Source organism: Rhinichthys klamathensis, unplaced genomic scaffold, assembly GCF_029890125.1.
Source record: "Rhinichthys klamathensis goyatoka isolate OS25496 unplaced genomic scaffold, OSU_Roscu_1.1 h1tg000011l_1, whole genome shotgun sequence".
In the NCBI taxonomy this organism is placed as follows: Eukaryota; Metazoa; Chordata; class Actinopteri; order Cypriniformes; family Leuciscidae; genus Rhinichthys; species Rhinichthys klamathensis.
The window spans coordinates 15318517-15384637 of NW_026606564.1; the positions used below are offsets into that span (position 1 = coordinate 15318517).

The 66121-nt window shown below is 40.4% G+C and overlaps 2 protein-coding genes across 2 annotated transcripts; one reads left to right on the top strand and one right to left on the bottom strand.

Moving 5' to 3' along the window:
• The first annotated feature begins 11901 nt into the window (after positions 1 to 11901).
• Positions 11902 to 33785, top strand: si:ch73-140j24.4 (uncharacterized). The gene is made up of 9 exons (XM_056265625.1): positions 11902 to 12243; positions 12565 to 12619; positions 14012 to 14173; positions 18735 to 18920; positions 19333 to 19587; positions 19660 to 19746; positions 29359 to 29461; positions 29548 to 29592; positions 31050 to 33785. The coding sequence occupies exons 1-9, from the start codon at positions 12176 to 12178 to the stop codon at positions 33455 to 33457; spliced, it is 3369 nt and encodes a 1122-aa protein (XP_056121600.1). The 5' UTR covers positions 11902 to 12175; the 3' UTR covers positions 33458 to 33785.
• Positions 33786 to 41726: 7941 nt separating this feature from the next.
• rpe65a (retinoid isomerohydrolase RPE65 a) lies at positions 41727 to 51284 on the bottom strand. The gene is made up of 14 exons (XM_056265627.1): positions 51186 to 51284; positions 50889 to 50971; positions 49005 to 49155; positions 48815 to 48922; positions 48243 to 48384; positions 48000 to 48147; positions 47816 to 47897; positions 46311 to 46443; positions 46060 to 46199; positions 45734 to 45863; positions 42668 to 42782; positions 42397 to 42491; positions 42198 to 42309; positions 41727 to 42122 (listed from the first exon to the last, which is right to left on the bottom strand). Exons 1-14 carry the CDS (start codon positions 51194 to 51196, stop codon positions 41977 to 41979), a joined length of 1596 nt encoding a protein of 531 aa, XP_056121602.1. The 5' UTR covers positions 51197 to 51284; the 3' UTR covers positions 41727 to 41976.
• Positions 51285 to 66121: the final 14837 nt, after the last annotated feature.

A 66121-nucleotide genomic window follows, 5' to 3' on the forward strand; every position in this document is an offset into this window, starting at 1 on the left:
TTCTGTGTGTGTTTCTTGCTTCGGTCTTGTGAGACGGATTTTTATGGTTAATTTTATATATATATATATGTTTATCTAAAATGAATTTACAATTTTATTAATACGTTCATATGTTTAAAAAGAAGAAGAATGTATTTATGTAAATTCAAATATATATATATATTTTTAGCCTACGTAATTTTTTGGCGGCACCCCTGACAAAGTCAGGGGGCACCCCAGTGTGCCGCGGCACCCACTTTGAGAAAGGCTGGTCTAGTCGAATGGCGAGCTCCATGATTTGATTGAGACTTTTTCCATCATCACGGCATGCCAATTCTCCCTGGAGATCCGAATTGAGTCCTCGACGGTATAGGAGTTTCAGCGGTTTCTCATCCCAACCCGTCTGTGCAGCGAGTGTTCTGAAAGTGAGTGTGTAATCCGCCGCAGATGAGTGAGCCTGGCGTAATGACAGGAGCAGTTCCCCAGGATCCTCTCCTCCCGCGGGATGTTCAAACACCTCCCTGAAGTGAGTTTTAAAAACTTCATAGGTGAAAGAGGAAATCTGACCTCCAGTCCACATCGCCGTTGCCCATTCCAGCGCCTTTCCAGTCAAAAGTGAGCATACGAAATAGATACGACTCTGGTCGGTATGGTGCTCTCGGGACTGATTGAAATAGATTTCACATTGTAATAAAAATCCTTTACAGGTGGCTGGTGATCCGTCAAACTTCTCAGGTAGAGACATTCTGGGATGACCGGAAGAGGTGCTCACGGCCAGCAGAGGAGGATCGGGTGCTGCGGCGGCTGGCGCCGGATTAGCGGGTGCAAGCTGTGGGGTTAATGCGTGCACAGACCTCACGAGCTCTTCGGTGAGTGAAGTCAGTTTAACCAGTTGTTGACGATGAGTGACCAGCTCAGAAGCTTGCGCTGAAACTTCATTGGCCAAGTGCATAAAGTCTGCTGGATCTGGTTGCGGCGAAGTCTTCTGTGATGCAGAGGCTGAGGCAGAGTGATCCATATGCAAGACTTTTATTGAACACAAGTAAGTAACGAGGTAAGGCAGAAGTCCAAAGGGTAATCCAAAACACAAGGTCTAACACAGGCAGAGGTCAGGGCAGGCAGCAAAGGTTCACCGAGTCCGAGGTTCAGGCAGAGGTCGAGATAACAGGATAACACCGACAGACAAAGAGAATGCTTGGTAATGTTCATGGGTGAAAACAAGACTTCGCACTGAGCAATGGAAGAACCAGTTCATATAAAGGGGATAATGATGATCCACAGGTGACGGTGATAAGGGTGATAATGACGGAGGGGATGCTGGGAAGTGTAGTGCTAGTATTCAGGGGAGAGAGATCTAATGAAACCAGAGGGTGGCGTGAGTGGGCGTTCCGTGACAATAGCAATGAAAAGGACCTATTAATTGCCATTAAAGTGAAATTACAGAACATAAATATACAAGCTTGATAAAAATGCTAATTTTAGAAGAAAATGTCAGACAGCAAATGCTATAAATGCTATATACACTCACCTAAAGGATTATTAGGAACACCACACTAATACTGTGTTTGACCCCCTTTCGCCTTCAGAACTGCCTTAATTCTACGTGGCATTGATTCAACAAGGTGCTGAAAGCATTCTTTAGAAATGTTGGCCCATATTGATAGGATAGCATCTTGCAGTTGATGGAGATTTGTGGGATGCACATCCAGGGCACGAAGCTCCCGTTCCACCACATTCCAAAGATGCTCTATTGGGTTGAGATCTGGTGACTGTGGGGGCCATTTTAGTACAGTGAACTCATTGTCATGTTCAAGAAACCAATTTGAAATGATTCAAGCTTTGTGACATGGTGCATTATCCTGCTGGAAGTAGCCATCAGAGGATGGGTACATGATGGCCATAAAGGGATGGACATGGTCAGAAACAATGCTCAGGTAGGCCGTGGCATTTAAACGTGCCCAATTGGCACTAAGGGGCCTAAAGTGTGCCAAGAAAACATCCCCCACACCATTACACCACCACCACCAGCCTGCACAGTGGTAACAAGGCATGATGGATCCATGTTCTCAGTCTGTTAACGCCAAATTCTGACTCTACCATCTGAATGTCTCAACAGAAATCGAGACTCATCAGACCAGGCAACATTTTTCCAGTCTTCAACTGTCCAATTTTGGTGAGCTCTTGCAAATTGTAGCCTCTTTTTCCTATTTGTAGTGGAGATGAGTGGTACCCGGTGGGGTCTTCTGCTGTTGTAGCCCATCCGCCATAAGGTTGTGCGTGTTGTGGCTTCACAAATGCTTTGCTGTATAACTCGGTTGTAACAAGTCAAATTATTGATTATTATTTCAGTCAAAGTTGCTCTTCTATCAGCTTGAATCAGTCGGCCCATTCTCCTCTGACCTCTAGCATCAACAAGGCATTTTCGCCCACAGGACTGCCGCATACTGGATGTTTTTCCCTTTTCACACCATTCTTTGTAAACCCTAGAAATGGTTGTGCGTGAAAATCCCAGTAACTGAGCAGATTGTGAAATACTCAGACCGGCCCGTCTGGCACCAACAACCATGCCACGCTCAAAATTGCTTAAATCACCTTTCTTTCCCATTCTGACATTCAGTTTGGAGTTCAGGAGATTGTCTTGACCAGGACCACACCCCTAAATGCATTGAAGCAACTGCCATGTGATTGGTTGATTAGATACTTGCATTAATGAGAAATTGAACAGGTGTTCCTAATAATCCTTTAGGTGAGTGTATGCTGTAGCATATTACATTGCATATTATAGCAGACTTTTATAGCATATTACCATCATAATTATTAGTGTGTAACTAATGTCTTATTAAACACACTTGCTGCACTCACACACACTTACTTTAACTATATACATTAATATATATATATATATATATATATATTATAGTTATTAAACACACATTTACTGCAATTACTCACACTTACTTCCACTAAATATATACTTATTAAACACAGACTAACTGCCACTACCAAAATCAATGGAATATAATTTATATAGCATTAATGCTTATTTTGGTAGTGGCAGTAAGTGTTTGTGTAATAAGACATAAGCTAATAACTATGATGGTAATATGCTATTAACGTATAAAACTGTTTTAATACATTTGAACATTTAAGGTCATATAATCGGATTACTTTTTAATTACTTTTAGATTACTTTTGAACTAACGCATTTATCACTTTTATTTGAATAGGACAATCTTGTGCTTTGGCCAAGCTGTTTATTTACTTATGGCACATGGCTCAGCTACTGTCATGCTACTTGAAAAAAAAGTTAAGCTAGCAAGTTATTTATATTTAGCGACCCCCTAAAACTGAGAAACACTACATACTCAAATAAATATGATATTTACCAGAACTGCCTGTTTGAAGCACGTGTTCTCGAACTCCTTTCCTGTCCTCGGTTTTCCAGCCATTTAGACAGTTTGTTGTCCGTGAGTGGGAGTTGAAAACAGATAGAGCAAGGGTGGACCACTTTACCTGTCCTTTTCCCAGCCCATATCTGAAAAATATCAGAATATATTTTTTTTCTGCCACCAGCCTTTGCCCAAAGATCATTTTCTTTTTTGTGTTTCCCTTTTGTGTTTCTGGCTGTAACTTCAGTCTGGCGTGATTATTGATGATCGACACCTGCGCGACACACCTCGTATCTCTCATGGAGGAGCGGAAGCATAAAAGGAGGAGCGACGACTGTGAAGATCGAGAGAGGAACAGGCCTGAGTTTTATTTGATGTCGTTTCTGTTTTGTGTGGCCAGCAGTCGTCCGCGAGAGGCTGCTGGCTTATACTTTCATTTTTTATTTGTTTATTTTATTATTAAAGTCTTTTGAATGTTCGGCGGTTCCCACCTCCTTCCTCCTATAACAACGAACTTTGCTAGACTAGTTATGAAATATATTATAACAAATTACATCCTATACAGTACTGAAATACATAGCAATATTTCGTATGATTTTACCTTTTATTTTAATGCATATCCAAAATCTAAAAGGTGTAAAGGTACCTGAGACCTGGATGAACACTTTACAGTTGGTTTAATGACTGTAAATCATTGTCTTCAAATGCTATGGAGCTTTGCCATATTATGTGTATGACCCCATACAGTCGTGAAAAAAATAGTAATATTTAGATATGATTTAACAGTTTTTTTGTCATACATATCAAAAATCTAAAAGGTTTGCATCTACCATGACACCTAGATGAACACTTTACAGTTGGTTTTATGGCTGTAAGTCATTGTCTTCAAATGCAATTGAAGTTAGAAAAGTTTATACAAATGACGCATGTAACTTTAGAGGCGGTCCATAAATACGCGAATATCGAACGTCCAACGTCAAACCAACTTCATGCCAGTACAAAAATGGTGAAGACTTTCAACTGCAAACTTTCCGGTCCCCGACACCAGCCTAGGAGATGCACTTCCTATGCAAAACAATGCACAAAATTCAGAAGTAAAAATCACTTTGCCAAACAGTTTCTCAAAAGAACTGATCTGTTTTAACGCATTATGAACAATTTGTAACTGAAGAGGGTATTGAGTGAGGATATTGAAGAAACAAATGCTCCACTTGTGAACACCACTAGCAAGAATGATACTTTAGATTGTAATACTTCAATATTTCAAAGTTGCAGCACTATTACTGTGTATGGAAAAAGTTCTTCATTTAAAGCTTCTCAAAGAACTGAATGATTTCCATCCTCTTACTGTAACGGGGTGCGGTTGAAGCAGAGATGAAGCAGGATCCAAATGCAACACACGCTTTATTTAACAGACTATAAACTAAACTTGGAAACAGGACTCTAGTGATGTTACATATGACACTGAAGCTTCGATGCGCGTATCGCGAAAGCGAAGCAATTTCTATTGAAGCCCCGTATCGGGGTGTGTATGGGTTTCCCAGAGGTCACGTGATCGATGACAAACGAAGCCTCACTTTCTGTCCAATCACGTGCGCGTCTCGCTTTGGGTGTCAGAAGGCTCGAAGGTCCTTGTTGGCTCAGTCTGTTTGATGGGTTTGTGAGGAGAGTGCTGTACTTTGAAAGTTAACCAAAACTACTTATTATTTTGTTGTTGTTGTTGTGTCTTTTTGTTTTTGTAAGATCGTTGCACTTTTGGTGTTTTTTTAGGTAATTTGGTGTTGGTATTTGGGTGTTTGGTGACGGGTTTGTATTTACAGCAATGGCAACAGCCAAAAAAAGGAAGACTTCCCCTAACTGGGAATATTTTGAGCTTATAGCTTCCAATGTATGAATGCATTTCTAAAAAATAAATAAATAAATAAATATTTATTTATTTAGTATTATTTTATTTTTTATCATTGTATTGTATAATTGTTGACCGTTGATGTGTCTTATATTCAGTCAATGCACATGTACAGTCACTCCCAACAAAAAAAATGTATCCTCACACTTCTGAGGTGGAAACCTTTGGCTTCTGTTGGAAAATGCTGTAGACCAGCGCAAACAAAGCTCAAATGCCACTTCTGATGCGATCGTAGAAGTGGATAAATACCTTACAGAGACAAACATACAAAGAGCTGAAGATCCACTTGAATACTGGAGAAAGCAGAAACATGTCTACCCCCATCTATATACATTGGCATTACAGAATAATTAAAATCTTTATCACCTTTCTGTCATTCCTACAGTTACATAAGCACTATCACTGCCAAGTGTCAGATGAACAGATAATCCGATCACACAATGTCCTTATTCACTATATGTGTATGTGTGTGTGAGTGTGAGTGTGTGTGTGGAGAGAGAGAGTAGGCCTACATTAGATCTTATTAAATCATATGCTCATTTTATATTTTATTGTCACACTTTAATGGGTAAAATAATTTATTTAATAATGGACAAATCAAACACAAACATGTAAGGCTTTTTATTTCTACACATAACATTGAAATTATGGAGTGTGTTGTGGTTGCTTCATCTGACAGCTTTTAACACAGGCTTCTGGCTGCTTTATTTTAAATAAACACCAGATGGCGCTGTTCTCGACACTCTCGAAGCTTTGAATCTTTTTCCGGAACAGTCAGGGGAAAGCCTCATTGATTCACGAGGCTTCATTTCCCCATCCCTACAGGATTCGGGACTCAGGATACGAGAACAAGAACAACCAACATCAACGTTAACAGTCAAACATTAAACACAAACTCACCAAGACAAGGCTGAAACACAGGGCTTAAATAATCAGGGACAAACGAGCTAGACAAGATAACAAGGGGGCATGAGAAATCAGAAACACCTCGGATAACTAATAGACAAGACAGGGAACCATAGAACATGACAGGACACAAACCCACATCGTGACACTTACAGTGTACAAAGTTGGAGGAAAGCATCTGGTGTGTCTCAAGAGGTATATATTCATTGTTAGTAAGTAATGTGCACCCCTACACACCCTAATATTTTATATAACTATATGATGATCTGATTGATTACATTTTTTCACTGTCTCTTACTGTATATTTTTTGTACAGGTATCCTTTAGAACCATGTTGCTCCGTGCTATACTGGGCCCAGACAACATTTAGAGGCTTGACCTTCCTGGAAAGCCATCCTCACTGGAAGAGTTGAAGGATATCATTAGTCACAAACTTGAAATTACACGTGGTATCACACTTCAATTTGAAGACCCTGCATTTGACATTCAACTCTGTAATCTGAATGACAATAGTTACCAGCCTGATGACAAAGCCACTCTTAAAGTGTTTTGGGAGATTGAGTTAACGTCACTTCAAGATGACACTATATAAGGCCCTGTCCACACGGACACAGGTATTTTTATAACCGTGACTTTTTTTACGCGGTTCGGCCGTTCGTCCACACGAAAACGCACTGAAACCGAACATTTTTGAAAACCCCTGCCAGGGTGAGGATTTTCAGAAACGCCGGTTACAGTGTTGTCGTGTAGACAGTGAAACCGGGGTTTTTGCCTTGCGACGTCAGAGTGTGCGCCGTTATCCGCTGTGTTTGACGTCAGATTTGCGCTTCTGATTGGCCAACGTAGCTTTAGGGTTAAGGGTTATATCGCCGCCTGCTGGCGTGGCATGCTCTTGACCGCGCTTGATAGCGTGTTTTTGCGTTTTCATGTAGACGGAGACCGAGCATGTGTGGACGGGATTCTTTTTTAAAACGCTGTAGGAAAAACTCCGGTTATAAAAATACCCGTGTCCGTGTGCACAAGGCCTTAGTAGTGAGGAAATTTCACGAATGGACTGTGATCTTTGATCTGATTGGTTGTCTGAGTCCTGATAAGATCACCTGTGGCCTCTTACTAATTATGCTTCAGTCTCAACTTGTTTGTATGTGAGAAGCTGTCTCTCCATTCAGACATGGTGCCCTATCTTGCACCCGGCGCAAATGACATTGTACACTGACGCATGTATCATTCCTATTTTGCACCCGCACAAAGCGGATTTTTCCTTCCACAGACGCATGTCGGTAAACTAAGAAATACACTTGCGCTCCCCGGGGCGGTTCAGCGCAAAGAGGAGGCGTGTTCCAGCGCAAACTTTCCCTCATGCTATTTTGCTGTTCTATAAAACAATTGCGCCACTGACCAGAAAAAAGCCTAGTCTAAAGTCAGTGGCGCGTTGCGCGTTGTTCATTATGCTATTTTAAGCGCGCATGCTTGACCATAATGTAGCGGGTGCACAACGCGTGAACGCGCATACACTTTGATTCTCTCATCAACACAGATGCAGCAGTTTTTATTTATGCAAATCATACATTATAACAAGGAAAAATATTAACACATGAGGGAAATCATTGTGGTGTCCATGAAGATGTAAAAAAATTAGTTTTTTTCCTCCCACGCCTGTTTAACCGACGCTGATTTGGGTGGGTTTCTCCCATCCCCATACAACGTCACTTCTCTGTCTTTCACGGCACTGACAAGAACGTCGGTCTCCTCGGCTGTGAACCGCTCCTGGCGCGCGCCTGGTAAATCCGCCGTTATAATAGGAATCCGCTTTAGAACAAGCGCGCCTGCTCTTAAAGGGAATGTGAGATGACGCTCTGATTGGTTTATTTCACGTTACGCCCAAACCACACCTATGAATAATGAAGCTACTTCAGACCAACCCCTTTTAGATTTGCGCCAGGCGCAAGAGGCATTTATCCCGCCGGGAAAATAGCAACAGCGCCCAAGACCCGCCCACAAAGTTACTTGCGCTTTGACACTTGCGTTTCAGATCGTTAAAATAGGGCCCATGGTGTGTAACTGTTGCGTTGTTGACCTTGTTAGTTCCTGTTTAGTTTAAAGGATAATGTGTTTGATATGAAATATTGAATTCTAGTTATATTTAGTTTCTCTTTGATGTAACATTCATTTGATTGTTAAAGCTGATTTCAGATGTATGATTTAAGATTGGCAAATGTGTTTCTATTCTATTAATTGTTTCTATTTTGTTTATGGGTTTTAGAAACCAACAATAGGCTATATGCACGCATAACTTCCGCGTTTGATGCAAGGATGCTCGTGCGTTTCCGGTTGGGGAGATTTAAAGCGGAGGAAAACCAAGGAAAACGGGATTATGGCAGAGTCTTCAAAATGTACTGTCTTCTCGTCTTTGAAACGAAACTTTAATACGTTTAGATGTAATTTTATATATAGTTATGTTTATTTAATATAATAAACACAGTAGCAGAAACAAAATGAGGAGTGTCTGTTTTGTCTGTTTTTGTGACTAACGTTTCTTTAGTATAGCAATAGAGTATAAAAACCAATATAAATTCTCGGTATAGCATTGGACTCTACGATCGGCGGAAGTAATCCAGCATCCTTAGACCTTCACCGGAAATACCGCCGTGTATAGAGCCCATTACCATCACTACCATCTGAGATATGTCTACTCCTATATGTCAAGTCAAATAAAATGGGAAAAGTAACTGATGACTGAATAAGTTTTAATGGACCCAACGTTCCAGTAGCAACAGCTAAATCAGCCTAAAATTCCTGCACATTTTTTACAGCCACAGTTGTATAAAATCAATCACCTAGGCATGCAGACACTTCTAGGTTGCCACCTACATATAAGTCCATTTGTGAATTTTCTCACTACTAAATATTCCACGGTCAACTGTTAGTGGTATTATAACAAAGTGGAAGCAATCTGGAACAACAGCAACTCAGCCACAAAGTGTTAGGCCACGTAAAATCACAGCGCGAGTCAGCGCATGCTGGAACTTGACTGGCCTGCACAGAGTCCTGACCTCAACTCAATAGAACACCAATATAAACAGTTTTTATAAAACTATAAAACTAGTTCAGCAAACATACTTTTTAAAGTTGGAGTCAAGTTTGGGCCAACTAAAAAATAACAATTGAATCACCACTTTGAAGAGAGAAATTGAGTGAACGTAAAAAATCTGTGGAACTAGTTACTAATTAGTTGATACAACTTACTTTTTTTACAGTGTAGTCATAATGATTTATAATCTGATACAAAATAAAACCACCTACCTGTGCATGTTTCAGATCCTGAAGTTTAGGGAAAATGTTGAATGACCAAAACCTTGTATTGAACAGACTATATTACTGATGCCTGAGGAGTCCATGTGATGAAATCAGCAAATGCCCGTTTTCTGGAAGAAAGACATAAATAATAGTTATGGAAATACAATGTATGAAACATATCAAGGTTAATATTCATATGCACTCCAGATAGACTACACAACTTACCCTGCCATGCAGTTGCAATGACCTGTCATAACAGTCCCGTCCCCCTGCACCGCAACCCAGGTCTGAAGAAATAAATGTCGCTCCCTGATATTTTGTGATGTTAAACCAGTCCAACAAAGCCACTGCTGAAAAACTGTGAGCCTCCAGGGACCTGTAATCCTTCATGTTGCTCTGCGAGTAGATTCCTGTGTGATATAGCACTTCACTAATATAGGCTAATAGTAACGTCGCTGCTAGTGGAAACTGTGCATGAAATGTATTCATTAAAGACATACTAGTCTTTTATATCATAGCTTTAAAGGCACACTATGTGATTTTTAGCCGCTAGAGGTCGCTTATTCAAAACAAAGGCGTATCTTGATGACGCTGTGATTTCGGCTCAAGAGCAGTGGAGCTTTTATTATGCCACAGACGACCTCTTTGGCTTCTTCCGGTCATGATAGAGGGGTAACAGTTTAGATACATTTGAGTGTGTTGAAAGTTGTTTTATTGCTACTCTGTGCGTTCGCTCGGCGGCTACTTGGTGAGACACAGTGTTTCACACTGCAGTGAGCTAGACCAATATTAGGCATATTAAAAGATGGTATTAGCGGTAAATCAAGAAAATGAGATTTAAACAAAAAGACTAATTGTGTTGAGCTGTATAACAATGATTAGTCTTCTGTCTAATGATTAGATTAATGTATCCAAACAGTTGCTCGCCTATCTAATAAAACACATCAAGGGTTACGCGGGTATGATGTCACTGATAGGCGTGTCCTGGTTAAAAATGCTTATTTTACTGGATTTAAAAGGTCTTAGAAAAATTTGGGATAATGTAACCAAACAAATCATCTAAATATATAAAAATTTTCTAGTGGTTTTTGTATATTTTGAAAAAAAATCGTACATATTGTGCCTTTAATGAACATGCCTTTAAGCCTACACAATATAGGCTGTGTTAGATGACCCTGTGATACTGATAATACAGTCAGATTGAATAATCTACGATTAGCTGTCTCTTCCCTGGAGACTCAATCAGGAAACAAAAAAGTGGGGAAACGAGACATCTGGCTTTTCCGTCGGGTCGTTTGTCCAGTTACAGATACTGTACGGACAATCCGACCCAATACGGATCAGTGTTTGTGTTTCTATGTATCTTGCTCTGTTGAGCGGCATAATTGATTCTACGTAGGCCATACTGGGTTAACACCATGCTTTTCCAATCAAGGATTGTTTTCCCCCAAGCTATGACTAGACACCGAACAAGTCAATTGCATTCGGACCGAATGCAATGATTGGACGAGCATTTTAAAGGTGTTTAACAAGTTATTTAAAGGTGCAGTGTGTAATATTTAGGAGGACCTGTTGACAGAAATGCAATATAGTATACATAATTTTTTTCAGTGGTGTATTAAGACCTTACGTAATGAACCGTTATGTTTTTATTAGCTTAGAATGAGCCATTTCTATCTACATACATCGTGGGTCTCCTTACATTGAAAAAGCCATTTTGCGCCGCCATGTTTCTACAGGAGCCCTAAACGAACAAACTGCTCTACAGAGCAAATTTCGTCACTGTGTTGTTCTTCATGCAAAGAAGCTAGCTAAAGTCAGCGAATAAAACACTGACACAATGATAACAAGTAACCATTATATTTGCAATAATATCGTTTTACTGAATTATTAAGTATATCATTTCTTACTTTTTCTTTGTAAAGAAACCTCATTGCTTAACTGGCTACTCTCTGCTCACTCAGACGACGACGATCTTTTCCTGTCGGACACCGTAACTTCTGTTGGTTGCAATTCGCAACCTCACCACTAGATGCCGCTAAGATTTACCTACTGCACCTTTAATATTTAGACCACTTCTATTGTTGATTGCCATCAGGATTGCCATCAGAGTTCCAACCTACCAAAAAGTGTTTATAAAACAATTGCCTACCCTACCTTTAAACTACAACCATAATTAAAAGCACTTTGCAAGATAAATTCTATTTTGGTGTCCAAGCACAGATTTGTACTTGTACATTTCATTTTCTGCCCATAAGTGTCTGAGACTGTAACTCTAGAGATCTCAGACTTTAATTTTAACTTTAAAGATTTTCTACAGGCTAACTACATCTTTTTGATGGTGTAGTGAACACTTGCTGTGTGTATTACAGACACGCCCCCACAGCGGCAGCACACTATAGTGGTGTGTGTGTGTGTGTGTGTGTGTGTGTGTGTGTTCAGTGGGGTTCTTCTACGCCAGTGGACACGTGCCATATGGGGCCGGTCGGTTCTGGCTCGGATCGTCGGTCTCGTGCAGAGCCCGCGGTCACGTGATCCCCACCGCAGCTGAAGGAGAGCGGACAGCGATTCAAGGAGAACGTCTCATTCACCCGTCTTTATTTGACAGCATGCACTTCATAGAGAGTCGAAACAATATTTCCAAAGCTATGCATTAACCCGCTCGTGTGACGTGTGTGCTGCAGATGATGTGTCGCGTATGAATATGATGCGCTTTATCCTAGACTGCCTGCGGCCGGCACGAGCGCGCGCTGCAGCCGCTGCCAGGTACGCGAGCGCATGATCCTTATCGTTATGCATGTAAGCAGCTGCACGCAGTCTTAGTCTTAAAATGCGATTTAACCGACATCCTTGAAAATACATCACCTTGCACGTCGAGGTTAATTACGTACTGAAATAATAATGCCATAATGTGTGCATGCACTGTGATTCATCACCCTGACATCATACGTATGGATTGCATAATCTTGAACGTATGTCTGCAGTGATCTTGTGTTTATATCTATGCGCTTAAATCGGAGCCGTGGAAATCATACTGCGGAAGTATTGGCTTTTCAGTTTGATTTATTACGTGATTTATTGTTTCAGGGACACGGAGCTTCAGGCTCAGGGTATAGACTCTCCAGACGATAACGAAATCAAGGTACTGTGTTATTTTCTGCTCTAGACAGACACTGTAGGTAGACTGCACTGATGAGCACTAGCTATAATTCACTGACACTTAGTGCTTCTCTGCGTCTGAAACGCGCATCTATCAGCGCATATTTAGGCTACTCTTGGTGGAGAGCCATTCGTTGCTATTTGTTTTGCATGGAAAAACAATGTGATGATGATTCTACATTTTTAACCGGGATATCCCAATATTCTCAAAATAAAAGTTCCATGCCATTCTTCTTCATTCGTGTGTTAGTGTTGGAGATCAGCAACATGTGTGATACCATGAGATCATAAATGAATGTTGTAACGGGCTAAAGACACCCCTTAAGAAAGATGAGCCATGTGATATGATATGGCACATTGATACCAGTTGAAGTAAAAAGCCACTGATAGTGATTTAAATACGTTACCTAAAATAATATATTTTGAGAAATTGGGTTTATGTTTGTTCAAAACATATCAGCAACAGTTGTTTTATTTTGATGAATAAAATAATAATTCATTCAAAACGTACACACGTAATAAAATAAGTGTTTTATTGCCACCACTGTCATTAAAATAGGTTATAAATACATTTTTAAAATACAGTAAAAAGTAATTAAACAAAATTAGGTTCTGGAAGCTTTTTATATATGCCGGACACCAATCCCATGATAATTTAATATGGAATTACTAACACTAAATTCAATATTTTAACAAAAACACACACACACACACACGCACATATATATGACTTCAAATCAATATATGACTTCAAACTCAAGGTATGTGCCGAACCAATATTTTTGTGTACTGTTACACTCCTAGTAACCTGAGAGCTACATTATGCATTAAAAAGTTTAAATCATGGACCTACATTTCTCTCTCAGAGAATGTGTGTTTGTCAGTTATTTGAGAATTGTTTAAAAACACTCTGTTTGTAATAGAATTCTGTGTCAAATTCAGACCGGTTTTCACAGCACTTTTGGGGAGAGAACATATCAACTTGTGGTAACACTTTTTTTTATAGTGTCCTTGTTACACATGTTATATGCACAGTAATAACTACAAATTATTCATAATTACATGCAATTTACCCTAAACCAAACCATAATCCTTAACCTAATCCTATAGGAACTACATGTTGTTAATTATTAATACGTCATAATTACACTGTAACACGGACACCTTAAAATAAAGAGTAACTTGTTTTGCGCTAGAGTAGACTTTGGGTACACCCAAGTTTTTTGACAAGTTGTAGGAAGTTGGAAAAACTTTCTCTCATAATCTGCACAAAAAGTCATAGGACTTATGTGATAGAAGATGGCATACAGTACGACTGTTATCAATGATATGAGTTTAGTGATTTAGATCAGGTTAACTCGTGATATATCCTCAGGGTCTGAAGGATGAGGTGCATATGGAAGAGGAGACTCTTCAGACGGTCAAGGCCTTGTGCCGTAACACACAGGAGAGCATGGAGAAGCTGGAAGAGAGGAAGACACAGCTGAAGGAAGAGCTGAAGGTGATCTATGACCTCCAGAAACAGGAGAGGGAAGTGGTAAGCAAATGTTTAAATGATTTCTGACCACAGAAAGTCATTCTACTCACCCCTCAAATCATTTTCATTGTCAGTCTACAGCACACGTGTCTAACTCCGCTCCTGGAAAGCCACTGTCCTGCAGAGTTTAGCTCCAGCCAACTCCAACAAGTTTGAACAACACCTAAAGACCTGGATTAGCTGTGTTTCATTAGGGTTGGAGCTGAACTCTGCAGAACAGACTGGTTGCCCACTGAAGCTAAGCAGGGCTGAGCCTGGTCAGTACCTCGATGGGAAACTCCTGGGAAAACCAGGTTGCTGCTGGAAGAGGTGTTAGTGAGGCCAGCAGGAGGCGCTCACCCTGTGGTCTGTGTGGGTCCTAACGCCCCAGTATAGTGACGGGGACACTATACTGTCAAAGAGCACTGTCCTTCGGATGAGACGTTAAACCGAGGTCCTGACTCTCTGTGGTCATAAAAAATCCAAGGATGTCCTTCCAAAGAGTAGGGGTGTAACCCCGGCATCCTGGCCAAATCTGCCCAGTGGCCTCTGTCCATCATGGCCTCCTAATCATCCCCATATACTGATTGGCTTCATCATTGTCTCCTCTCCACCAGTAAGCTGGTGTGTGGTGGGCGTTCTGGCGCACTATGGCTGCCGTCGCATCATCCAGGTGATGTTGCACATTGGTGGTGGTTGAGGAGATTCCCCCTTCTATGTTAAGCGCTGAGTGCCCAGAAAAGAGCTATACAAATGTAACAAATTATTATTATTATTATTAACAGTGTTAAACATCCCTGGATTACAGGCCAGTGCAGTGAAACCAAGGCTGCGTTTACACTGGTACAAAAAAAATAAAAAAAATTACACATTGAACCACTTCCAAATGTTGTTTTAAATCAGATACACATCCGATATCTGGACATCTGACCTGCGTCTAAACGTGTATATCCGATTCCCCTCGGATTCCAAGCCACCGCAAGTCGACAGCGACACGGTTCCCACAAAGATCGCTTTTTAATGTCATATCATGAAGCAGATGTGCCTGTATGTGCCCCCCCCCCCCCCCCTTTTTTCTGAAGTGAAAACTTTATAGTTAACTCTTTCCCCGCCAGCGTTTTTTTTTAAAGTTGCCAGCCACCGCCAGCAATTTTGATAATTTTCACCAAATTTCCAAGGCCCACCGAAATTATTATTATGTATGAATATCTGAACATGCAATATTGCATATATAAAAAGAAAAAACAGAGTCCCTGGTTTAAAAAAAAAAAGGTTCGCTACTGAAAGCTTCATTTTAGGCTATTTCTCAGCCATTTTTTTGTAAAAAAAAAAAAAAAATCAGCTGTTTTAGTGAACAGCTTCACTATTACATACTGACACACGCAGGTAATTCAAACTCGTTAATTCCTTCAAATTCATTCCAAAAAAATTACTGTGCTTCTAAACCAACAAATAAACATTACCACTATTTTCCGGTCTATATCTGTTCAGTAAGATTTTGCACTGCAAACATCCATGACAGATTTGAACAATCCACCCGATTGGCCATGATTGAATAATAAAATAATTTTAGTAAAGCCATTCAAAACTCGAGGGTCAACCATGTCGCATAATAAAGCGATCAACAACAGAATCATTTTGGGCGTGGATTAATGTAAACACAGATATCGGATAGCAGTCGTGTCTAACGTGAGTGTAAACTGGCAGGACAAAACCTTGGATATGATCCAATTATAAGATCAGATCTGTCCATTAAGACTTGCCGTGTAAACGCAGGCCAGGAGGGGTGTGATGTCAGCTCTTCTTGGTTGATTAAAGACAGAAACATTACTGCGTTCTGAACCATTGGCGGAGTCGTGCTGGCTGGAAGGCCGGCCAAGAGAGCACTGCAGTAGACCAATCTTGAAATTGTAAGAGCTTGGATGAATAAGATGGGAGTACTTAAAAAGAAAGGCCGACTTGGCGATGTTTTTGTTAATGTTTCGCTTAATGCAGATACTCCAGTTTTCTGAAGCTATATGATTAGAGATTGACCCATTACACAACTGATACACTTTTTTACTGGGGACATCTGGCGGGTCTCTAATGTCATTACAGCACAGTGTGCTCACAGGTAAAGTTAGTTATTTAATGCATATTTTAGTGCTTTTATCCAAAGCGACTTACAAAAGAGGGACAAAAGCAATTCATTAGAGAGCCAAAAATATTTGTAATATACAATGCAAGGTTTATTTGACAATTAGGAAGCAAGCTAGAGAAGAGGAGAAATGCTGTGTCTTCAGCTGCTTCTTGAAAACATCGTAACTAATTAAGTCCCTGTTTCGGAACAAAACAAACTATCTATGGGTGTGAAAACGTCCTAAAACGCACTTTTTTTCTTTCTTTGTTTTACTGTTTTACTATTCTGCTTATTGATTCCAATTCTCATTGATTCCCAGTTTCGAAATAAGCTAATTAGCAATAGCAAAAAAAAAAGTACATCTTAACAAAGTTCAAAAATTTTAATCAAATGTAAAATAACACTACATAGTTTTCTTTTTTATATAAAATATAAATGAATCCTTATTAAAGTTATGCAGTCAAGATCATTGAGAGATTTTCTTTTGTTCTTTGATTAACATTAATGACATAGACGGCAGCAGGTTTATTAGGCTGCTGTCACTTTAAGACCTAACGCACGGATCCAATATACTGTTACACATCCGTTTTCTTTCTCAACTGTTTACGTTCATTTAAGACAAAACCGACTGTGTAAATTTTGAGGATATTTTGACATAATTTGTGCGAATTGAGTTTTCTTTCATGTCTTATTGCTCTTGAATGGTTTAAAACCACATTAAAATGCACACACAGGAAATCGATAAGCGAAATCAAAATCAAGTATCCGATTCCTGAACTTAAGTATCCAATTCCAGAATTGGAATCAATTTTCGTTTCTCAACCCTAATTGTGAATGAACAACAAGGCGTTGCTCATTCACTGACCATAGCTGGTGGGAGGGAGCATATATTGGCGGAGTGAAGTGAGGTAAGGAGGTGTTGTTCCAGTGGTAGTTCTGAAAGCCTTAAATTTGATTCTGGCCACAACTGAGAGCCAGTGGGGTGAAGTCAGGATGGGTGTGACATGGGTTCTCTTCGGCTGATTGAAGACCAGACATACTGCCACGTTCTGGATCACCTGCAGAGGTGTAGTCGTGCTGACTGGAAGGCCTCCCAGCAGAACATCGCAGTTGTCCAGTCTTGAAATGACAAGAGCTTGGACGAGGAGCTTTACCCCATGTCCTGACAGCAAGGGTCTGATTTGTGGACCTGCATGTCCATTGCCGTTGTTATTGTTACAGTGTTGTTATTGACCATTGGGAGGCAATATAGGCATGGGGATAAGTAGCAAGTTGGTTCGGGTTAGTAACTGGGAAGATTTGAAAGGTAACAATTACCTTTGGGTGGCAGTACAGAGAAGGTGATTTTGAACACCGGGTTGTATTCATGTTTTGTGTGTACATGCTGGACCTTGTTTGAAGAAGTGATGACAATAGGACAGTGGTGGTGTGTCTTTGAATATTTTTGGAGAATAAAGGAAGGCACTGAGCAATATTAAGGAATTTGAATTTATTGAAGTTAATTCATATAGTCATACGCCCACTCCCAAGTCACCTCTGGCTTTACTGAAAAGGCATTACTCATGGTTTTAAAACAATGGTAACTTACTAGAAATACTGCAGTATCCATTTAGTAACCATAATTGTGATTGCTATGGTTTTACTACAAATACTATGTATTGTTCATTTTTGTAGGTTAGAGTAGGGGTTTGGTGTGGAGTTTCTTTTGTATGCGCAAATACAGTTTACACAGAAAAACACAATATACATATTGCAGTGACGGCCATATACTGTATGTTAGTATTAGAATTTGGGATACAAATACAGTTGACCACAATTTACACCAGGTTTGGGGTACAAATAATACGTCACTAAAATATAGTCTTAGGCCGTGTGTCCACCAAAGCGTTTTTCCACGCGCCTGGCGTATGTTTTCAATTGTTTTCAATGGGAGCGCCCCGTTTTTTAAACGCCATGAGCATAACGAGGCGCTGAGCGTTTTTTTTCACGCTGAAGCGCCGAGCGCCCGGCGTTTTTTACTGGTCGCCGAGAGTTGAAAAATGTTCAACTTTGGATAAAACGCAGCGCTCATCACTGTCAATTTTTACCCAGCCGTCCAATCACAGTGGAGGAGGGGCGGGACTAATACCACACCGACCAACTGTCACAACATTCTTTCTGTACAACAACGACATCAACCAGCAGAGCTAACCGAACAAAATGGATGAAAAATTAATTTTTAGTATGAAAAAAATTATCTGCGAAATCAGTTACAAGTAAACTGTGCTGCGGATATTCTGTATCATAGCAACGAAACGTCTCAACGGAAAAAACGCTGTGTTTCCAAAACGCTCTCAAGCGCCCACAGCTCGGCGTCTTCAGCAGAGCGTCTAGCGTTTTCAGCTGGCTAAAAACGCTTTGGTGGACACACGGCCTTAAGTCGCTGCCATCTGTTTGTGTGTTTCCCTGTGTGTGTGTGTGCAGTTGCAGTGCCTGCAGGAGGAGCAGCAGGACTTGGAGCAGACAGTACAGCAGTACGACACCGAGCTGTGTGCTGCGGCTGAAGACCTGCTCCAGATCCAGCGGGAAGTGGCGTATGCCAAAGCACACGCAGAAAGCCTGCATGAACAGATCTCTCCGCTGCAGGACGTGTTCGAGGAGATCGTAGAGGTCCTAGTTCAGTCACCATGGTCTTAGTCTTTTGCATAGTTTTGGTACCAGTTCAAATAGACACTTCACATAATTAATTAACTAAGTGAAATTATGCTTTGGTATACAGTTTTATAAATTTAGAGTCTAGCTTTGCTACATCTCTTTTCTACATCTAAGGACTCAAAATAAACAGGAACACAGCAAATATATGTACGGTATATAAAAATGTTGGTTTTGCTATACCAATATATAGAGGCAATCACTCAAACAAAAATTAGAACAATTTAAAATGGTCAAGCCACATTTATTGGACCATTTGAGATGGATTGACCCATCATTGATATTGCTCATGATTCTCAAAGTGCAATCTCTTAATTGTTTACAATGTGTACATTTAATGTGATTAAATTTTTATTTTTTTGTTGATTAGGTTAAAAAGAAGCTGGGTGAGCTGGTTGCTGGCCTCATAACAGGTGAAAGTGCAATGACTGAGATGACAGAAGATGCTGATTGTGTGGGTTTGGACCAGGAGTTGGTTGGAAAAGTGGATGTTGTAGAAAGCGAGTGTGATCATGTCTACTGTGAGAAGATCGTGTCCAAACAGGAGAGAGAGGAAGTAGATTATGTTGAGCAGGAGAGCACCCCAGAGGAGCTTGATAAAATGCAGTATTCAGCGGAGAACTTGGTATGTCCATTGGCATTCAATGTGGTCCTAGTTGTTTATAAGTTTGAACTCATGATCTGTTATCGATTACAGAAGAGCAGTGGCTCGTCGTCTTTTACTGAGATCACACTGACGGAGGTCAAAGAGGAGGATGTTATGTTCAGGTCAACCACTCCACAGGTAGGACACACATACACTGAGCTTGTACCTGCTGTTTTGCATTGTTGTGACATTTGTTCAGTCAGTTTTACTTTTGCCATTTAATTCATATTCAGATCTGTTGATTGCCTTAACCCTCTGGGGACCAGAGTGTTTTTGGGGCCCTTGGGATGTTTTGACATGCACTGACATTTGTGCTTTTTTCAGTTATTTATAAACATGTTAATGGCAAAGGTGTAAATTCACTCTATATAGCACAAACTTGGCTACCATGAGATCTGAGCAACATGTATGTACATGTTTGTATTTTTAATAGAATAATGTTTATGCGTGGTTATTGAAAAAAATAAAAATGAAAGTTGCTGAAATAAGACCACAAAACACATATTGATTATTTCTTCACAAGACTTTTGAAAATTGTATCACATAGCCTAGAATATTTGCTCCAAAACTATGTGAGAATCATCCTGACTACTCATTCAGATAAGTCAATAAAGTCTTTTACATTTTTAATGACGTGTTTTGTTTGAGAAAGCTTTATGCAGGAGGCTTGATCTCTCATTAATATGTATGGCATTCCACACCTGAGAAAGACAAAGACCCTCCCATAATGGCCCTATTAGGTGCTATCAGGCCATATCATTACAGGAGCCTTGCACAAAGAATGAGGAGATTTAAAAAAGAATGGCTTTTAGATTGTTTGGATATTATAAGGAAAATACAGGGTGCATACGTCTGGACACTTCTATCACACACCCTTCACCATATAGACATGGTTTTATTTCAGTTCAAAGTTAGAGTTGGAAACATCTTGAAAAGAAAATTGTCTTTCTCCATAAATGTCTTAGTTTGATCATACATATTTCAAAGTTGAGGATTCATTATTTTGATATAGCTTGAACAAACACTATAACATCTTAGTTGATTAGTTTATTGACAAAACATACTATATATTTAACATATGAGCAGAAACTCCTAAAAAAGCTTATTTGATGTCTATTTTAGAGTAAAAACTTTATCCAAAACGAGTCAACGAAATGTTGTCTGTTATTTAGTCTGTAACAGTGCGTATCTGTGCGTTCATTCATTCATTCACACACACACACACAAACTGTGTGACACAAACATGATTCACATTTAACAGTATGCTATTTTTCCGTTTACAGACACTACGTTATTCTATATCGCGATTAGAACAAAGCACTTGCAAAAAACACTTACTTCTCAGCTGAATCTGTTCATCCTCGAAGTGAAAATAACCCAGTGGTAAATGTCCCAGGATTGTTCCACATATAGCCGCGCAAGACGACAGTAGATTAATCTGACTAAAAAATAATGTGTGTTTTCAGAGTTTATGGGCGTTAACGCGTCTCAATGTGTTGCTTCACATATTTGCGTTTGAATAGCGCGTGCTCTCCGTGGGCGTGTCACATTACCACAGATAATCAGCTGAGAGAACGATAATGAGATGGGCTGACACGTCTCTCTTTTTATATAGATGACATAAACGGAGAATAATAATTTTAGTTTTGAATCGGATCATTTAAAAGTACAAACTCAAATGATTTAAAAGATATATTGCTTATGGCTGGGTGAATAGTATTAGCTGAGTTGTGTTGAAGATTAGAGACGTGCTCCAGAAAAAAAGTTCACGGTGACCGAGAGGCAGAACGCACACCCTGTTTATTTTCTTTATTTTACAAAAGCACAATATTTTATTTCGATTGTATGTGGGCACATAAAAAAGTAGACATTTAACAGATTATTTTCTCATATTTCTTAACTCTATATGAACAGAAATGATGGTAGTACTTTAAGTCTATTTTTCTGCTATGTGAAAAAAAACGAGCAAAACGCGCCGGCGCGTTTCTGGTCCCCAGAGGGTTAAAAGTGCATTGCTTGTTTAATTGTTTTCAAACTGCAGTTCGCATTCATACAATGTAAGTATTTCTAGAGCACATTTCTAGAGCAAACGTCACAAAGTGCTGTACATCCAAATATAAAAAAGAAAACAAACAATCAGATAAAAAAACTGAGTAATACAAAACTATTTTGACAAAAGTAATTTTTAAAAGTGTCCACAGATCTTAAGTCTATAAGGAGAGCATTCCACAATTTGGGAGCAACAACCTCAAAGGCACAGTCATCTTTAAGGCCCGTTCACACCAAGAACGATAACTATGAAGATAACTATTAGCGTCCACACCAGAGGACGTTATTGTTCTATTTATTCTAAGCGCACGCTTGTCTGTCACTTTAAATGCTCTTTAAAGCAGGATGGATTCTGATTGGCTGTCAGTGTTTTTATTGTTCATCAGCTGGATAAAATCGTTCTGAAAGTGATTCCAATGATATTGTTTCTCTGTGCCGTTATCGTTATAGCTGTGGTGTGAACTCTGCTATTATTTAATTTTGTATATCAAATATCAAATATTTTAACAACATATGTAGTTTCATCCATATTACCCCCCAACCCCCCGTGTCACTTTTTTTGCAGATGAACGCTTGTTGCCTTAAATCTGCTTAGCACCCTGTGCCACAATGTAGTCATAATCGCTGTTTCCAGTTTATTCAGCTTTCCAATGAGTGCAGCAGTGTTTCTCTAATTGTATTGTAGTTTTCATAGAGAGCTTTTGTGGAGTCGGCCCTACAGCTCCATCTTGTGGCACACAGATTTAAAAGTCAAACTAATGTGAATGTCACTGTCATGAATATCCGATTCCAGCGATGAGTGGATGCACTGCAAAAGGTATAAAGGGATTGTAAAAAATCGAAAAAGGATGTGAACTCCTCACAGCAATCATCTATGCTGTTGACACCAACAAGATTCAAAGAATGACCAGCACAGGGCATGTAGTGAATTAAATGGTTTTGCATTTTCAGGTGCGCTTGAATTAGGTGCGTTATATTTACCGGACATATTGCTCGCATTATCATAGCTTTTCCACGGCAATTTGACAAGTCCAATCCCAAGTCTCGCACCATTTTTAGTACACACTCAGGAGGTTTTCACCTCAAATACAAGAAATCCTTCAACTACTTTGCCCTCAGCACTATCAAATCTAAAAATAAATGTCAATTGGTCTACATGAGAAAGATCTGGTGTTGAATCTACAATTACAGAGAAATATTTGGCCTGTTGGATTTCAGCTGCTATGATGTTCTTAGTTCCCTTTCGTAGTCACTCCGAGTTACGTCGGATGACGGAGAATGGGGGTTTCGCCAGAAAGCCTATCACCTTCGAGTATTAAAAAACGAGCCTATGGCAATGAAATGCCATGGGTCTGCGGAATTTGCATAATGTATCTCCGCCCCACCGCGTGGGTATTTAAGGAGAGACACCTGCAACAGCAGATCATGTTTTCGCTTCGGAGCCAAGAGCATCTCTTCACTCCACAAGCCAAATCCTGAGTTTTCTCAGTGACTACATCTCTTCGAGACGAGCGAACTCTCCGGTGTTGGTGTGACGGCGGTATCCAGCGAGTTTCACATTGCCTGCGAGCTGAGCAGTGGTCTGCCAGTCTGTGTGTTCTCCCTGGTCGCTTCAACATCCGCGGAGTTTTTCCTCTCACTAAAGAGCTGCACGCGGCACGTCTTTTTAAAGACGCGTCTTTCTAAAGACGATCTGCCCGTGTTTTTCTGAGTGTGGTATTCTGATAGATTCAGCTGATGGGCGCGAGCGCTGTTTTGAGTGTTTGGGCTTTGATCGCGCTCAGACAGCGCTCGTGGGTGTGTCACGTTCTCTCACTGGGAACGTGACCATCGCAATGTAACGGTCGAGACTCGATGAGCTCAATGAGTGAGAGTCCCCTCATCCACACCCCGATCTCTTTTTCTCCACGTGAGATAATACTTTGGCTGGTGGCCAGGGTGACCTAAGACGGCAGGTTTGGAACTCTCCTCCAATGCCTGTAGGTTCGTGTCTACTCCGGTGGCGGGGACCTATAGAGCTGCGGGGCAGGCTGCCACCTCACTGCGTGCTATTGCCATCCTCCTGGGTGTTCAATGACATGCACGAGGGTAGGGCTGATTCAGGGCTCATCCTTGAGCTGCCTGCCGTCACCGGCCTTGCTCTCCGAGCGACGTAGGTGACCGCACGCTCCCTGAGTCAGGTGATGTCCACGTAGGTGGTCAGACACCTCTGGCTAACCTGGTTGATGTGCGCGAGGCTGAGTGATTTCGTTTCCTCAACTCCCCCATATCCCAGGCTGGCCTCTTCGGCGGCGCGGTCGAGGACTCTGCCCAACAGTTCTCGGCCGCCCAGAAGTGGACTGTGGCTATTTTGTCTGACCCCGCGGCTTTGCTGCCTCCAGCTGCCGGCTCAGACGCCTCCGTCCGCTTGCTGCCGAATGCGCCCCCTCCTGCGACTTCCGCCCCCTCCCGCCCGGCCCCCAGCAGCACCGGGCCGCGCCGTGGAGGTGGTCGCAGGAGGGCGCCCCTGCCCGTACCGGTCCCGCAGCCCCGCCAAGGCCAGGCTTGCGGCACTCCCGTTACGTGCAGCTCAGATGTGGGTTGCAGTTCTTCAGGGAGTGGTTGCAGGGCCACTCCTTCCCCCGGTGGAGGGCTGGGGGAGAATCTTTCTAAACCAAAGAGCTGCATCCCATCTCTGAGCCCTCAGAGGGCCGGACGACAGTGCGCGACGCTCCCGGGCCTTGCCGCTCTCGTCCCCCTCTGTCTCTGAGGGCGCGGATGACAGTGTGTGCCGTCTCCGGACCACACCACTCTCGTCCCCCTCTGTCGCCAGACCCCTGGCAGAGCAGACCCCCGTGGAACGCTGGTCCTTCCCTGGTCTCCTCTGTCAGGACGCGGAGCATGACCGTGCCCCCGCACCGGGCCGCTATGCCACCCACGCCTGGGCCGGTCACTCCGCTTCGCTGCCCCTCCGGGGGGACGTCTGTCGTTCGGATATTTCCGCTGGTTCAGTTCTTGGGAGCTTGGTTAGAGCTTCCTCGCCCGAACTATCAGGCTCGGCTATGCGATCCAATTCGCACGGTCTCCTCCCCGCTTCAGGGGAGTCCGTTTACTTTGGTCGGTGGCAATGCCCCTATCATGAGAGCGGAGGTTGCCACCCTACTGGCGAAGGGTGCAATCGAGACTGTCCCTCCAGCCGAAATGAGGTCAGGGTTTTACAGCCGTACTTCATTGTCCCCAAGAAGACCGGTGGGTTACGGCTAATCCTGGATCTGCGCGTCTTGAACCGCTCCCTTCTCAGGCTGCCGTTCAGGATGCTCACGACCAAACGCATTTTCGAATGCGTGCGGCCACAGGATTGGTTTGCAGATAGACCTGAAGGACGCCTACTTTCATGTCTCCATTTTACCTCGACACAGACCGTTTCTTCGGTTTGCTTTCGAGGGGCAGGCATACCAGTACGCGGTTCTCCCATTCGGGTTGGCTCTGTCTCCTCGCGTCTTTACGAAGGTCGTCGAGGCAGCCCTTGTTCCCCTACGCGAACACGGGGTTCGCATCCTGAATTATCTCGACGACTGGCTAATATTAGCTCACTCTCGAGATCAGGTTTGCGAACACAGAGACCTTGTGCTCCGGCACCTAGCCCGTCTGGGCCTTTGGGTCAACTGGGAGAAGAGCAAACTTTGCCCCGTGCAGAGGATCTCTTTTCTCGGTATGGAGATAGACTCGGTCGCCATGTCCGCGCAGCTTACGAGCGAGCGCGCACACTCACTGCTGACTTGTCTTCGACAGTTCGAGGGCAAGAGTGCGGTCCCACTGAAACTTTTTCAGAGGCTCCTGGGGCATATGGCATCTGCAGCCGCGGTAACGCCACTCGGATTGCTTCATATGAGACCGCTTCAGCTGTGGCTTCGCGATCGGGTCCCGAGGTGGGCATGGCATCGCGGTACGCTCAGAGTTCCAATAACTCCGACCTGCCGTCAGACCTTCACCCTGTGGCGGAACCTCCGCTTTCTACGGGCCGGAGTTCCCCTAGAACGAGTTTCCAGGCATGTTGTCGTCTCCACAGATGCCTCTGCCACGGGCTGGGGCGCCATGTGCAATGGACATGCAGCCGCGGGCTCCTGGACAGGACCCCAGCGCCTCATGCATGTCAATTGCCTCGAGTTGCTGGCAGTACGCCTTGCCCTGCACCGCTTCCACGCTCAGCTCCAGGGTCAACACGTACTTTTCCGTTCGGACAATACCGCGACAGTAGCGTACATCAACCATCAGGGTGGTCTACGCTCTCGCCGTATGTCGCAACTCGCACGCCACCTCCTCTTATGGAGTCAGAAGCACCTGAGGTCCCTTCATGCTATTTACATTCCAGGAGTGCGGAACCTTGCAGCCAACGAGCTGTCACGGCTCCGGCCAACCTCTGGCGAATGGCGACTCCATCCCCAGTCGGTCCAGCTGATATGGGACCAGTTCGGGGACGCACAGATAGATCTGTTTGCCTCCCACGACTCATCCCATTGCGCCCTGTATTACTCCCTGACCGAGGGCACGCTCGGCACGGATGCACTGGCGCACAGCTGGCCGCAGGGCCTACGCAAGTATGCGTTTCCCCCAGTGAACCTTCTCGCACGTACTCTGTGCAAGATCAAGGAGGACGAGGAGCAGGTCATATTGGTCGCCCCATACTGGCCCACCAAGACCTGGTTCTCCGAACTGATACTCCTCGCGACAGCACCTCCTTGGCCAATTCCTCTGAGGAAGGACCTCCTTTCTCAGAGACGGGGCACCCTATGGCACCCTAGTCCCGATCTTTGGAGACTCCACGTGTGGCTCCTGGACGGGACGAGGCAGGTTTGAGTACCCTGCCACCAGCGGTGGCGGCTACCATCACTTCCGCTAGAGCATCGTCCACGAGACATGTCTATGCGTTGAAGTGGAACCTCTTCGTTAACTGGTGCTCTTCTTGCCGAGAAGACCCCAGGAGATGCTCGATCAGTGTTGTGCTTTCCTTCCTGCAAGATGGGTTGGAGCGAAGGCTGTCTCCCTCCACCCTGAAGGTGTATGTGGCCGCTATCGCCGCATATCATGAAGCAGTTGAAGGTAAGTCTCTTGGAAAACACGACCTGATCATCAGGTTCCTGAGAGGAGCGAGGAGACTGAATCCTCCTCGCCCTCCTCTCGTTCCCTCTTGGGACCTCTCAGTGGTCTTAAATGCCCTGCAGAGGGCTCCCTTTGAGCCTCTGCAATCAGCTGAGCTTAAGATCCTGTCAATGAAGACAGCGCTCCTGGTTGCGTTGGCCTCCATCAAGAGGGTAGGGGACCTGCACGCATTCTCCGTTGACGAAGCGTGCCTGGAGTTCGGGCCCGGTCACTCTCACGTGATCCTGAGACCCCGGCCTGGATATGTGCCCAAGGTTCCCACCACTCCCTTCCGGGACCAGGTGGTGAACCTGCATGCGCTGCCCCGGGAGGAGGCAGACCCAGCCTTGACACTGCTCTGTCCAGTACGCGCACTCCGTGCTTACGTACCAGGACGCAGTGTTTCAGGACCTCAGACCAGCTCTTTGTCTGTTATGGTGGGAAGCTGAAGGGAAAGGCTCTCTCCAAACAAAGGTTGTCTCACTGGATAGTGGACGCCATTGCTTTGGCATACCAGCAGCAAGGTCGGCCATGCCCCCTTGGTGTGACCGCCCACTCCACCCGGAGTGTGGCGTCCTCTTGGGCTTTAGCGCGTGGTGCCTCGCTGACAGACATCTGCAGAGCTGCAGGCTGGGCGACACCTAACACATTCACCAGATTTTACAATCTCCGAGTGGAGCCAGTCTCCTCCCGTGTACTGTCTTTTTCAAGCTAACACGGGAACCGTTAGGTGTCTTCGCTTGCTCGCCACTCCACTCCACGGACTGGATACGTGCGATATTTCCTCAGGTAGCCTTCTTCTCTGAAGCCCTGAGTTCCTCCAGCCCTGTTGACGCTGGCGCCAGTGTCTATTGCCTGTGCGTCGGCTAGGTGCCTCCGTGTGCATGGTTCCTCCTCCGAGCAACCCCCACATGTGTATTTCCACTGTAAGCCTCTTTGAGCATGTGTCTTTCCCTCGGCAAGCCACCTTGCCACTCCTGGAGTTGAAAGTAGATGCCACCCTACGGGCTGGTCACTCCAGTGTTCCTCCATATGTAGCCCCCTCGGGCCATATGTGTATTCTTAAGTCCTCCCTACGGGTAGGCATGCTGCGGCATATCTCCCCTGAGATATGCTTCCCAGTGTACCTTGGTATTACTGTGTTAAGTAGGACTCCTTCGTCCGTGCCTATATCACGACAGGGAGGTCAGACTTCGCAGGGCACTGGAAGACAGCTGTGAAGGTGGCGTGATTACACGGGGACCCCCATTCTCCGTCATCCGACGTAACTCGGAGTGACTACGAAAGGGAACGTCTCGGTTACGGATGTAACCCTCGTTCCCTGAGTAGTCACTCCGAGTTACGTCTCCGTGCCACTTCCGCTGTACCGCTGGGTCGACGCCTGAGTTCAGTCTCGGCTGAGTCTCAGTTCCCAGTTTTTCGTCATGCCCTCAGAATGCCCCTTTTCTCACAAAAACTTGACAACAGCTACTAAATGCCTCAAGACCTCCTTCCAATAGTTGTATCTCTTTTTCTCTATCTGCCGGCAAATCGAAGCATCCACTGTAGATACAGTACGTGTTTGGCTCTGTTAAAGTCTTAAAGTTAGATACAGTTCGATTTCATGAACTGGTTCAGCGGTTACTCTTGCTCAAAAGTCTGAAGCATAGCCTGAAGCCCTACAGAAACTTGCCAAATCATTGGCTGATGGAGCTAAAGCACCACTATAATAGCTGCACCCTTAGTGTGCACTAACAGGCTAGTTGTATGAGAAACTCCAGATAAAACCTTCTTAGCAGGAGCCAAACCAGGTCATAAAACAAAGCAACCAGTCGCCATAGAACTAGACCCATAAAGACACGACACTCCTAGCAGAGTGGGCTCGAATAACCAGAGCCGAAGGTAATCTACATGCCTTATAAGCTTCAGATATTGCATCTTACATCCGATTCAGATCAATTTGATTAACTGGGTCAACTGGTTACTCATGCTCAAAAGAACAATTCGTTAAAGAATCGCCATGGGGGTGACCGCATGCCCCCCTGATGGTTTAAATAGGACATCACCGGCATGTTGTCCTTCCATATCAGGACGTGCTGGCCTGAATATCTGGGAGGAGGAATCTGACATTGCTTCTATTTACAGATGTCATTTACCACGTCCTTTCAATCTTCAATCGGCCCTCGACCATCGCATACAAAGGTGCATCCATGCATTTTGTAAATGTGTGAGGAAACAGTCCAAACAGGAGGACGTAGAACTGGGTGTCTAGTGATTTTACACAGCAAAGCTTGTTGACTGGTATCCCGCAGCTTTGTCGTTCTCGACTGCTAGAGGTGCACACTGAAATATAAATAGATACTTTTCTTGTGTGTGGCTGCTGCATGTCATTGACCAATCGGAGATGACATTATTCACAACCACTTTGTTCAGCAATGCTCAGATTAAGGAAAAACAAAGTGTAAAAAACAGCGAGTAACTATAAAATGCACTCTAAACGAATCTTTGAAAAAAAATCAGTTTTTACTAAATCAGTTGTAAAACTGAACAAGAAATGTTTTTTTTTTTCTGATATGGGCACTTATGGTTTCTCTCTTGAAACAGTCTGATTCTTCTGATATGGAGAAGGAAGACTTTGAGATTATTCAACCTAGTCAAGCAACAAACAGACAGTTTGACTTCTTCCATCCAAACCCCTTCACTTATGGTGAGTGATTGTTATGGCATGATTGTTTCTGGATTGTACATTTACATGTGTCTCACAACTTATTATTTTTTTTAAATAATTTCCAGGTGATGTATTTGGAGAAGACCATTTTCCAAAGGTTGATGTGACAGGTTGGTAACTTTGTTTAAAACCTGACTTTTTTCCTGTAATGATGTGTACATATTTAAAACAACGTTTTGAGTAAGTTTTATTTAAACTGCACAATAACAAAAATGCATTAGTGTTAGGGAATCTTCTTTAAAGCTATCTTCCAATGCTACCAACTAATTTAAGGAGCTAATATAGTTACACTGCAGTTACTTTACTACAGTCATTTTTGCAATCAGAACAGTTTTTATAAGCTACAAAACAATAAGGAACTCAATTAGGATGAGAGCATTAAACTAGAACAAACTAATTTACTAAAAATGTCTAATAAAAAAAAGAGTAACAATGTAATCTATGTAACAGAATCAAGTTTATTATGTCAAATATATCACTACAATGGATAATAATGGGGCTTTTCACACTACTTAACCATGAGTTATCTTTTAGGAAAGAAAAAAAAATCACATTAATTTTAAAAGGGTTATAACCGTTACGAAATCCTGCTCCCTGATATACTTCAAGTAAAATCGAAGAATGACCTGATGTGACGTCATTTTAAACCAAATCAGGCCAAAACGAACTTTGTTTGGAGTTTGTTTTGGGAGTTCGAAACAGTTTGCCAAAGCAAACCTTCCGGAAAAGTTCGCTATGGCTGGTAAACACCTTTGTACTACCATTGGTCAGGTTTTTTTTTTTTTTTTACCCCTAAGCAAGGAACGAACAAGAACTTCGCCTTGAGTATATCGGGGCCTTAACACTGCTTTTGTGGGGTAGCTCCACATTGCTGTTCCAAAGTGTGATGATTCTTACATTTATGGTGAAAACTTACAAACTGGGTATAGACAGAAATATAAGAGCCCAAATGATGAGTGTAACATAGTATGTTGTAATGGGAAGGAGGCGGGAACCGGCGAACATTCAAAAGACTTTAATAAATAAATAAACAAATAACAAAATGAAAGTACAGGCAGCAGTCCCTCACGGATGACTTACATTTTACATTTTACAAACATGCGTACAGTTTACAAATGTACCGTGCAAAACTTGAATTCCCAGGATTAATTACTATCCCAGGGAAAAGAATGAAGTGAGTGGAAAAGGATAACCCAGGATTCCGTTAACCCAAGATTTTAGAAAAACCCAAGGTTAACGATTTTAAGTGTGAAAAGCCCAAATTCTGCACAGGCATATCTACTGTACATGAGAGCAGGTTTGATTATCACCTTTGTTTGCTCTGCTGTATAACTGCATGTGCAATACAATTTAACTTAGAAATCACAGATACTTGTTTAAAAAATGTGCTTGTTACTGTAAAAGTTACACTGCTTTGAAAAGAATTTAGCTGATGATAAATGGGTATACGTTTGTTGCACTGCTACTTTTAGTTAGCTATTTCCCAACACAGAAATGCACTAATTGCAGAGAATAAGAGAGTCAATCCATTCTCAGACAGTGACTAATATGGTGCTGTTTTTCTCAGAGCAATTACCAAGGGACCCGTTTAAAGGCACAGACCCTTTTGCCTCTGACACTCTCCTGGTTAACATGCCAGAGGAAAAGCATTGTCAGGATGACTTCATCACTGCAGAGAACAGTCTTCTAGACACTGTACACTATCCTCTCCAGTCCTCTGTAAAAGACTATGGTACCTTTAACACTCCCATCAACATGCCACTAGTTGCTGACTTCAAACAGTCCACTGGAGAGCTTGATTGTGTGTCCATGTCCACTGAAAATAGGAGTCTTGAATCTTGCAGTGATGCCAATTCTGGTGTACAAATAAATGCCACACAAGACCAAAATCACGATGCTGTGCAACCAGATCTATCAAAAGAAGCTCAGTTCAATGAAGAGTGTGTCCATGAATCTGGCTCTAGTCACAGTTCTACAGTGTTTAATTCTTTTGATGCCGATTCCAGTATATTTGCTGAAGCTGAAGAGTTGGAGGACAGAGTTGAAGTTCAGGATGGATCCAGTTTTATTAAAAGAGCTAACTCACTGTGTGGTCTACAGAGAATCATTGCAGGGTCCTATACTGGGTTTCCTCTAAGTCCGTGTGACCCTGAGCCGCTCCCAGGCATAAGTGATATTGAGAAGATTTTTGAACATCATATCTCTTCTGAACAAAATGCTGTATTTGACAAAGATTGTTCTCATTCAGAACTTGGAAATACTGAGAGTTACTCCACCGATCATAGTCCAGGTCCTCTGTGTGAACAGTTGCATGATATAAATAGTAATGCCTCTACTTCTCCTTCCATTTGTGATCCTCAACCCTCTGCTTTAGATGTGAATGACTACAAATATGGAGATATGTACTTTTTCACTGTGAGACTAGATCCTGGTAGCCCTGAACTACCTAATCATAGCCCAGTTTGTCCTGAGCCAAATGAAATAAAGAAAGATGAGTCCCACGAGCAGTTGCCTTGGAAGGATCCTGCTTTGAGCCCTGAATTCAATGATATAGATGAATTTGAATGTTGCAGTCCAAAGCCTGAAGACACAGAACAACACAGCCAGATTACAGAACAGAATGACCAGAACAATTTTGAGAATGTGGAGCAGGAGATCACGACAAACAGTGACCCTCCTAAATGTAATGAAGTATTAGGGTCTGATTCTGAGAGGGCGGATTTACATATTCCATGTCTTACATTTGAGGATTCAGATGCTTGCCAAAGCCTGTCTAATTCAGAGTGGAATGACCAATGGAAGGCAAATCTCACTGCAGCTGAACATGTTCCTGATACATCATTCCTGGATAAAGATATTAGTACACCAAATTCTCCAGTTCAAGACCTCTTTTGTCTGCAAAGTAAGACAGATGCATCAGCTACTGACCAGGTTTATGTCTGTGAGCAACTCGTCCCCGAATCCAGTAGTTCACAACAGCACAGCCCGTCTTGCTCTGAAACCTTGGCCATGAGTAAATTCGAACTCCAGTATTTTGACCCATTCAGTCCCATACCCGCTGAGCCAGTTGATTGTGTATCTGAATTAGAAGAATTCATGAATGTTGTTCATGAAGCTCCAAGACTAGATTCTGGTTATCATGAAGTTGATACCCCTGCCCCTTTTAGTCCAGAACCTACTTTCAAAAGGAAATGTAGCATTGACCTTCAAGGCCAAGGTTTGGAAACCAGTAAGCAGAGCAACTCTGAAATCCATGTCCCTGATCCATTCAGTCCTGAATCAGTTGATACAGGGATATTTGACTCAGAAACAGAAAACTGTGATTCTGGTAATATTATTACAAAGTGTCACTTCTTCAGTCCTCAACAAGTTTATACAGAGTTAAATAATCCAGAGGACAAGCAGATGTCTTTCATCAATACTGTGTCCTGTGAAATGCTAAGTGATCATCTCAGTGGATCCGAACTTGATGATTGTTACCCCTTTGGTTCTTGCCCATCTAATGAGGAGAGCTATGCTTATAGTAGTGAGGAAAATGTAATTACTGGACCCATCCGAGATGGATCTGATGTTTCTGGACAATACAAACCTAGCTCCATCGTGTCAAATGCTAGTCATTTTAATCAAGTAATCCACAGCGGTTTTGAATGGAGTACCTCTGAAATGAGCCTTCCCAACCCTGAGGCATTTGACCCAATGAAAAACAACTTTTTTGATGTTAATACAACTGATGTTGGCTCATTTGTGACCAACATAAGCCAAGAAGCTGAAGAGGCTACACATTGTGCTGGAAAAGTCACTAAAAAGGCTGACCTTACTGAAATTGACTATTTCTGTACTGAGCTCAGTAAAATGGTATCCTCAAGTTCATCTGATTCTGTTCAACAAAGTGTTGCTGAGATGTTATTTGGCTCGGATCCGGACACCTCAAGCTTTTACCCCTGGGATTTTGAAAAGCAGCAACACAGTTGTTAGTTTTCACTCACCATGTGCTTTAATCAATCTAATTAAATCAGATTTGCATTTACATTTGACTTTATCATGGTTATATCCAGTCCAAAAAAAAAAAAAAAAAAAGTGTAAATGTGTTTGTAAATGTGAAAATGTCTAACCTTGGACTGCAAATTGGCGGTCAACCTCATGTGTCTCACTTTTGTAGTTACATTTCTAATTTCTGTTTAGTTACAGTTATGTAGTGTTTACATTATTTATTTATTTGTTTATTTATTTTTTCAAACGCCAATAATAATCAAATACTAACTGCTGATATGTAGCATAATAAATATGTAACATTTTAAACGTCCTCTGCTGGACTTTGGAGTTATGTCCATTCAACGTGAATTTCCCATGGCATGCTTAGTAAATGGACAGATGAGGAACAAAAGCTTCCATTTTAAGGGAACTTCGACACTGCGTCATTACGTTAACGCTATGGGAACGTCTTGTCTGAATCACGTGTGCACACATGCCAATCCCTTTGGCCACAGATGAAGTCAAGTGACACTATACGCACCCCATGGTTTGGGTCCTGTGTCTGTTGAGGCAGCATGGCGACTCAGATCATAGGGTTTGCTGATGGAGCTGCTGGATGAGCCTAAAACAGGCGCTGGCCTTTCTCTTGCTCTTTCCATAGACTCAGAGGGTCCCGTTCTGGACTTGGAAGCTCGCTTTGTGATTTCTTCCGGTCTGGACAAGGACCTGCCTTCTATGGGGTCCTCTATAATGATATCCGCATTTGCTGTTGTGTGTAGATCAGTGTCGGAAATGGGGACTGTGTTGGAATTGAGACACTTTCTCCCAGATCTCAGTATGGCGGTGTCGGTTATAATGTTCCTAAAGCATCAACGCAATGACCCAGTGTTCCCTCGATAGGGAACGTCTCAGGGTTACTAATGTAACCCGGTTCCCTGAGGTGGGAACGAGATGCTGCATCGTGTTGCCATGCTGTATTCAGGCACCATTTTATAGATGCAAGTGACATACTGTCTAACGTCTTCTGACTTCATCCATGGTGCGTGTGTACACTTGATTCCCTACAGAGGACAAAGCAAGTATAGAAGACAGATGGATGGTTTCCTACTGAATTAACTGATTTTTAAAAATACTAACTGAAAGAAAAGTGTGTTATGGCACTAAATGTCTGTTTACATGTCATAATATAAATTAAATGTGACTAGCTGTTGCAAAATTGATCACATTACAAGCTTGGAAAATGTATAACTTATGAAAACCGGAGTAATAAGAAATACTGTATCCTCATTTTCATTTTGAATTATATATACATTTTGCACACAGAATTTGAAATTCTTTCAGACAGTGTGGACAATATCTAGGTCTAGAAGATAAATCACCTAAAAAAAAACACATCTCTTGAGGGATTTAAAAGTGTGTTTCTGATCAGGCTAACAGGGGAATGAAGACAACAGCACAGGTGAGAATATATTCCCCACAAAACAAGCCGGAGCTAAGGATGGCGAGTCAACAGAGTGGAGCCTTGACGATGGGGTGGGGTGACACATTACAACCAATTATATTGGTTTATAAAACAGCAGAGTATACGCATTTATTTTGAATGCTGCATTTTTTTTGTTATTGTTTTATTGTATTTTATTGTATTGTATTGTATTTTAGCAATAAACGTTCACATCACTTCTCTGCTGAATATTTTTATCCAGATTTTATTTTATGCCTATTGCAGATTTACAGCTCCAAGTGATTTTTTATTTGCTAGTTAAGCAGCTAAATGGCATAAGTTAATAATTGAATCTAATTTCATCCTGTACATAAGTAGATTAAGAATCGTTTACACACATGAACTAACACCTCTGAGTCCAGACCTTAAATTCATTCAAAGTCTTTGGGATGTGCTCAGGGGCGTAGCAGCCATTATAAAAGTGCGGGGGACAAAAGCTGTATGGTGATGTGACCCAAAGGTGATGTTCATAATAATAAATTCTCGATAGAATAGACCTTATGTAGCCCCGCCCCTTTTCAGCGCTGCGCTCGTTGTCTTTTGTCTTCCGGTCTGTAGCGATCTTGCATATTTATGAATGAACGGCTCGTTTTAAAATCTTCCCGGTCGACTGACATTTGTTAAGACATCTGCTTTAAACATTACAATCCTCATGATAACTTTAGTTAACTTTACATTAAGCAAATCCACTTCAAAAGCTAATTACTCATGGACAGCAATGCCATAGATACAGAGCGACCGCAAAAACGGAAGTTCAAAGACAATATTCTAAAGATGGCGGCACCCTTGTTTCTCTGGTGCATAAGGTCTATAGCAACTGCCATTTTACAGCACCCTAGTGGCAATTTTGGGAACATGCCATGATAGCTTACAGCAACCTGTTTTTGTGAAATACTCAAAAAAAAAAAACACTGCAGTACTTGGGACTTTCAGACCACTTAACATCTATACTTTATTTTTATGAATATTTTATGATATTTACAATAAGTGTATAACACTACACTTGAACAATAACTTTTATCTCAATTCATAACAGTTGGACAAAAAAAGTGTTCTATGAGTATACATATTACATCTACAGTAATTTTATACAACATACATTTTATAAAAATATATAAATAAAGCCTAAATCAATGTATTTACAATATTTTAATATTATCACAATTGAAGTGAGATTTTTAATCAAAACTTCCGAACTGAATTTTTCGGCTTTCCTTGCAGGCCACAAATTGTTGAGCAATCCTTTTTCTTGATAATTGATCAAGTTTTTCCTTGTGTATATGACACACAGCAACACTATTCAGCCGTGTTTGTGTCATGGTACTACGAAGTCATGTTTTTAGCCTCCTGAGACCACTGCAACTTCTCTCAGCTTCTGATGCTTTGGTGTAGACAATTTGAAACCTCTCTGAATTTCTTTTATTTGCAACAGCATCCCTCACATAAGCAACAGCAGAAAGCATACCATTAATGGTCTGTGTTCGACTTTGGAGAGATGTGTTGAGATTCTCCAATTCTTCTATAGCCTCTAAGGCAAGCAGAAGACCAAGAACTACATTTCCCTGCTGGAATCTGTCATGTAGTCCATTTGCCCTGTTAGCCGTGTCTGAGCTGCCCGCTGCCATTTCATTCAGAGCAAGCATTACAGACTCATACTGATTCAGCGCTGCATGAATAGCACTGGAGCGAACTGTCCATCTTGTGGGACAAAGGGGCCTTATAGTTTGAAAGGACCCTTGAACAGATTTTGCAACTTCCTTGAACAAAGTTTTAAATTTACTTGACTGCCCAAACAAAATTCCTAACTCATGAACCCACTGTAAAGCACTGTGGACAACACGTGAGGCAGTACAAGCATGCTGTGGAATGAGATTTACACAATGGGCACCACTGTGGATGTATGGGGCAAGAGGTTGTTCCTTTTTAATGATGGCCTGTGCTCCAGAATACCTGCCAGCCATATTTGCTGCACCATCATATGCCTGCCCTCGTAATATCCAGAAATGGGCAAATTTAAACGAACCAACACATCTTTCACAACCTTTGCAAGATTCTCTCCTGTCCCCACAGATACCTCATAAAGGCCAATAAACTCTTCATGAATCATCAAATCGTTATCTACATAACAGAGACAAATTGCTTCTTGCTCTTTGCCTGAAACATCTTGCGTTCCGTCCATCATTACAGAAAACTGCAACTGAGGGAGTGATCTTATATTGTCTGCGATATCTCTGATGATAGAATTGCTCGACAAACGAAGGAGCTCATTCTGAATTTGAGCAGAAGTGTAGTCCTTTCTGCCTGACAACCACTTTCTGAGACACAGATCTTCTTCTGCCTTGTATTTCAGCACCTGATGAAGATTTCCCTGACTATCATCATGGGCCAAGCCCTGCCTTGCCAACAGCTGCACAGCACCAATGATTTTTAACAGATTTGCTCTCGCTCCTCTTGTTGTGATGCCTGAACACTACACAGCTGTACCTTAACTGATCTGTCTTCATATACACATGTTGTTACTGCTGTCTTGTGACAATCTTATTTTTCATGTGAACTGAATCGTTCAAGAGCTTTCTTCCAATTCTTGAAACCAGTTGAAACAAATGCTGGTTCTGTATTTTTCGCAAGGGAAGATACTTGTGTTTTAAAAGCTTTGCTACAATAAAAACACAAAACACCTTCAACATTTGGATCGAAATGGAGCCATTTAAATTTGCTGTACCACTGTGTCTGAAATGAAAGGGCACGGTCTGACAGTGTCTGCTTTATGATAAATTTGGGATCAGGGTGGTTTGGTTTTGTTGCTGAGAAATGTTGGTCAGAGTCTGCAGATTCTTCCCTGTTCATCAAATCAGTTCTCTCTTCTCTTCGGTTCTCACATGGTTCCTCACTTTTTCCCTCATCTCCCTCTCTCTCTTCCTCTCTTTCCTTCCCTTCCTCACACATGACTGACACTTCCTCACAAACATCCTAAAAAACGATATAAACAGCATATAGGGGGAGGTGGATCACTAACTTATTGATTCATTTGCCATTTCCACAGTTAAACACAACTTCACAAGTTTTTCATTTAGATTTAGCAACCCATAAATAGCCTAATACAGGACTTAACACTATTAGAACACACTGCCTTTATACATAGAACTAATTTTATTTAGTTTAGTTTAACTAACAGTTTGAACATAAAAAAAAATAATGGAATTAAATTGATGTGTAATTCCCTAAAATAGTGGCAAGTAGTCCCAATTAGGAAAACACTGCCTTAAAATTTTCAATCCTCTTTGTTTTTATAAATCTCACCTGTACACATTCTGGAGGGGTCGAGCAACTGTCCTCCCCTCTCTCTGTCAGTGACGTCACAGCCTGCCTTTCCTACAGACCAGCTAGGACATAGCAGTAATAAATTAAAAGACTAAAATTTGATAAAGTATGATAAGATATTCGGCGCAAAACAAATTTGGTAACACTTTAGAATACTGTTTCTTACTTACTGCATACCTAATAGAGAATTATTGAAGAACTAATAGGTAATTCTTCATTAACTACTTCTTCACTACTGTTAACTACTAAGGAAGATGCGTTAACTAATCAGTATGTAATAGAATTTTGTGACTCTGTTAAGAAACAGTTAGTAAATCAATAACTAATGAATTCTGTCAAGAACTACTACAAATTATCTACTAATTAAGGTTCAAGAAAAATAACTAAGAAGTAACTAATGAACAGTCATCCAAATCTACATTGAGTTGTGACCTTTCTTATTCACTAATGTTATTAATAGAAGTAGTAATTTTAACAAATAAATATAATGTTGAAGTTAAATGTTTGCCTGTGTGGTTTTGTGAGTGTGTTCTGTAAGAAATCAATTTCAGAAAGGAACCCCACACAAGTGCTTTGGCATAACTAACCTCAGATTAGTTTTATATTTTATATACAGTACTGTGTGTCTGTTTTCCTCAGCATTTATTCATGCCATTGAGTAAATTCATGTATTTGAGGCAACAACTGAGGGAAACTGAAAATATAGGGAACCTATTAGTAATTAATAAAGAATTATTAGATAATTTTCCAGGAATGACTTAGAACCTGAAACAGTATTCTAAAGTGAAAATATAGGGAACCCCTTAATTAATAAAGAATTACCACTTCTGACTCAACTCAGACTTACTGTAAAAAAAAACCACTATTGATGTAATGTACATTATTTTAAGTTTTGCTAAAGAAATAAAAAGTTATTTGCATATCAATATATCCTATAGGTAAATGTCTGCTCTTATCTACCTTATTAGGGCTGAAGAATGACTGAAACTGGCTAGAAAAAAATCAGTGCTTTTTACTTTTCAAGTACTTTAAAAATTAATTACCTTTGTACTTTTACTAAGGTCATTTTGAAAATGAATAGGCCTAATTATAATTTTACTAGAGTAATATTTTATTGTGGTATCTGTACTTTTACTCAAGTACTTGATTTGTGTACTTCATCCACCACTCCACTGATAAAATAGATTATTGTAGTAACTGCTGTGTATTTGTGTACTTCACAAATGTGAAGTACACAAATACAAAGACTGTTCATTAGTAGTTACTTCATAGTTATTTTTCTTGAACCATAATTAATAGTAGCTCTTCCGGAGGTATGACAGAATTAAGTAGTTATTGATTTACTAACTGATACTTAACACAATCATATAATTCTATTACATACTGATTAGTTAACACATCTTCCTTAGTAGTTAACAGTAGTGACTTAAGTGCTAAAGAATAGGTAAAGGTAAAGAACAGGTAATAGGTATAGGTAATAGGTAAAGAATTACCTATTAGTTCTTCAGTAATTCCTTATTGGTTATGCAGTAAGTAAGAAACAGTATTCTAAAGTGTTACCCAAATTTGATTTATTGTGAAAGGATGCGAGCAGCACAAAGACAGCAGAGCCCAACCCAGCAGGTACCCGACGTCTATAACGTTAGATTGACGTTGGACATGACGTCGGAAAGACATTGCATTTTGGTTGAAAATGAAAATCGGGTTGAAGTCAAGTCAATTTGACAATGTTGGATTTTGGCTACGCAAAAACAACAAAATCTCAACGTCAGCTGACGTCGGCATTGGACATCAATTAAACATTGACATTAGATGAATTTATATAGAATTTTGGTCACCCGACGTCGCAACCGAAATTTAACCAAATATCAACGTCTAATGACGTTGTGTGCCTGCTGGGAATAATCTGTTGTCTCATTTAACATACGCTTTTATCCAAAGCGACAAGTCACACACTCGTCGGCACAATCCGGAGCGACGTGACGAGGTCCATATGGGTTCTCTTACTGCGTTACAGTTGGTAAAATCATAACAAGGAAACTTTACGCGTGATTCATGTCATCGCAACACACTGTAACACATTATACTTACAGTGTGTGTTTGAAAAAAGGATATAATCGTCCTCTGCTTTTTTCTGGGGTGCATTTTATCCCAGACGGCCAAACAGCAAAGTGACTTGTGTGACTAACGAATGAAAATTCGAAACAAGAGATTTGAAGCTCATGGCAGACACGCCCAAGAGATGATTCACGCTGAGATTGGCTGAATGTTAGTTCACTCAAGTCTAAGTAACAAATCAGAGAACACGGGCGGAAATATTGGCGCTGGGAAAAAACAAAAATGTGGGGGACAGAATCACCTGTTTCTAAAAGTGCGGGGGACGTGTGTCCCCCGTCCCCCCCGGTTGCTACGCCCCTGGATGTGCTGGAGGAGACTTTACAGAGTGCTGGACTCTTGCATTGTCAATACAAGATCTTGACGAAACATTGATGCACCTATTGATGGAAATAATACCACAACATTTATTTTACAATTTGAGCCTGATTAATCTTAACATTGTCATCCTGGAATAGGGCCATGATGTGTCTTCCTACATGGTTGTTCAAGAAATGAAAAGCTACACACTCCATCAATTAGGTTAAGAAGAAATGTTGCCAAAAATATAACATGCTAGAAACATAATAATCACTGCAATAATGATCCAATCATATTAAGCATTTGCCTATTTAAATCCAAACAGCGACTTTATACATATATATATATATATATATATATATATATATATACATACAAATTCTCATAATAGTTTCATTATTCAGCTCAGTTCAGTTCAGTTCAATGACGGTCTAAAGTGCATTCATTATGAAAGAAGTTCAGTTCAGCTATAAGCATCTTGTAACAAGTGGAATTAGGCACTGCGCCTTTAAGGTGGAACGCACTCTGTTACTCCCTCACTAATGAGTGGGCAGTCGGTATGAGGAGTTCGAGCTGTGAACATCGCATGTATGCGTGCAGTGCAAAGTCCCTTTTATATTCCTGTTGCTCTTATCCTGTTTTATTTCTATTCAGTAACGCAGTTGTTAGTGGAGTGTTTTGCAAACTGGCCCGTGTGTGGGGGATTGACGACGCTGATAATAAATAACTACTGTGGAATATCAGTTACGCGAGTCTCTGCTTACACTTGGCTACAACCATTCAGGCAAGCTGGTTAAAGCGTTACAAGCTATACAGAAGACAGTAGTGTCGTTTTTATTTTGAGTCAGTTAAATGTTGATTCAATTCATTTCAATAACAGAGTCGATGCTGCAAACTTTATCCGTTTTGAAGAAAAAAAGATTCAGCTATAAAACAGAGGACAATAGGCTCAGTTCAGTTCTTGAACTATAATATCAAGAGATATTTTACACAAAATATCTCATCCACTGCATCAGGGTTTTTTTCTTTCTCCAATTCTGATGGGGTTTGGGTTCCTTACCACTGTCCTCTTTGGTTTGCTTATTTGGGGAACCTTAATTTACAGCAATATTATTAATTAACTGCATTAACACTACTGGATGAGTTAAAAAAAAAGTTTTTTGTGCATTTGCAAAGAACAGATTTCAAGCAAATCATAAATATGCAATATCATAGTTTTATTGTTTACAATATCATGTTTTTTACAGTAACTTTATCAGCACTGTGCTCAGTGGGACCAACCACTCTATGGCTTATACATTCCATGGAAAGTGACCGGAGTGATGATTTCAACTTCCGCCCTTGCAATCTCAGACAGGTCCTTGGCATTCAAGATCAGGCAATATGTTGGTCTCTGGGCTCCAGGCGCCACCACAATTGTCATTAGGATACCTGTTAAGCATCAAAGCATTAAAAAATACACACTTGACAAGATATAATATTGTCAATATGGCATGTCTCACTCACCATCATCCTCATCCACCGCATCGGGGTTTTGCACAAAGAGCGGCTCTGAAGGGTATGCGTCTGGCTCCTGCCATACCCAGGTCTCCTTAGTCCTCACATTCAGCTTGCAAATCTATGAATCATCAAAGACAGCCTAAAAAAGCACATTCTTCAACACTTGTTATAAAACACTGAACAGATGATGTATGATTATTCATACCCTGTCAGGGACAAAGTGGTTGAGGCCCAGTCCATAGGCATAGGTGTAATTCTTTGCGTTGTTCATTTTGTAGTTGATCTGGGGAAACTCGAAAGCTTTGAGATTCAAACACATGATAAAACATGTCAAAACTTTACCTCAATTTTTTTATGTCCAGCATGTTAATAAGCTTTCAGGAAAAAAAATATATGTTATTTGAGAAATTAAGTTGTACCTTAAACAAAAAGGAAGCAAAAGTTGGCATAACAACTATAAATTAAGTTTGTCGTACCTTGTCGTGGACCAGAGAAAAGCACCTCAGGCTCAAGCCAAATGGTCCCATCAACACGCATTGTGGCTGTGGCTGTGGTGTACGGCAGAGAGATCAGATTTTTGCCCTGCTCCTCCTATAAGAAATCAGTGTTAAAGGGTCATCAATCCTGAAGGATCAGTATTTTTCTCACACAAATATTAATCCTATGTGGCTTGTTAACACTTTACAATAAGGTCCTATTAACGTTAGCTGTCACCGTCCCACAGGTGGGACGTTTGCCATTATATTTTTAAAGCAATAATATCTTAGTAAAAACCTTAAGTAATATTGACAAACTATATATCATTTGAAAGCTTACAATCTCCAGTTTCCATATTTGGTGACTGATTTTCAAAATAAATTACAGAGGAGCCATAATTTATCAATTTGTAACAAGAATATTTTCATACTCCTAAGGCGTGTTCAGACCTTTATTTTGAAATCGTAATGAACATGAAAAATCATGAAAAAATGGTAGAAACCTCAGTTTGTTTTCATGCCAAGAGTTCAAAAGATAGCATCCATTCAATTATTTTAGAAAAAAAGTTCTGAAAATGTTTGAACTATAAAGACAAAAATTATAAATTCACCATTTGTGATGTGACAGCGAGCTATGATGCACATGCATGTTTTTTGTATGTGTTTCTTAGAGGTTGAATTCATATCAAAATCTGCCAAACTTCCCATACTACTTCTGAATAAGATTTCTACTTCATAAATTGTATGAAAATTGTGGAAATAATGGTTCATATCACTCAAAACACATATGGAAATGGAGGCGCCCTTATATGGGCAGTAATGGAGTCTGGTTGTGACCTAGTGAAAAAGTTTGGTACTGCGCCCAAACAAAATCTTACTGAAAGCTCATTTTTTGAGATATCAACCTAAAATTTGAAACACAACTTGTTCAGATTTTTGGCTTTGATTTTTCAGCAGTTTTAGAGTAGCCCAGGTTTTGAAAATATATATTTTACATAAAATATGAATAATTAATTTTTTTACATTGTACATTTCCATAAACTCAAACTTCTATAACTTTTTTTCTGTTTCACTTTCTTAATTTATTTCACTTCTACAAAAATCTGCCAAATGTCTTCTTTAAAACAAGACCAATCTTACGTCTATATTCCAAAGCATTCTTGAATTACAACCATTTAAGTTCGAAATGTGCATTTTCATGTCTATTCAAAAAAAGGGGGGTGACAGTTAACAGGTTAATAAAAATACAACTGTTCATTGCTCAGGTCCAATAAATAATATTAAAGTGCCCCATATATGCTTTTTTAAATATTACCTTTCATGTAGTGTAATATAATATAGCTGTTTGTGAATATAAAAGGTTGAAAAATGTCAAACATCAAAGTATACATAAAATGAGTTTTTGTCTCCCAAAAGAAAGAAGCTATTCTGAAACGATTTGCCTGTAATTCCAGTCTTACTTCCTGCTCGAATCTACGCAGTATTGTAACAAATTTGCATAATGACAGCCTATGGTCTTCATTGGCTACCCGCAAACAACAACGCCATTGCTAATGTTTGTATGTGTATTAAGTGCTGAGGAAGCCTCCGGAGCTAATATTCCGATATACATCTGACCAATCAGATCAAAGTAGACCAATCACAACAGACTGAGCCATCTGGCCAATCAGGGCAGAGTAGACCAATCACAACAGACTGAGCCACCTGACCAATCAGAGCAGAGTAGACCAATCACAACAGACTGGGCAATCTGACCAATCAGAGCAGAATAGACCAATCACAGCAGACTGGACATATGACCAATCAGAACAGAGTAGACCAATCACAACAGACTGAGCCATCTGACCAATCAGAGCAGAGTAGACCCATCACAACAGATTGAGCCATCTGACCAATCAGAGCAGAGTAGACCAATCACAACAGACTGGACATCTGACCAATCAGAGCAGAGTAGACCAATCACAACAGACTGAGCCATCTGACCAATCAGGGCAGAGTAGACCAATCACAACAGACTGAGCCACCTGACCAATCAGAGCAGAGTAGACCAATCACAACAGACTGGGCAATCTGACCAATCAGAGCAGAGTAGACCAATCACAACAGACTGAGCCATCTGACCAATCAGAGCAGAGTAGACCAATCACAACAGATTGAGCCATCTGACCAATCAGAGCAGAGTAGACCAATCACAACAGACTGGACATATGACCAATCAGAGCAGAGAAGACCAATCACAACAGACTGGGCAATCTGACCAATCAGAGCAGAATAGACCAATCACAACAGACTGGGCAATCTGACCAATCAGAGCAGAGTAGACCAATCACAACAAACTGAGTCATCTGACCAATCAGAGCAGAGTAGACCAATCACAACAGACTGAGCCATCTGACCAATCAGGGCAGAGTAGACCAATCACAACAGACTGAGCCACCTGACCAATCAGAGCAGAGTAGACCAATCACAACAGACTGGGCCACCTGACCAATCAGAGCAGAGTAGACCAATCACAACAGACTGGGCAATCTGACCAATCAGAGCAGAGTAGACCAATCACAACAGACTGGGCAATCTGACCAATCAGAGTAGAATAGACCAATCACAACAGACTGGGCAATCTGACCAATCAGGGCAGAGTAGACCAATCACAACAGACTGAGGCATCTGACCAATCAGAGCAGAGTAGACCAATCACAACAGACTGAGGCATCTGACCAATCAGCGCAGACCAGATCCTTTATCTAACAGCTTAAGACACTTTGAGAAAAGAGCTGATGCTGCAATTTACTGTATATTTTGAGAAAATTAAAGTGTTTTTTGATCTCGGATGCATGTAAACCTGTTGTAGGAGACTCCCAAACCAAATTAGGAACCTTTCAAATAGCATAATAGGGGCACTTTAACAGAAACATTTATTTTAATAGTGTATTAGTAAATGTTGAAATTATTATTAACTAAGACTAATAAATGCTTTGGAAGTGTTTTTAATTATTAGTTCTTGTTAACTAATGGTAGCAAATGGCACCTTATTGTAAAGTTTTTTTTTTTTTTTTTTTTTTTTACCTTGTAGGGATCCAGAGGAATGACGTATCGCCTCACTTCTGGCTGAGGGGCAATCATGGCATTTCTTTTAACTTCGTCCCAGTTGGCACGGAGGTTTGCCAGCCACAGATAGTTGTAGACAAATTCAAAGCTAAAGAGGAAAAAAAATAATACCTTATCTTACCTGAAACCAGTTGTTGTTATACATGACTATACACAATAGTGATGATGAATAAAAATAAATGCGCATACATCCAATAAATGTTCCTACTAAAATAATCATAAATTAAAGTGGTGGTGAATGGCTTTAAAACTTTCATGCAAGTAAATAATTCTGTTTTACTTACCCTTTCCAGGCACACAGGTCAAAAACAATGAACCCTGAGTCCTCGTAGCAGTTGATGTGATGGAAAAGACCCATTGCAGAGGTTCTGAATTTATAGTCAATGTATTCCCCTGGATGCTTCCTTGCAATGTGTATCCACGTCTGTATGAATGGACACAACAGATCTAAGGAAAAGACTCAAAGCCTCCTAAAGTTCTGTCATGTCATTTAACTCGTATATTATCCTTAAGTGATAAATAAACAAGAACATACGCCTTTCTCCTCATCAGATTCAAAGCAGTCCATATAGTTGGATCCTCGAATACTCCAGGCGCTCAGGAATTTCAATAGGTTGATTTTGACTGGTGTTTCAACAAAGACAAAGTAGTTCTCGGTCATCCCAAAACTAGTAAGGGAAAAACATATAGGGAAAATGGGTGTTATTTATTATATGGAACTGTTCCTTACCGTTCTTAGAACCGTTCGGCCCGACGGTGGAAAGGCGGCTTTTTATACCATTTGCGACAAAACTTTAAATTTAATGACTCAAATGTCATGTGGTATAAGCACACTTAAAACATAAAAACACCTTTAATGCATAGGAGTGTACACATCTAATAATTTTTGTCAAATGTTTTTTTAAAAATACTGTATATATAGGCATATTCGTTGCCTTTTTGGGCAGTTGAACCACATGACATTTTCAACCTGAACTAACCTTGACTTGTTACAAAATTGTCAAATTATCTGGTGAGACTTACTGACCTTGACAGGTTTTGTTGTTGTTGTTAGTTTTTTGCATGTTGGTTGTACCACAAGTCTTCGATTTGATTGAAAAATGTTTTTCAGATATTAAATAAGCAGTGAAGTTAAAAAAATTAATTAAAAAAAATTCTAAGAAATAATAATGAAAGGTCTTGCCAAACTATGTTTAAGTAGGTTTTCTTTTCAAGACTTTCATTCATTTAACGAGTCTCTATCCATTATGATATCAGGACAGTTGCACCACCCTGACATTTTTTTAATTTAACTTTATTTCCCCAAAAAATATCAGAATAAATTTTAATTTGGAACTTTTGAATTGCAATATAATTCATTAAATGAATTGCATTTCAATGAGCTTTTGAATAAATGAATATGACAAACACATGAGCATCATGTCATTGACCCCTGTACTGCATTTTTGAGCATATAACACAAGCCATGCTGATATCCAGAGTCAGACCTTCCATAAACAAGGAGTTAATATTGAGGAACTTACATTTTAGACACTATGGTCTGGTTTCACATACAGGGTTTAGATTAAGCCAGGATTATGCCTTAGTTAAATTAGGACATTTAAGTAGATGTTTTTAAACATGCCTTAGAAAAAAACATTTCTGGTGTGCATCATGTGACAAAACAATGGCACTGACATATTTTAAGATATGCTTTCAGTTAAAACAGCTCAAACATGCATTTTAAACTAAGCCTATTAAACCTTGTCTGTGAAACCGGCCATATATTGCCAACATTGTTTCACCAACAATGGAAATAGTTTCAAATGAAGATATATCAGGTTTAATTTACGGTGAGCTGACTACATGATCCTTTTTTATTAGTGATCTACACAATAAAGTTTCTTTGGCCAAAGTACTGTAGCTATTTTTAATTTCATCATTGTTATTACCTGTAATAAATTAGAGTTAAATGAAACATTGATTCTAAGTATTTGTATTTATTTTCTCATGTGCTTTTGGAGGCATCATCAATTTGATGATTAATCGATTGACTATTACCTGTGCACGTAGGATGGCTTGAACCTTTCAGCACTTGGGAACTGCACAACCACCTTGGATTTTTCAATGGGGTCAGATTTGTCTGAAAGATTTTGTTAGCATTTAACCAAATGAGTTTAGTGAGCATTAGTCATCGTTTAACCAACTTCTTTAAATGATTCTCAATGATTGTAAGACCGCTTACCTTTTTGTTTAGGTGGGATTCGGACAATATTGTAGGCCAGTGAGGCTCCCTTCCCCATGCAGTTCCCAATGTTGTACACTGTACCATCTTTCTCAATGTGGGGATGGGCTGTTACTCCATTTATGTTGACGTAATCACACATGTCAACCTTTTGGAATGATTAAGTTATATTTCTTAAGATGCTGGAAAGCTATTCAGGACTACAAAACATTCAAATCAATATACAAGAAATCTTTGCATTACCTTTTTCAAGGTTTCCAAGGTGTCCACATTTACTTTGGTGATATAATTAGTCTCTGTGACAGCATAATAATCCTCTCCGATAGGGTAGACGTTCACCAGGCAGTTGTCTGTCACCTCAACACCTTTGAAATACGAGAAGAACCTGTCAAAAAAATGACAAAATGTAAAAAATGCACCAAACCCATAAGCATTATGCCATGCATGCTAAAGCTTTCAGTTCGTTGAACTACAACAGTTTGTCTAAAGGCCTGTTCACACCAAGAACGATAACTATAACCATAACTATATTGCGCCCACACCAGCAGACGATATCGTTCTGTTTATTTTAAGCGCATGCTGCAGTTTTGTTGTCTGTCTCTTTAAATGCTTGAGCTCGTTCAAGCAGGATGGATTCTGATTGGCTGTCAATGTTTGTATCGTTCAAAAATCGTTCTGAAAGTGATTCCAATGATATCTCTTCTCTGTCGTTAATGTTATAGTTGTGCTGGGGACTCTGCTATTCTTTTATATTTAGATTTTTTTAAAACTATATTGTTATCGTTGGTGTGAACGAGCCTAAAGTCCAGTCAGACCTGGAGAAGATATTCTTGCAGGGATCTGGATAGGCGCAGGTGCCGAACTCAGTAATGACCACACGTTTCTCTGTCATAGCACGCACGTAAGCGTCCGTTTTGACAAACCTGGGAAAACAAAACACCATGGTCAATAGGTTTTGTATTATTTTCCTTTAAACAGAGAAAACAAAAAGATCATTTGACATACTTGCGGAAATATGTGACCTGTCCATTGCTGAAATCAAACTTGTGCATGAGGGCCTGGCCATCAAAAAGATGGTAGAAGGGCTCAGATCCAGCCTCAAACAAACCGGGACCCAGACGGAGCAGACTCCCTTTTATAAACGAGGGGATGCGCCCTAAAAAAATGCACATTATTCACAAGCCTTCTTGTTTTATTCTTCTCAGAACTATACACTAGAAAATGGTGGTTAGCACATAGTATGTTGCTCATGTGAGCAACTCGAGTTCAAATGCAACTCAAGTTGTTTCCTGACCCTTAATGCATGAATTGTTCGTACTGTCTGAGTAGGTACTACATTTGAATTTGAATTTACTTCACACCCGTTAAAAAAGTATGTTCTATATAATATGTAGTATGAATGGAATTCGGATGTACTACATCCACCATGTTGTTACTGTCACATGACCCAGTTGCATCGCTTCACTTCCATTCATAAATCCCCTCATGGGATAGTAAAGTATCTATCGAATGCACACTTCAGAATCTCGCCAGAAGTAGGAGGTCATCCGTGAACTTTTCGCCTACTGTTTTTTTAATACTGCATCTGAAATCGCATACCTCCCTACTATATAGTAGGCGATAAACAGTAGTGATGGGGAGACCGCCGAGTCCGAGTCCGAGTCAAGACCGAGTCTTTGAAGGGTCGAGTCCGAGTCGAGACCGAGTCCGTTGGTTTTCAAATACAGTCGAGTCCGAGTCAAGACCGAGTCTTTGAGGAAGCAAGTCCGAGTCGAGATTTTGTCTCGACATGTCAGTTTTGATATTCATGATTGATATTCATGATCACCCCAGTTAATAATCAACAGTTAGGGCTACAGACTAAGCTAGATTGGGAATTGTTTAGAGGAGCAGTCTTAACTAGTGATGGGGACGAGACCGCCTATGCCGAGTCTGAGTCAAGACCGAGTCTTTGAAGGGTCGAGTCCGAGTCGAGACCGAGTCTTTGAAGGAACAAGTCCGAGACGAGTCCGAGAAAGCAGAAATCGGTCTTGAGACGAGACCGGACTCGAGTACTACATCACTAATAAACAGTATGTGACAAAAGAAGTATGTCTGAATTCACAGTACACATAAAAGAGTACCCGGATGACCTACTACTTCCGGTGAGATTCTGAAGTGTGTGAACGATGGACACTTTACTATCCCATGAGGCCACAGGAGAGGATTTATGAATGGCAGCGAAGCGATGCAACTGACGCTGGTAGGTCACGTGATAATGACAACATGGCGAATGCAGTACGTCTGGATTACATTCATACTACACACATTCATACTATACAGAACACACTTTTTTTAGAGGTCACAAAGTAATTATTTAAAATAAGTACCTACTCAAGACAGTATGTCATTTTGGACGCAGCCTATGTATTCAGACATACTACTCTTTTGGGATACTGTTTTTCGCATACTATAGACCTTCTGTACTTCTGCCCATTTTCAGCACAGTGCTCGCTGTCTATATTTCCACAGCATGAAGGTAAGATCTTACGGATTTATCGGCCGCTCGTTTTAAAATCGTCTACTGGCCTTTGTAATGAAGTCCGCTTAAAACATTACAATGCGCATGATAACTTTCGTTAACTCTACAATAAGTAAATCCACTTCACCAGCTAATTACTCTTCGACAGTGATGCCTAAGGAATATACAGAGCTGCTGTATGTGTATGTGATTACAAACGCAGCGAGGGTCTTTGGCAGGTCAAACAAGCAAATCTTTTTCTCCTTAAGTTTTTTATTGGAGTAATTCATGTAGTGGAATATAATCACTCAATTTTTTTTTTTTTACAAATTTTTACCAATCAATAAATAAGTCAAAGATTTGTGAAGATTGAAGACTGAAGGAAATACCAGTGACTGTTGCTGGAAGAGGTTCATTCAGCTCCTCCACGGTCTCAAAGATTTTCTTATAGCCTCCAGCAGGGTGTTCAAAACTGAAAATAATATTTATAGATTTAAATTAAAATTATTAAATACAAAGGATGGCAAATTTAAGAGAATCAATGCACAGATTTTAACCATTTACAAAAAATAACTACAAACATATTTTCCAATGACATAAAGTAATATAAATCCAAAACAAACTGTTCATCCAGATATCTCAGGTATGTTAAACTATCAAAACCACAAAACAAAAATGTCACTTACCGGCTAACCATGATTGCTGCTGGGACAGTGAATGTCTGAGACACAGCTTGTTCTTGTTGGTTTGTCAGCGGAGCCCTGAGTTTATAGGTTTTATACTTTATCCTCTTACACAGTTTTTGCGCAGACTAACTTTGACCCCGTCACAGCCAATGGCAGTTATTTGCTAAACAACAATCCCATTGTACAAAGATCCTGAGATGCAAGCTACAAAAGCCATTCTTCAAATAGGATTTGCTTGCCCTGATTTGAGGTTTTCACGCAGCTAAAAGCTGTGATGCAATCAAGGTAGACAAAACGTGATTGTAAAACGTCAGAAACATAAATAAGCTAAAGTCAGCTGACAAAGCCCTCCAACAAAGACTTGATTCGGCTAATAATAAAACATTAGCCCATTATAAAACATAAAAAGGACATTCTACATAAAGGTTTTTTATAACAAGTCTATCTGAGGTATGGAGTATTGCCTCACTGGGTTTTAGTTCTTTTTTCAAACTTTTTTTTTTTTTTTTTTTGGAAGGGCATAATAAAAATGGATTGCATGAAAAAAAGTGTTTAGATACATGTTTAGATAGCCTTACAAAATAACCCTAATAAATATCCTTCAAACAAAACCCTAACACGTGTTTTTGTCCTCAAACAGCCATTCTTTAGGAGAGAGTGTGTAAGCCATATTATGGCAGAACAACCAACACATTGTTTTCCCAGTCCGCTGGGAAAACAAGACTCACAATAAATGAGTCTAGCGGCAAAAGCTGATGTTTTAAACATGATGTATCTCATAGTGTACTGTAGCACAAGTGTGCAAACTGTCCGTCTTAATGTGGTGTGATTTGACAACTGATTGCAATAAAATATTGATGTAAAGTCCCCATTAACTTTAAACATTGCTTCCTCCAAGAGCATATTTTTCTTTTATATCTTGATTTTCTTTTCCTTGCCTCATGCATGTCTCATAAAAGCTAGTGCTGCTTATTTTATTTCCCAAGTTTTGCAACCTCAGAGATCACCAAGGCTTTTTGCAGCACACAAACAAAGGGCTTTCAGCGTTTATCACATTCCTCAACAGATTTGCATTAACTCTGGAGAATGTTTGCTTTCGCATCACAGGCCAAATGAAACAAGCACGTGTTTGCAAAGGAGAGTACTGAATTTAAATAAAATGTCTTATTCTAAACTAGTGCCTTATATAATATTACAACATAACATAAAAATAAAATTATGAAATGATGTCCCTCTACCCATACCTATAAAAGATGATGTCATGTTTGAGTAACAGTAGCCTAATGTCATAATTTTGAAGCAAACCAGTGATGTAGAGTTTAAAAACTCTAATATATACAGTGTATGTGTGTGTGTGTGTAAGTGAGAGAGAGAGAGAGAGAGAGAGAGAGAGAGAGAGAGAGAGAGAGAGAGAGAGAGAGAGAGAGAGAGAACACACTAAAAAATAATCCTGTAAAAAAACGGTAAACTATACTGGCAGCTGTGGTTTCCAGCATCATACGGTGTGTTACTGTTTTTGAAATTAACAGCTAAATACCGTATTGTCAGCTACAGTATAAAACTTTAACAGCTTTATGCTCTAACACAAAAACAGTAACACACCGTATAGTTACGGTATGATGCTGGCAACCACAGCTGCCAGTAGTTTACCGTTTTTTTTACAGGATTATTTTTTACAGTGCATGCTAATAAACTTGTACATAGAAAACCATGATTTACTTAATCTCACTTCCACAAAGCAAAGGCATTCACATCCAGTAACCAGTTTTCTCTTTTTAATGACTAAACTTACACATATTTGATCTTGAAAGAGCAATAAGGACTCATAAGAAGTGATTCGCAAGCACTGATGCAGGTGTTGACTTAAAACAGAGGAACTCTTTTTTATTGTAACATATTTTTTTGTTACATTCATATACAACAAGCTTGACCTCACATGTGTAAGTTGTAGCAAGCATCGTCAGATTGAAAATGGCCAACCTTCTGGTGTTTGGCAACTGGGCCAAACTGCACAAATCCCCTAGATTGAAAACCAAGCTTCAAATCAAATGACTTTAATTGCAACAATCCTTCATCGGGTGACGTGAGAACTTCTTTGGCTCCTCCTGCATCAACACTAAACAGGTCCTTGATACTTTCACCAGAACTTTCCCACAGTGTAAGACACACTGGTCAAATCCGTTACAAACAAATCCCTTTGTGTTGAAATGCATCATTTTACTCGCTTAGTAAATGCACAGTAACTCGTTTAGGGGGGCATGGCCCGCGAATGCCCTTGGCGCCGGCCCTGGAAAGAAGTGTTACTAAGTGCTAATGTGGATTTCTGTCTAGATATGTAATAAACATTTAGCAAAGGAAAACCTCAAGATGTTTATTATAAATAAAGTAAGACAGAAACTTTTTCCTCGGCTGTAGGCAAAGGCAAGCGCGTTTCAAATCAGTGTTTCTCCCGGGAGACTAGCGCTACATTAATCAATCAATAACTACTATTTTTTAATGCTTCCCAGAGAACTACTGAAAAGTTTATTAACAATCTAGTAACTACTATTAACTAGGGATGGCCCGATACCATTTTTTTTCAAACCGATACGAGTACGAGTATTTACATTTGTGTACTTGCCGATACCGAGTACCGATACCGATATTTCTACCGCAAAAGTAATAGGCTCCCAGAAGAGAAGACGACTATTTTAGAACACAGGTCAGAAGACTTTTTATTTTCTTCTCTGCTTGTTTTAACAAGTCAAAAAAAAAAAAAAAAAAGTAAAATAATAAATGTATTAACACACAAACCACTGTTAATTTAACATAAAAGCAAGCAGGCTACTGCGTGCATGGTCTGGCATGACTGAATGCGCGCAAAGTGCGCTCCCTTAATAAATCCTAAAAGCTGACAGTTCATCGCGATCTCACACATCTCTGTTATTATCAATGAAGCTGACTGCACAATCAATCTTTCATAATATCCACACTTTGTTTGTTATAATTAGAGGATTTGCCAGCATACAGAATTCAGCACTGAACAAAAAAGTCCGTTTTGAGCGGTGAGGGGAGTCTATCTTAAATGCTTCTGATTGGCCATTGCGTTCAAGAAATCAACACATATGTCTGTGATTGGCTACATCGCTCAACGCTGTAACCATGTTATGAATAGAAACTCTGGCCTGTAAATCGTTTCTATTTTGTTGTAGTTGTTCTTGTTGCTTTTCTGCAAGAGATGAATAAAAATCTATTAGTTTTTATGTTTTATTTATAGATATTACTAGTTTGCGGGAGTCCCGCGAATCGTTTTATTCTCCCGTAACCCGCACACACAGAGTGAGTGCATTACCGCCCGCGCGCGCGCTCGGCCATCAGATCTATGATGCGTCTTCAGATGTTTAATTAGATTGCTGGTGTTAAACGATGTACTTTCTTTCCCTCCTCTCGACACCTTAGCTGAACATAACTCACAGTCTGCCTTGCTGTTGTCATCATCCCTTATCTTGAAATGAGCCCAAACCGCCGACATTATACTTTCCTATGCCTCAGTTCACCTCGACAAAGCACTCGCGGCGGCCAGTTTCGTTTTGCAAAATGTACGTGGTATCGGTGCGTGGTATCGGCGAATTTTTATGAGTATGAGTACGAGTATATTAGGACAGTATCGGCCCGATCCCCGATGCCAGTATCGGTATCGGGCCATCCCTACTATTAACTAAAAAGAAACACTGATTAACGAATTAGTAATAGCGCACAGATGAAAGTGGTATTTCACTATTAACTAATCAATAACTACAATTTTTTTTAATGCTTCCCAGAGAACAACTGAAAATTTTCATAATTCATGCAAAACTAATCAATAACCAATGCAGGACAAATGACTAGCACTACCGGTACATTAACATTTTAACCGCTACTGTAAACAATACACAAGGTTGTTTACATTATCAATATGTAATAGCATAGCAGACTTATGATTTGGGAAAGCTGTTAATAATTGGCGTATGCTGTCTATTTATCAACTGAATAATTTTAAAGAAATGGATTTTTAAATGCAGTTGTCGGGTCCTTACTTGTCCTGTGGCCAATTTTCTGGCATTCCTCTGGACTGGCATTGAATCACTAGAGTCACGGTGAGTACTGGAACATATTGAGTTATCAGCCATCCAAATACCATATACAGTGATTTTATTATTTAACCTACCTCCCCAAAAAATATGTTTTTATGTATGTCTCCTAGCTCATATATGTGTGTGTGTGTGTGTGAGTGCATATCTTGTGAGTGAGAAGATTCTACACTTTATTGGCTTTTCATTAGTAACTACTGTAAGAATCATGGGAAATAACTAGTAATGACTCAAGTGTTGCTACATAGTTCTATGGGAATTACTAATTATTTGGATCCGTATTCTAAAGTGAAGATCATGGGAACTAAACAGCCCGATCTCATGAAAGTGCGTATCTATACAACGAATGTTATTTCTCGTGTCATTTATACGCCAAAAATAGTTTTTGCGTCTATAGGATACGCAGTTTTCGTGTGCATATGATACGCACTTTATGGCGTGTAATACGCACGCACTCAACACCCCCCTCCCCCTAAACCTACCCAAGGGGTTTTCAGTGCGTAGCATATGCACGCAAAAACCATTTTTGCCGTATAAATGGCACGAGAAATGACATTCGTGGTATAGATACGCACTTTCATGAGACTGTGTTGGAACTAACTAGTAATGACTAAACTTCTAAAGAAATTTTCTAAAAGTATACTAAAGTTCTACTAAAGTTCACCAAAAATCTCAAACGCTTGAAATGACTTTTGTGTTTGGTTGCACAAATCATGACTAGATCATGTAGTCACACTTGAGTCATTACTAGTTAGATCCCATGATCTTCACTTAAGAATACGGATCCAAATAATTAGTAATTCCCATAGAAGTATCAAGTACCACTTTCATCTGTGCGCTATTACTTACTAGTTAATTAATCAGAGTTTCTTTTTAGTTAATAGTAGTTACTAAATTGTTAATAAACTTTTTCAGTAGTTCTCTGGGAAGCATTAAAAAAATAGTAGTTATTGATTAGTTAATAGTGAACTACCACTTTCATCTGTGCGCTATTACTTACTAGTTCGTTAATCAGAGTTTCTTGTTAGTTAATAATAGTTACTAGATTGTTAATATTGTGTTACTCATTGGTTCTTGTGTAGTTATTGTGTGTGTATATATGTGTAATACTTGTGTGTATTCATTAACGAAGGAACCATATTATAAAGTGTTACCAAATTGACCTTTGTTTTTGCACATTGCTTTCTGTTTGTTTGCGAGTCAAGTTTCCTTTGCAAAGCAGATCGAGTTTGTTTGCAAAATGCTGGATTTGTTTGTTTAATTATGGCACATAATTCGCTCCATAGAGTAGTCACGCTAGAAAATAGTAGTCACACATTCTCTGGGTTTTAAAACATTTATTTAGGTTAAAAGCAAGTACCATTTAAAAAACCCATATCAATTAACACTTAGCACTTAATAATGCAGTAACCTTGTTTACCTTTAACAAATTGAAAGTTTTTTTCAGAAATGTAAAGTGACCTAGAAAAGAGTCAAAAAAAGAAAAAGAAAAGACCAAATTGGCTGAAATGCCAGTTGTATTTTTATAAATGGAATTAACGATGCAGTAATCATATTTTCTTTTAATGCACTTGCTGACGGGATAAAAAAAAATCCATTCAAAGTCTGCAAGGTTTCGCAGAAGTTACTTTTCCTTTATTTGTTTTTGATCCACGTTCAGGATTGATGTTAAGAAAGCGTCTAAAAGGCAGAAAAGAAAAAAAACATAATGAAAATATTATTGACTGTGTGTATATATTGAGAGAGAGAGAGAGAGAGAGAGAGAGAGAGAGAGAGAGAGAGAGAGAGAGAGAGAGAGAGAGAGAGAGAGAGAGAGAGAGAGAGAACAGATAATGTGTAAATAGAAGATGTCTGTTTTAACGACCTGTTTGTTTGGATAAAACTGAACAACATGAAAAACATGCAATGTTTTTCAACACATGCATGCGATGTTATGATCAATAACTGATATTTTTTATGGACTGGTTACACTCCATCAATTCTATGTGTCTATTTACATGCACAGTGTCATAATAAACACCGCACATTTTATCTTCTTGTGGCAGTTTAACTTTTGGAAGTGGAAGTTTTGGAAGTTGAACTTTTTAACAGATTTAAAGTTCTTTATAATAACCGCAATAATGTAACTAAATTTTAAGCCTTGCAATGTGTTTATTGCATACATGACTACATGATAATGTTAAACATGACATTTACCAAGGCTAAAATGCATGCTTGAGCTGTTTTAACTGAAAACAACTTGCACTGACATATCTTAAAATATGTGAGTACTATTGTTTTGTCTAAAGATGCACACCAGTAATGGGACATTTATATAAGACATTTTTTTTAAAAGCTGCTTAAATTAGTTCACTTAAACTGAAAATAAGCCCATGATTTACTCACCCTCAAGCCATCCTAGGTGTATATGACTTTCAATCGGACTTATATTAATAAACACCCTGATGCTTCCAGGCTTTATAATGGCAGCGGATTGCAACCATCAGATTGAAGCTCAAAAAAGTGCATCCATCCATTATCATTTAAACATTTGCTTACCACTCTCCTGTTTCTGGAGGTCATAGATCACCTTCAGCTCTTCCTTCAGCTGTGTCTTCCTCTCTTCCAGCTTCTCCATGCTCTCCTGTGTGTTTTACGGCACAAGGCCTTCAACCAGTCTTGTTCAACAGGGTGAAATGGCTGCTGGCTACAAGTAGTGTAGTAAAGTAGTGTCAGAGATAGTTACAGCTGGACTTCACAACCACACAATTTTGCTGAACACAGTTGATTATTCCATACATATGTTGCCAATTAAAATCTATTTTATATTTCCCATACCATTACCACTCTCTGCCTGAAAAAGTCATACGATATTGGAACAACTTACTTAATTAGTATTTTTTCTTGTTTCCAGTCCAGATATCTAAAAATTCTTACATCAAGAATAATTTACTAGACAAGTAAAAATTAGTCTTGTTTTCTGAAAATGTTTTGCTTAAACATTTTTTCATTTTTTTTGCAAAAACATTTCAGAAAATAAAACAATTTTTACTTGATTCTTGATGTAAGAATTTGTAGATATCTGGACTGGAAACTAGAAAAAAAAAAATTAAGTAAAACTTTTTTTGCAGTGGGGTTGGTATATGATGACTTTCTTTTCATTTTAGGGTAAAACTACTCCTTTAATGTTTACATACCAAGAAATATAAGGCGTGGACTCTCTGGCAAATGAAGAGATTGCTGGACATCAGATGGAGTTACAAATGCCTGAAATTTTTTTTTTTTAAAGACAGCACAACCATGATCAACAGAACCAAAACATAAAACAGATAACAGATAAATGAGATTTGTTGAATAACCTCTACCATCTGCTTGAAGGAAAACACCATCTAACTTCTCTTTGAAGTGTGCAAGGAGAAGTTGTAGGACCATGGCATCCACATCATTTTCACCTCTGGAGAGTATGCTTTGAATGTCATCAATCATTGGTTGGTTTGCTTTTAAAAAACTCAATTATGATTTGTCCACACTCATGAATAGACAATTCTAAAAATATGGGCACTTTTTTGTCAGTGAGCTGTTCAATATTTATATGCCTCTGTGTGAAGAGGTATGACCATTTAGTTTTTATATCTGCAATTGTAGGGGATGGGGTTGCATTGATCATGTGACGCTGAAGCCAATAGGTTCCCTCCATGAGCTGGCAAACGTCTCCTCTCTCTGCTCCAGAGATTCCTTCATGAAGGTGTATCTCCTCCATCTTCTGACGTTTCACTTCAAGACCATCATAACCAGTGTTATGGTTATCGATATAAGTTTCATCTTACTTTTAAAAAAAGTTATTAGTTACAGTTACAAATTACTTCTCCCAAAAAGTAATTGAGTTAGTAACTCAGTTACTACATTGTAAAAGTAATAAGTTACTCAGCAAAGTAACTGTGACGTTATTTTTAATGTTCTATAACGCTATTACGGTCTATAACATCTTTAACGCCAAAGATGTTTATATTAACTGATTGAAGAATAAAAACACTATATACCGTATTTTAGAACATTTGGTATTTATTATGAACTCAATAGATTGCAGCCTGCCATATGATATGCATAGAAATAAAAACATATACAAAATAAATATTGAAAATAAAAGGCCAGTGCAAAATTAAGACACGCAAATGTAAACTTGGGTAAAAATAAACAAAGGCAAATCTGGCCATTAAGTAGTGCAAATCTCTGTAAATGTATATTAGGCCTACTGCACAATAAACAGAACACTATCCAACTCTTAAATATTCAGTAAAGTAACAAAATTAAATATTGAAAATAAATAATGTTCACACACTTTGCATTCAAGTGCAAAACGAACACACACAACTGTAAACTTGGGTAATAAGAAACAAAGGAAAATCTGGCCTTTAATAAGTGCAATTACCTGTATAATACTGCACAATAAACAGAGCACTATCCAACTCTCTATGTATATTAACATGTTGTTCGTTCTCAGTGAAAATGAACAATACATTAATCTATAGTAAAATACTCCTCTCATCTAACGACTAAACCAGTGGTTGTAACGTAGGAGGAGAAGCTTTTCAAATCTTTTGTTTGACAGTCTGTTCCTCTTCGGAGAGAAGACAAGCTTGCCTAGGCTGAACAGTCTCTCGACAGGAGCACTAGATGGAGTAGCAGCATTGTAACGTAGTGACATTTTCTTGATGAGAGAAAATCCACACAGAGAGTTAAAATTTTGTGCTGAAGATCTAACATAGTCTGCCACCTGGTTTTCTGCTGAAGAGGAGGTGTCCTCATCCTCCTCAAAGGAAAATAAATCGTTCTCTTTGGCTGAATCTGTGTGATGTGAAATGTACTCTAATTCCTCAAATGACTTTTTGAGCTCAATATTAATTTTTTTCGTATTCACTGTCTATGAATTTAGCAAAAGTGTTTCGGCAAGGGGGGTGCCTTTCCTCCTCCTTGTATTGGTATTTTATCAAGGATAGCTCTGAATGACTCAGACTCCACAGTGGACAGGGGTTGCAAGTTTTCAACAACATACCTTGAAATCAATGTGTTCAGCTCGGGCTTGGTCACCAGTTGCTGACCCGAAAAATCGAGCGTTGCTTGTTTTTAACAGAGTGGGAGGTCTCCTTCGCTGGAGCTCACGCTAGCTGCATTTGGGCTTGGGGTTGGGTTAGCAGTAGCAACAAGTGTCGTGTTAGCATGCGTTGATGTGAGGTGCTTCATAAGATTCGAGTTGCTTGAGGCAGATGTGGATAAAGTCTTTTTTCCTGGGCATAGTGTGCATGTCACATAAACATTCTTGCCTTTAATTTCAATGAGCGAGAAGTGGTGCCGGTACTTCCAGTTCGAGAACGCTACCTTTGAATTTCCCTGGCTCGTCGTCATTGTCACTGTCTTATGTTTACGAGTGGTAGTCAGACCGTGCAGTGAGACAGCGTGAGCAGGGCATCCGCCCACCCAGCCAATCATCATCGGATTTGCAACGGTGTCATCATCCCCACCCCTGCTCTCTCCAGGCAGCTGATGTGTAGCTAAAGCCCGACACCTCGTGCTTCATTCAACCATATTGTAGTAATGTGCCACTTTACATTGTCAGTAACGATAACGGCGTTGCAATGATGGGAAAAGTAATTAATTAGAATACTCCATTACTGAAAAAAATAACGGCGTTATACTTAAACGCCGTTACTCCCAACACTGGTCATAACTTTCACCAGGTGGAAGAGAAGGCTGCCATCTTGTACAACCATACGAGTCAGTGGAACTTCGTTTTCTAGTAGTTGCAGTGTCACTTCTTTGGATCCTATGATGAATTAGTGTACTTGTTCGATTCAGATGCTCTATGCGTACTTTTAGCTGTGAAAAAACAGATTCATATCCACCCCCAACCTGCTTGTCACCCAACATGTCAGCAAAAGACTTTGGATACTGGCTCACTATTTTGAGAGAAACAGTAAGACACTGTGATCTGGTGGGGTTTGTGTCATGTTTTCTGATTTTGTCAGCAAGGATTCTAATCATTTGTCTCTGGTCTCTGTCCATTCTCAACAGCACTCTTTATGCCAGCTGGTATTAAGTTCCAGGGAACTTTGAAATTTTCAGGCCATGAATGTGAAGCACTGGTTGATGCTAGACTGCTTGATGTTGGCCTTGAGGAGCTTGATGGAGGTGAACCAAGAGTAGGTTTTGTTTCAGGGCGAACCAAGGGGAGAACCTTAGCAGGTTGCATTGCCACTGTGCAGTTTTGATGTCCTGTATATATATATATATATATATATATATATATATATATATAATCAGTTATTGCCTCATGAATTACACCGTAAACAATACTAAAATGCATTGTAACACAGTTAAAAGGGATAGTTCACCCAAAAATGTACATTCTGTCATTAATTAATCACCCTCACGTCATTCCAAACAGTAAGACTTTTGTTTACTTTGGTACACAAATGAAGATATTTTTGATAAAATCCTAGAGACTTCTGTCCCTCTATAGACAGTTTACGCAACTTGCACTTTCAGTATAGTTACCCATATAACTCCAGTGGTTTAACTTTAATTTTAAGAGGCGATGCAACTGCTTTGTTTACCCACAAAAGCTAAATATATAAAGTACCACATTATTTACAAAATAATAATCTCCAATGTGCATTCACACAACAATGTCTGCTCTCATGTCACCACAGCACGGCATGCATCATGGTGCTTTAGTGAACATGCCTGGGAGATTCATATTGTGCAAATAAAGGGTTTTTTTTGGGTGCAAACAACACACTCGTGTTGCTTCATAAAATAGAGGTTACACCACTGGTGTAACATCCATTACTTTAATGTCTATGGAGTGACAGAAGTTCTTCAATTTCATCAAAAATATCTTCTTCTTTTTTTTTTTTGAAGATGAAAGATTGTCTTGCTTGTGTGGAATGACATGAGGGTGAGTAATTAATGACAAAGTTGTCATTTTTGGGTGAATTAACCCTTTACATTATCATATATATATATATATATATATATATATATTTTAAATCAACATTATCTTTACCTTGATTTTTCCAGGAACTAAGACATTTTCTGCATTGGATAGGTCGTATAAACTCCAAAATGTCATCTTCTTTTACATAAACCAAATCATCCAGGCCCTCGACACCTTGGTCCATGAGCTTCTCAACCAGTGTGACGATCAGCAGTTGTAGTGCCCTCGAGAGCCTCTGGAGGGCACTCTCACATTGTTTTATGTTTTCCCCATGGACTCATTATGTTTTATTATGTTCAGCTGTGTTTCATTATTGGTGATTGAGCTCCTGATTTAAACCTGTGTTTCTCCTTTGTCCTTTGCGAAGTCTTGTTACACTGTAAGCGTGCATCTCTGAGCATTATTCCTAGTTTTCCTAGTCTAGTCTGTTCCTGTCTGTGTATTTGACCCATTGCCTGTTTCCCGGATTCCGTCTCGTTTGCCGCCTGCCTCTGTCATCTCGCCTGGTTTCTGATCCTGAGTATTGCCTTGTCTCCTATGCTGTGTTTGCTGTCTGTGACCCTTTCCTGTCTGACTACCCTGTGAATAAACTCACGCTGCGTTTGGATCTAACCTTGTCTGGTTGTTCATGACAACCAGCTGGTTGGTTACATCTAGAGATAGGTTTGGCAACACCGACAAAACAGCATCTTTCAGGACGACTTTCATTCCAGACATGATTCTAGAATTGGGAAAGAATGATGGAGAACAATTACTGACAAGCCACACATTAAGTATTCAGGCAGAGGATAGTAATCCAGTAGCCTGTCTTGATTTATGCAATGGTAGCCTTGATCTTGTGACGTCAACAATGAACTCCCTGGTCTAAAAGACAAAAGACTGACTTTTCTTTGTGACAAAATACTAGAGGTGGGCATAGATTAATTTTTTTAATCTAGATTAATATTGAAATTAATCTAGATTAATCTAGATTAAAATGGCTCATTTGAATTCTCCCGAAGGCATTCAGAATATGTGTGCTACCCAAATAATGACTAAAAGTAAGTCTTTGAGAATAGTTTGCCTCGCGTAGGGATGTGCATTTCTGACAAAAATGCCATTCGACAATCGAGGAGCAAAAGCCGAATATCGTAAAAAAAAAAAAAACGCAATGACAGAAAGGGAGGCCAATTTCATCTTTAGCGATTTGTCATCAAACAAACTGTTTATTAGTTAATTCCCTCCAGTGCCCCCAGTGAGTTTCCCTCCACGTCCAGCATCTCTGTCTCAGTGTCCCCCTCCTGTTACTACTCTGTCCCAGTGTTTCCCTCCACGTCCAGCATCTCTGTCTCAGTGTCCCCCTCCTGTTACTACTCTGTCCCAGTGTTTCCCTCCACGTCCAGCATCTCTGTCTCAGTGTCCCCCTCCTGTGACTACTCTGTCCCAGTGTTTCCCTCCACGTCCAGCATCTCTGTCTCAGTGTCCCCCTCCTGTGACTACTCTGTCCCAGTGTTTCCCTCCACGTCCAGCATCTCTGTCTCAGTGTCCCCCTCCTGTTACTACTCTGTCCCAGTGTTTCCCTCCACGTCCAGCATCTCTGTCTCAGTGTCCCCCTCCTGTTACTACTCTGTCCCAGTGTTTCCCTCCACGTCCAGCATCTCTGTCTCAGTGTCCCCCTCCTGTGACTACTCTGTCCCAGTGTTTCCCTCCACGTCCAGCATCTCTGTCTCAGTGTCCCCCTCCTGTGACTACTCTGTCCCAGTGTTTCCCTCCACGTCCAGCATCTCTGTCACAGTGTCCCCCTCCTGTGACTACTCTGTCCCAGTGTTTCCCTCCACGTCCAGCATCTCTGTCTCAGTGTCCCCCTCCTGTTACTACTCTGTCCCAGTGTTTCCCTCCACGTCCAGCATCTCTGTCTCAGTGTCCCCCTCCTGTGACTACTCTGTCCCAGTGTTTCCCTCCACGTCCAGCATCTCTGTCACAGTGTCCCCCTCCTGTGACTACTCTGTCCCAGTGTTTCCCTCCACGTCCAGCATCTCTGTCTCAGTGTCCCCCTCCTGTTACTACTCTGTCCCAGTGTTTCCCTCCACGTCCAGCATCTCTGTCTCAGTGTCCCCTCCTGTTACTACTCCGTCCCAGTGTTTCCCTCCACGTCCAGCATCTCTGTCTCAGTGCCCCCCTCCTGTTACTACTCCGTCCCAGTGTTTCCCTCCACGTCCAGCATCTCTGTCTCAGTGCCCCCCTCCTGTTACTACTCCGTCCCAGTGTTTCCCTCCACGTCCAGCATCTCTGTCACAGTGTCCCCCTCCTGTTACTACTCTGTCCCAGTGTTTCCCTCCACGTCCAGCATCTCTGTCACAGTGTCCCCCTCCTGTTACTACTCTGTCCCAGTGTTTCCCTCCACATCCAGCATCTCTGTCTCAGTGCCCCCCTCCTGTTACTACTCCGTCCCAGTGTTTCACTCCACGTCCAGCATTTCTGTCTCAGTGTCCCCCTCCTGTTACTACTCTGTCTCAGTGTCCCACTCCAGTGATTACTCATCCAGCATCCCTTGTCGAGTGCCCTGTTGAAACAAGGAAAATAAATCTTGTAACAGTTACAGCCTGTTACAAGGCATATTATCTTTTCTGGGGGCTATGTTCATCCTAGCCACTAGGGGTCACTAGTAGCACCCCATGTTTGTTATAAAAAGGGAAAGTAGTAGAAGAAGTATTATATCCAGTGTGATTTGTCCAAGGGGGTAATCCATCAGCCGGAAGTTGAAGCCTCGCGGGAGCCGCCATTGTAGCAGACCATCACCTGCTGTTAGCATCCCATTGACTCCCATTCATTTTGGCGTCACTTTGACAGCGAATAACTTTACATCTTAGGCGTCCAAAGACTTCATTTGTCCATTATTAATTTCTAAAGAAACACGACAATGTATAAAATGTTCCATTACTTTGTATCTTACGTTATAGCCCCGTAGAAGCCGTTTTTTTTAAAATAGGCTAAAGATTGCGTCATAACCACGTGACTTTCTGTCGCACAATAGAGACATTACCGTATAGATAGGAGGAGAAGCTCGCAGGCAATCTTTAACTGTCTATGAGGCAATCAGGAGGACATGGAGGCACAAAGTCAAGGTAGAAGCCCATAAATAGAGAGTCTATAAAAGCAATGGGACAACATATTTCAACAACGTTTTTGAGGAATTAGGTGATTCAGATTTGTCTTGGCACAGCTACTAGAAGATTTTCAACTGCCAGACTGTCGTCACGCTCAGTTTGAGCCTGCGCAGTCGCTCAGACATCAGACAGGAAGTGCAATAATCGGGCTTCAAGTCTTCTCCGTTGAAATCAATGGGGTCGCTCTGTCCATTTCTTTTACTGTCTATGGATTTGTCACATGCTGTTTGCTGCTATTCTTGAAAAATCCTGGTTTGGGAAACTGTTTGTTTGCTGCACAAATGTAAGTGATGTTATTTCATGTTTAGATTTTTTGAATATATTTGATTTAGTTGATCAGGTCTTTTTGTAAATATGTTGTTTGTTTATGGAAGAGGAGGTGATTTGTTGTATTTCTTTTTGTTTTAGAGGATTTTTGTGTTGTTATGTTACTCCTGGATTACTTACTGGACCTATTTCCTTGATTCCCTTTCGAGGCAGTAATGCCATTAGCCAAGGAATAAAAATAACTTTTCTGTTGGAAAGACTTCTATGTGATCTCTTAAAAACTACAAACAAGTCTGATCTCATCCTGAGGAAATTGACTTTTGACTTCTCGTGTACCTACCATTAACTCATTCTCCAGAATCCTCTTCTGATCGCCTACAGTTGCTATTTGGGATTGTTTGCTTGACTGGTGTTATTGTTTGGCATATGTTTATGTAAATA

Excerpts from the sequence above, each read along its gene's own strand:
- rpe65a (XM_056265627.1), bottom strand. Across the intron at positions 48,148-48,242 it reads CCTTGGAAACCTTGAAAAAG|GTTGACATGTGTGATTACGT; the intron begins GTAATGCAAAGA and ends TCATTCCAAAAG. Across the intron at positions 46,444-47,815 it reads AAGCCATCCTACGTGCACAG|TTTTGGGATGACCGAGAACT; the intron begins GTAATAGTCAAT and ends TTCCCTTACTAG.
- si:ch73-140j24.4 (XM_056265625.1), top strand. The coding sequence starts at position 12,176 with ATGAATATGATGCGCTTTATCCTAGACTGCCTGCGGCCGGCACGAGCG. Across the intron at positions 19,747-29,358 it reads TCAGGTCAACCACTCCACAG|TCTGATTCTTCTGATATGGA; the intron begins GTAGGACACACA and ends CTCTTGAAACAG. Across the intron at positions 29,593-31,049 it reads TCCAAAGGTTGATGTGACAG|AGCAATTACCAAGGGACCCG; the intron begins GTTGGTAACTTT and ends TGTTTTTCTCAG.